Source organism: Miscanthus floridulus, chromosome 16 (assembly GCF_019320115.1).
Source record: "Miscanthus floridulus cultivar M001 chromosome 16, ASM1932011v1, whole genome shotgun sequence".
Taxonomy (NCBI): domain Eukaryota; kingdom Viridiplantae; phylum Streptophyta; class Magnoliopsida; order Poales; family Poaceae; genus Miscanthus; species Miscanthus floridulus.
In genome coordinates this window covers 58,020,930-58,093,018 of record NC_089595.1, presented here as the reverse complement: position 1 = coordinate 58,093,018, position 72,089 = coordinate 58,020,930, and the positions used below count along the sequence as shown (strand labels likewise).

Sequence of the window (72,089 nt, the reverse complement as noted above, 5' to 3'; positions counted from 1 at the left end):
AACAGAACTCGCAATATCTTCAGGTTATCTTCCCAATGTCTCGCGGGAGGCGCCGAGCAGAGTCGTGCCTCGCAAGGCTTCTTCTTGTGGGCTGGGCCACCCCTAGGGGCGCAGCCCATGTGGTCTGCCGTGGGTATCCGGGATCGTACACCCCACAATGTCCCAAATGTTTTATCTATTTTTGAATGTATGATGCAAATGTTTTATCTGAATGTTACAAAAATAGATCTGACATTGCACATGTTGCAGTGGAACCCACCTATAGGAGCCACCTGCTAGCTACTAGGCCCCGTGCATGCGTGTGGGAGTGGAGGGGATAGAGCGGCAGGCGCAGATCGAGACGCGACCCCTGCATGGGTGCGCGTATGCATGGGAAACGAAGCGTTGTGTGCCCCCACATGAAGGAGGCGCAGGCGTGCGGGTGGGCGCAGTACGCGGGGTGCAGCAGGCGTGAGGGTCCGAACGATCCGAGCGCTAGCAGCTCCGTTGTTTTATTCTCTACTAGAATCATGCCACGGAAAAAATGATATCATTATAATTTATATGTAACCGTGTGTTATACTATATTATCAAAAAAAAAATACTCTCAACGTTACATTTGTAGCTAGATTCGTCATTTTGATTCATGTCCAATTAGAACATAAGTTTTGACATGATCACCTGAAATCATATCAATCTAATTCTTAGTGTCACAACCGTGTTCATCACAACTACCTACGACTACGAGATCGTAAGGTGAATTTCTTTTAGTCTGACATACTATTTGTCTGTGTGAGATAAAACAACAAAATAATCTGTTACGACAGTACAAAATTAAAAAGAAAAATATTTAACTAAATCCAATTTATTTGATTTTTAGGAGCTTGATTTATTTTTTTACGGAGGGAGTTTATCCCTCTCATTTTTTCTAATTTTAATTTCATTCTTTTTTATTAATTATATTTATATCATTATAGATGCTTAATTTGAAAATCGTCTACAAAAGTAAAGAAGAGTCACGTAAAATCTGGTTAACAAAGGTGTTTCCTTTATTTCCCACGTCACGTACTCTTAGCCGGACAGGGATAAAATTCTGTGGACGATGGGTTCAAGCTATTGCTGGTGCCCCATAGTCCAGACTTCTGCGGAGGAGTTGCGCGAACACAGGGTATGAGACTCGGTTTCGGTGCGCGCGTACTCATCGGAGTTTTTGGGTGCACGCACGATTGGACGAAATAATAACATATTTGCACGCGTGGACACAACGACGTTGAAATCGGACGCGGTAAGAGTTCGTGTCGGATCTGGACTTCATATCCGCTGCTTTGGAACGCGGAAGGGGAGCCGAAGTGGAGTCAGGATGTATTTGGTATCATCGGTAGATGATTACTTTAGAATCTTTGAAGAGAGTAGAGATATATTATCTCATTGCAATATTGAGTATATGTATTAGTGTCTGCGTCTATAATTCGTAAAAAATAAAAAAGGAGTGTGCTGTCCGTTATGTTCAAGTATAGAATCGACGCTCTTTGGTAACACACAGGAGAGAATGATTGGTTTACACTGCCATCTTTTTGGCAATCCGGATTCAAAGCTCGTCAACAGCAAAAACTACCTGGCCTAGGCAGACACACCATGGGTGGAGACTGGACCGGGCTGCGATGGGGGCAATTCCTCCTCTCCGACTCGTAGGAAGGAGAAGTCCACGTAGTAGTTGGCCAAGTAGCGCACAGGCTCTCTGACTAGTATGACCCGACCCCGATCCAGGGGCTAAAATTTAACTCTGCACCCAAGTTTATCTGCTTTGACCTCTCCCTCTCTCTCTCGATGGAGCCGTTGCTTTGGGCGTGCCATACATAAATCGCCATCGCGGCATCGGGCCAAGAGTGAATTTATTAATTGCGAATTCGCTAACCCCAAATCATCACCACACCAACACCCTCCGCGTCTTCCTCCTTGCTCGTCATATCTCTTCATGCCCGGTCCTGCTCTCCACTGCAACGCTAGCCGATCGAGGTGAAGACGAGACGACCACGTCTTCTGCCCCTCTCTCTCTCTCTCTCCCCCTGCCACTGCCAGTGCTACCTCCAAGCCTCCCCAGCATGCAGAAGCCGCATGCTGATGCGTGTGGCCTTCCATGATCAGTGCATGATTGGGCGTCCCCATGTTGCTCCGTAGTAGAATCTCGCCGGCGTCCATGGAGAAGACGCGCCGCCACCGGGTGCTGGCTGTGCTGCTCGTGGTGCTCTCCGCGCTCCCTGATCTCGGCAGCTGCAACGGTGTCGAACAAGGTATGTATGTTATGTCAGTGTGTCTCTGTTTGTGTTTTCCCTCGTCAATGTGAGTATATAAGATAATTGCGCAACAATCCATGGTACCTTAATCCTAGTGTTCTCCTTTTTTATGAGAGAAAGCTTGGTTACTCCACTCAGTTCACGACTTCACGCCTTAAGAATTTGATACATGTTTGGGTGATAGATACTAACTGCCTGTACCTGTAGGAGGAACTATGAACCCAGAAGAAGGTATCGGCTCTGCCTCCCAAGCTAGGTGAGATCTCTCAACTAATCATGAGCAGCAACAATTTTAGTTTTCTTTGAGAATTTCCAGTTTTGGACTGTTCCCCTAAACAAAATAAAAAATGTTCATGGCTCGAGCATTAGCGGCATTAGGCGGATTCTCACAGGCCCTGGTCGGTTTTTTCTTTTTGGTGACCAATACTAATAAGTTCGACTAGTGCTGATTTGTTGTCTATTGACTGGCTAATAAACCCTGGCTGAAACCAACAAGCGAACAGACTGTTCGACTTGTTCCATGTAGCAGATGACACACTGTCAGCACCAGGCCTCCCCTTTAATTTTCACCTGGAAATAGCAAATAAAAAAATCCATGCAGATCACCTAAAGTCTGTCCACAAATATTCGGCACACCTATATATCTACCTCCTGAATCACTTTTCACGAACTGTAGTACGTACTCCGTACCAACTATACTAGATATAGTCATGTTCGCCTGACTGATAAACTATGACTGAAAATACTGTTGGTTTATTTGCTTTGAGAGAAAAATATTATTTATTAGTTGAAAAAATACGGTTTATAAGCCAAACGAACGGGACGAGTAGATAGACACAAGGTGAGCTTGGAATCATCCATTGGCTGTCAGGAATTGACAGCTGAACCACCACCACCAAGCAGCCCCAGATGAGATGATGGTACATGGCCTCTTTGTCAGATTGTTGATTGTTCTGTGCCTCTTGCGCTCACACACCCCTTTTGCATGCTTCCGATCAATTATTGGAAGGATAAAGATAATCCACGGTGACCGTACCAGGACATTCCTGCGAGAGCAGCAGCAGCAGAACAGGTACTGGTCCGGGCATTTCGGCAACAAGGCGTCGTTGCCAGATGTGACGACGACAGACCAGTGGCCGCCATGGCTGCCGTGGGCACCCCAGGCGGCTACGCCGCCGACGATGAGCTTTCCACCAACGCAAGCCCCGGCACCTTCGCCGGCGGCGGCGGTGGTCGTCTCAGATCCTTGGCACAGCAGCATCGCGCTGCCCCCACAGCCGCCGGTGGTGGTGGTACAGACCGACGTCGGCAGTAGGCCGGTGGTTGCAGGCGTGGCGGCCGGAGCGAGGCCGCACTCTGGTGTTAGCAGGCCTGTCTATGTCATTGCGGCGGCCGGGGCGTCCCTTGCCGCGGCCGTGTCGGTGGCCCTCTTCGTCCTGTTCTACCGGTCCAACAAGGTGGTCACCGTCAGGCCATGGGCGACTGGACTCAGCGGCCAGCTGCAGAAGGCGTTTGTCACAGGTGTGCCGTCGCTCAAGAGGTCGGAGCTTGAGATCGCCTGCGAGGATTTCAGCAACGTCATTGGCTCCTTGTCGAATTACATGGTGTACAAGGGGACCCTGTCGACCGGCGTGGAGATCGCGGTGGTGTCCACCACCAAGAACTCTGCCAAAGAATGGTCCAAGCACTGTGAATCACAGTTCAGGAAGAAGGTAAAAAAATACTAAATGCCACTCTGAAACTGTCCATCCAATATGTGATCTTCATGAAACTAGTAACAAATTAACTGACATCAAGGGTAGAGTACTAGAGTAGTAATGCAAACCTTTCACTTTCAGATAACAAGCCTGTCCAGAGTGAACCACAAGAACTTCGTGAACCTGCTGGGCTACTGCCAGGAAGAGCAGCCCTTCACAAGGATGATGGTGTTCGAGTACGCGCCAAACGGCACGCTCTTTGAGCATCTACACGGTAATCACTTCGCTGCACTGCATTGGAGGAAGTCATAATCTTAATCATACTGATGGTGTCTGCATGCGCTGCAGTTAGAGAAGACGGTTACCTGGACTGGCCGACTCGCCTGCGCGTGGCGGTGGGCGTGGCCTACTGCCTGGAGCACATGCACCATCTGAGCCCGCCGGAGATCCTGCGGGCGCTGGACACGTCCACCATCTGCCTCACCGACGACTTCGCGGCCAAGATCTCCGACGTCTTCTTCTGCGACGAGCCCCGCCTGTCCATGTCGCTGTCCCCGCCGGCGCTGTCGGACAGGGAGAGCGTGGTGTACAGCTACGGGATGGTGCTGCTGGAGACCATGACCGGCCGGTTCACGGCGTCGGACGGCGGCCTGCTCGAGAGCTGGGCCGCGGCCTACCTCAGAGGGGAGCGGCAGCTCAGGGACGTGATGGACCCCGCCCTGCGGAGCTCCTTCCACGCCGCCACTGTCGACAGGCTGGACGGCGTCATCAGGGGCTGCACCGACCGGGAGCCCAGGCGGCGGCTAGCCATGCCGGAGGTCGCCAAGCGCCTCAGGGAGATCACCGCCATGCCACCCGACGCGGCCACCCCCAAGGTGTCGCCCCTGTGGTGGGCGGAGCTGGAGATCATCTCCACAGAGCTCAACTGAACTCAAGACGGACGTGACAATGTTTATACAAATTAAGATGTCGATCCAAATCCTAAGAAAAGAACGAAATTTCCAGAACAATGTTTATTAGTTCAAATGCACATGAAAAAGCTGTTTGGTAGTAGATAATACAGGTTGCTTCTTTTTGCTAATTTTATTTTTTGGGTTTCTGTTGAAGTCTGTGTCCATCTGTACATATGAACAAAAGGAAGCCTGCGTGTGCATCCTATATAAATTTGATCGGCTGGACAAGAAATGAAAAACAGGAAGCAAACACATCACCAGCATTGAAAAATACCAAGATAAATGAACCAAGTTTTGCTGTTCAAGATATCCACGGACAGAAACCACCCAGTCCAATGTGACGCACACCAGCTTGACAGACCAACAACAACGCACAAATGCCTACCGTGATCCTAAAGACTGACGCTACATATATATTGGTATCCTTTCGTTCATCTGTGGCAAATGAACTTGGCACAGCCACAAAAGAAACCTCCCATACCCAACAGACCAAAATCATCCCACATCATGAGACCACCACCGCCTGGTTTATCATCCCCTGTGCCCATTGTGCAGTCTCCCGAACTTCATCATCCAACTCTTGGGCTTGGCACTCCCTCAAGAATTCAACATGGAATAGGTGGGTCTTGAACAGATCCTTTGAGCTCTGGCCAAGTGTGTCTGCGAGATCCCCAAGGACAGCAACAGCAGCCTTTGTCACACTGTCATCCCTGATGGCACAAACAACAATAGAACAGGGATATACTATAACTGTGAGAAACAGGTAACAAAAAACAATTGAACAGAAATTACAATGCAAATGAAAGGCACCTGCTCCTATCTTTGAAGACAGCTTCAGTGAACTGTAGTAGATGGGTTGCATATGGGATCATCAGTTGAGCTTTTGGGCCCTTGATGCCCTGGAGTATACCAGAGTATGCCTCAAAAATGCCGCGTCTGAGCTGGTTGCCATAATCAACCATATCATCATCACTCTGATCAAGAGTACCAAGGAGTCCCGCAGCTCCTTGAAGCATTGGCATGGCATATGGTAGGTATTTCTCAAAATTCTCGCCAATAGCAAGAGCGATGTCTCCAAAGCATGAGAAAATCGGAGGCTTCACAGACCGATTGAGCATAGAGCTTGATAGGTCCTTTAGAAGAAGAGTCATAATGCAATCACAGAAGGGCAAAATTTTATCTTCCAAGGCACGACAAATATCACCAACCACCCCAACAGAGATGGAACACACTTGGTACTCTTCATAATTCTGCAAGCCAGCCTCCAGGTATGTGAAGAAGTTAGGCATGTATTTCGCAAAATCTGGACCAGTAGCATATGCAAGAGCACCAATTGCAAGCATTGCTTCTTCATGAACAGTAGAATTGTGGCAGGCAAAGACACGCAGAAACAGCATCATCAGCTGATCAGCAGTCTGAGAAATTATGGACTTTGCATCTGTGCTGCTCAGTTTCTGGATAATGACCTGCAGAACACCGCATAGCAAAGCCTGCAGATCGCTTTGCTTCTCCTTATCACCAGAAGAAAGTATATGCAGATCAAATGTAAGGTTTAATCTTCTCATGATCTCCTGCAACAATTGACCTATGATGCCTGAAGTTTCAGGTATGTGGCTGACTCTCACAATCTCATTCAGTGCTTCATAAGCAGAAGCACGAAGCCTAAAATGGGTGGTATCAGCACGGTCCGCGGCAGAAAGAAGAGCAGCAATGATATTAGGTAGATAAGGTGTGAGCACAGAAGACATTGACTCTGCATCTTCATATCCTTGGGCAAGAAAATAAATAGCTCCACAGACTTTCTCAGCCACATTTGGAGCATCATTACTACTCTCAAGCAACACAGATATGATTTGAGGAAGGTTTGAATTATTTATGATTGGGCTTGCACCAGCTGGAGAATGCAAGAGCTCAAATACCCTCCCAAGAGTCCAAGCAGTAGTATCTTTTACCTGGCTATTTGCATCACTCATTGTGTTGAGCAAGAAATCAAGCCCAGCCTGGACAAGTGGAGCAAGTTTTTCAACAGAGGGGCCTTCAAGGATAGAACCAAATGCAAAGGTAGCTGCCTCCCGACAATGCCAATCAGGCTTTGTGATGTTGGCCTCCACAAATGGCATCACAAGAGGGACAACTGCATCATCAACAGTTCTAGAAATGAGTCCAAGGCACGTCCCACCACTCATAGAAATGTTCCAAACATTATCATCTTGATCTTGATCTTCCTCTTGCTTCAACAAAGTTTCTAGCAGCATTGGAACAAGTGAAGGGAGGGCTTTTTCAATAAAGCGAAAGTGAACAGTAGAGTTGCCATCCTCAGATCCCTCATATTCATCTTGTAGTGCAATCTCTTCATCACAAATAGCGCTCCAGAACTCAACAGCTTGAAGTGCAACCGGTTCCTCATCACCTTTCACTGCATGAGCTGTCAGGTTGAATATGGTTTGCATATAAGGATCTAAGTGTGAATAATATGTAGATGCTATTGCAACAAGGCATTCAAATGCTGCCTGTCTGATCTCCACTTCTTTAGACACAGCAGTCTCACAAACCACCTTCATTATATAATTCCTCTCCATTTCATTTGCAAAGTTACTCTCAGCAAAGTCAAGAGCATTATATAGGGCCTTAACTGCAGCAAGACGAACTTCAGGGCTGAGCTCTGTCTGGTTCATTCCCTGGACAACAGCAGTAAGAACAGCATTCACTTGGTCCTGCTCCAAGTCCTGTGGAGAAATCTCCTCGCACACATACCCCAATGCCTCTAGTGTTGCTTGTTTCAAAGGAGCAGACGCGCCTGGAGAAGTCATGTTCCCCAGTAATTTGGCAACAAGGTCTTGCCATTCTCGGCGTGGTATCTCAATTGATGCAACCTTGGCAATGACTTGTGAAGAGGTGTGCCTTGCATCATGCACCGAAGATCCAAGGGTCACCAGCAACGACTCCTTGATCTTCAATTTTATAGATGGATCCACGCTTACCCATTGCTGAGTCAGTAGCTCCTTTTTCGCAGAATCCTTTGCGTCCAAAGAATTCTTAAGAATAATACCAGCAAGCCTTCTAGACTCCGGAGGTTTTTCATCGTTTGAGAGCTCTACTGATAAGGAGAGGAGGAAGTTAGGAAGATTCTGCTCCTGGAACTGCGTGAGGTTGCCTTCTGCTACTGTTCGAAGGTTAGCATCTGGAGATTGAGCAGCTAGCAGAACCTGAGTGATATCCATGGCTGTAGCGTACATAAAAAATAACAGATTTAGTCAGTCAGCAAGGAATCACAGGAAATCAACAAGCAACACAATACATCAACAGTGCAGATTACTAAAGGTCAGTAAGACACTGAGACAGTTGAGCGTAGCTTAAAGATTTTGCATTCAAAACAACATTGTTCACAGCACATATATTAGCCAAACAACTCATTCAACAAAGGCACTGTATGCAAATTTTTCATCCATATTAAAGCCCATACACATAATATTTGCTTAGCCACATCAGCAATTCAAGATTATCACTAATAAACAGCCGAATCAACCAATGTATATGAGCAACCATTCAGAGCTAAAGAACATGCTCAAAGAAGCCATAAAATCATACAATACAACTTGAGCAGAAAATGATTAACGCCATAAACGACTTTTAACCTAATAACAGAAAAGGACGCCAAGCAACCTATGGGCAATGAAGAAATTATACAGCAACAATATTCATGATACAGCTGAATATTACATGAGAAGAAAACATAAATATTCCTTCTTAATATAATGATATGCAGCTCTCTTGCGTGTTCCATAAAAAAAGCATAAAGAAAAGCAACAGTAATATTGTACACCCAAATTGCAATTAAGTATATTATATGATGAACAGGTCACTACCCTAACATCATCAGCATCCAATGCAAACTAAATTATATCGACCAACAGATAACAAAGGTATATCGCCCCACAGAGAACAAACACACATATCTACACCACATTGTATGAATACATTGATCTACCGAACTTAAGCACAATATGACCATGAATGACTAGATGCTGGCAACATATTAAGAAAGGAGATGCCCAGAGTTTCAGCAAGATTAAAGACCCCCATTAAGCACATACAGCCTGTGTCTCAGTTAAAATCCAAGGAATAAAAAGGCAAACCTGACATGACCCTAGCATCCAAGGCATATGGACACCAAAGTGCTTCACACGATTTGATTGAAGCCAGGGCAGATGGATGTATTTACTACATTACAGGGGCGGAGCTAGGCCCTTTCACTGGGGTCCGCCAACCCCGACGAAATCCTATAATTTCTTAGCAAATCCTTTACATCGCTAACTTAATTCTATCACTTTAGTGGAGCTGACCCCAACGTCATTTCCAACTGGCTTCGCCCTAACATTAGCAACATGGAACACTGCCAAAAGAGGACTACGCAACAACAGAAGCACTTGTGCTGAACCGTTTGGAACGGTTACCCAGTGCGAAGGACTAAAGAAACATGACGATGCCCTAAATGCTTCTCCATGCCTTCCCGATACTTGGTGAATGTGTCGGTTTCGGGTATAGGTACCCTTTTGTTGAAGGTCGTTCGAGCTAGGAAAAAGGGTAACTAGAGAAAAAAGAAAAATAGGCTCTCCCTGGACTCTACGCTCTGCCAAATCGTGATATGAACAACTTCAAAACGCTGAAAACTACAGATAAACCTATAACTCGCACGGCAGCGAAACAGAGCCTACCGTGTAAATCAACACCTACATGACAGGGACCAGGGGGATTTCCGCTAAAACCCCAAACAAAGAAAAAAAGAAAAACGGACAAAAATAAACCGCTTCTAGAGCACTGCATTACTCACGCAGCAAGCAGCATATACCCGACGAACTCTACGGATTCCAGAGAAACAAACAATCTGATTTGAGTGGCAGCATCGAAGCGAACGATCCCGCGGACCGACAAGAGCGATTTATCCGAGCAAAAAAAAAACGGGATTAGGGTTCCTTACCGCGCAGAGGAGAAATCAATCCAAGCCTGGACGGATCCCCGCTGCACGGGAGCCCAAGAGATCCGGACGGCGACGCGGGGTGGCGGCGGCGCGGAAGTGAGGCTAGGGTTCTAGGAGATGCTTCCCCGCTCGCCTATTCAAATGAAACGCAACTCCGGCGGGGAGGGGGGGAGTGAAAAAGGGGGGCGAAGCAGAGGAGAGAAGCAGAGGCGGCGGGTCTAAGGCCCTTTGGCACAGCTCATAGGTGCTCCGGCTCCTCCTCCGCGACACTGTGCTAAACGAGCCCTAAGGCCGCGTTTAGAAGCCAAAAATTTTTGGTTTTTGTACTGTAGCTCGTTTGTTTGTATTTTGTAATTAGTGTCTAATTATGGACTAATTAGATTCGAAAGTTTCGTCTCACGATTTCTCATCTAATTGTGCAATTAGTTTTTTTTTCGTCTACATTTAGTACTCCATGCATGTGCCGCAAGATTCGATGTGACGGATACTGCGTAAAAATTTTTAGGAACTAAACAGGGCCTAACTATCTCCAACAAAAACAACAACTGAAATGCGAGACACATTCGTCGTTTCGGTAGCCTTACAAGTTAATTTTAATCTGCTACCTATTTTAGGTTTGAGTGTCCATATAGATCACCTATTAAAGACAATCTAAGATGAGTTGTTAAAAATACAATCAAACCATAATCGTGGGTTTTTATGATAAAGACCACGCAATTAGAGAACTAATGAGATTTATGGAGCAGGAATTTATATTTAAGGATGCTACACGAAATAGAGGAGCCCCTAATTATAAATGTTGATGGCTTCAAACTCAAAGTAGATTTAAATTCTTTTATATTTTGAATTTGAATATATGAAAATCCGTACTATAAAAAGGGACACAATACTTAAGCTAACATGTGCTATCAAATGCTCAAACATACACTATGCATCCTCAAATTCATAGCCAAGACTAGTCTACACTTCACTCTTACCCTTGTTGTCTTGCGTAGTGCGGTACTACCGCAGTGCAGCACTGTCGCGCTTGAGCCACGGTACTACAGTGACTTAAGTAATCGTTGGAGGTTGGGGGTATTTATACCCTTCCCCTTCCTCTCCAACGGCTCTCGGCCTCTTCTTCCTCACTCCAGCTCGTCCAAAACAGAAAGGAGCATCTCTCTCTCCCTCCATTGTTGACCTTGAGCCCTCAAATAAATCATTGATTTTTCATTAATCCTTGAGAGAAAAGGGTCCAAAACTTGATTAGAGAGCAGCTCCATTGATTCCTCAATTCAAAAGAGCACTTGATTCACATTTTGGCCGACGGTTGTGTTTGTTACTCTTGGAGCTTGCCTCCTAGCCGGCTAGAGCGTCGTCCATAGAGCTTGCCAACTTGTGTGGCGGTCCCGAAAGGTTTGTAACCATCTCTTGAAGCTATTATACTCATCTCTCATCTTAAAAGTTAAGTCTCTTGACTTGAGAACGAGGAAGGGTTGGAAAATCCTAAGCCTTAGTGGCTAACCTCAACAACTTAGAGGTAGGCAAGCCTTGGTGACGAGCCAAACCACGGGATAAATCATTGTGTCACTTGTGCTTGATTTACATTACTTGTATTTTATATTGATTGGTTGAGGTAATTTCTAGGGTTTCTAGTCGATCTACTTGTGTGTGGTGTTCCTACAACTTCTAGCTCTTGATCTATTACTATCATACATGCAGTAGGCTGAGAAATTTCTCTGATCTAAGTTTTTTCACTAATTTTGAACTATGACTCGAAGTTGTCTGCAGGTACGGCAGCGTAGTTGTTCTAGGTCCGGCAGTGCTGCCCTCTAGAGCAGTAGTGCCACAGGGTGAATTTGATAAAAGTTTGAGTGTTTGTTTTGACAGGCCTATTCAACCTCCTTCTTTAGGCCAACCATAGATCCTACAAGTAGTATCTGAGAGGGTTACCGTATATACGTCTTCACCGCGTGAGGTATGAAGCCCTAGAGGAGGAACTAGTGGCGTAAAGCGGGTGAATGTCGACATGGACAGCAGCGAGCTGAGCGCGTCGACAGCAAGCAACACCACGCTACCATATCTTGAGGCTACCGATGCCGAAAGAGCTCTCAATGAGGATAAAAGAAGAAGGAAGGAGGCAAAAAAGCTAAAAAGAGAAACAAGAGAGAAGAAGGAAGAACATCGGTTAAAGGACAAGAAGCAAAGAAAAGAAGAAAGAAGGCTCAAGCGAGAAGCAAGAAGAAAAAGAAGAGAAGCTAGGAAAAAGAAGGAAGAAGAAGAGAAGGCAACAAGTACATCATCAAGCATATCAAGTAGTTCCAAAGATGGAGATAATGATGAGTCATACCAAGTGTCGAAAGAGGACAAGAAGGAGAAGAAAGGAAAGGACAAGGCCAACTACAACAAATATGTCGCCGTATCCTTTAACTATTCTTCTATTCCTATGACTAACCATGATCGAAGGTCTTTCATCAATGTGTCCACGGACAAGTTACCTCATTTTAATGGGACTATTGTCAAGTGGAAACACTTGATGAGAGCCTATCTTATAGGTCTTCACCCCGACATTTGGGAGATTGTTTGCAATGGATTTGAGCCATCAGTTAATCCCAAGAACCCAACACTAGAAATGATAAGAATCATTCACCTCAATGGTCAAGCCATAAGTGTATTTCTTAGTGCCTTAGATAGTGATGAATACAATAGAGTGATTGGAGTTGATGTTGCCAAGCAAATATGGGACACTTTGCACCTAGCACATGAAGGGGTTGACAAAATGAGAAAATAAGGATTGATTTATTGATGTCAAAGCTCAACCGGTTTGTAATCTTGGATGGAGAGAGGCCATAAGAGATGTTTGATAGGTTGATGACAATGGTGGGCAAGATTAGAGGCTATGGTTGTGATGAGCTAGATGACCACAAAGTTGTCAAGACTATGTTGGAAACTTATTCACCTAGAAATGAGACCGTAGTCACTCTAATTAGAGACAAGAAGAAGTTTAAGTACTTCACACCAAACGATGTACTCGGGAGGATATTAACCTTTGACATGCAAAGAGAAGAAACAAATGAGAGGAAAAAACTTGGAGAATTGCAAGCAAAGCTAGAGGGCATCAAGATCAAAGATATAGCTCTTAAGGACAACAAATCAAGCAAGTAAGGCTCTACAAGCAAGTCCAAGATCAACCAACAAGCTTCAACTATCAAGCCCAAAGCTAGCAAGGAAGTTCAAGAAAGAGTAGAGACTACATCATCTTCAAGTGAAAGTAAAAATGATGATGATCAATATGAGAAGATTGATGATGTTGCTCTCTTTATGAAGATATTTCACAAGGGGCTAAAGAAGCAAGGCTATAAGACAGTGAAGAGAAGCATTTTCAAACAAGAAAAAGAGGACATGCTACAATTGTGAAAGAACCGATCACTTCATTGCCAAGTGTCCATATGAGATCAAGGACAATAAATACAAGGACAAAAAAGATGGCAAGGCCGAACGTAGAAAAAGCAAGAAGAACATAGGAGAGGCTCACATTGGGCATGAATGGAACTCAACTAAAGAGAGCATAAGCGAAGAGGATGAGAAGGTTGCAACTATTACTATTCACAAGTCATCCCCTATACCAAGGCTCTTCAATGATATGTCCGACGATGACTACTACTCCCCTTCATATTTGTCTTATGGAAAAGCCTGAGAAGGTAAAATCCAAATCGAAGGCCAAATCTCCTTCACCTCCTTGTGATATCTCTAGTAGTAATATTAGTGATAGCTCTAGTGATGATGAATCTAGTGATAAAGAAATAAACATGATAACTAAAAATTTGGATGAAAAGACAAAATTATTCATCACTAAGCTAATGGAGGATCTAGAGAGTGTCCAAGCCGAGCTAGAATCTAGAGAAGAGACTCTTATCCAACAAGAGGATCTCTACATTGCTAGCAAAGAAGCTCTTGCATTAGAGAGAAGTGAGATGGAATCCTTACGCAAGGCTTTGGCCAAAGAGTAAGAAGATCATGCTATTACAAAGAAAGCAAATAAAGCTCTTAAAAAGTATCGTGACTTAGATGAAAAGCACAAAGAACTTGAGATGCAATATGACATTCTTTGGTATAGCAACTCACATCTCCCTAAGGCAAAGCAAATCTCTACTCCCTCCACTAGTCAAGGTTGTGGAAAATGTTTTAATCTTGATTTGAATGCCTATTCCACTAACCTTGCACACATAGAGGCTATGAGAAATGAGATTGCTAGGCTCAATAAAATCATTGGAAAAGGATGGATGAGTGTGACCCAATTCAATGACAAGAAGAATAATAAATCAAAAGAGTCACAATTTAAGCAAGGAAGGCATCCCTCAATCAAGCATGGGCTCGGCCACACAAAAGGAGTCAAGACAAATGAAAGAAGAATAGTGAATGGCTATGAGTATGTGCAGTTTGAGAGAAAGGGCAAAATTGGTATAGATCAGCCTACACAGACCGTGGCAGTGTAGTGTCCTAGAGCGGCAGTGCCGCAGTGAAGGGCGGCAGTGCCGTGCCCTGCAAAAATGGGAAGGCTACCAATTCTGCTCCTGATCAAACTAAGCCCAAGAAGAAGGTGTTCCAACAGAAACAGGTTTTCTAGAAGCCTAAAGAATCAATGTGGGGTAACAAGAACAAGTATGCCTATCAACCAAAGATCTATGCACCTCGACAAAGCTTGACATCATGCTTTGTTTTGAAGAGCAACAACAGTGGAAAAGTGGTTATCAAATATGTTGGAAAGGAAACCAACATATATAGGAATACTTCTATTTGGGTTCCTAAGTTTCTTGTGACTAACATGCAAGGCCCCAAGTCAAATTGAGGACCTAAATCTAGCAACTAAACTTGTTTTGTAGGCATACTCCTCTGGTGGATCAAGTTGGGTGCTTAATAGCGGATGTACAAATCACATCACCGGAGAAAGGAGTATGTTCTCATCATATTCTTCAATGACGCATGAAAGCATCTAGGCCCCTAGTTGGGTTTTGGTGATTAATGATGACACAAGATTACTATGACTAACGTATGTTTTATAGAGGCAATTTAAGTTAGGTCATGGTAATGAAAATTGATTGGGCAATCATGGTTGTCATGCCCCTATCGATGGAAATCGTTTCTGTTTTCAAAGGATGAACGACAAGGTTAAGGATGGACTAGTTCTAAGTGTCGTTTAGGTGTTAAAGAGACACTTAGAGTAGTTTATGACTTTGTTTTTCTTTTGGCCATACTATTAAGGGGGGTATGGACTAGTAGCTTGCCCTAGGTGAGTCTAATGGATTAGGTGTGGTGCACACATGTCAAACTGAGCACTAGGTAGCTTAGGAATTGCCCTAAGATCGATAGAAGTCAACTTCATTCTCAAATGACTTCGAATTGGATGTGAATGGAGGGTCAAATGACTGACCAGACGTTGGTTTGGTTGTGACCGGACGTAGTGTGAAGAGTCCGATCAGTTCATTTGATCAGCAGCTACAGCCATGTACTGACCGAATGCTAAATAGTACATGACCGGACGCTAGGGTGCCTGCATGAAAGGTCCTTGTGTGGTTTTGGTAATTGAGTGACAACTTAGGTGGACTAATTATGTTTATGTGAGATATACAGGTGATTAGTCCACATGTACATATGTGTGAGCAACATATGCCATGAAAGTGAAAATGGCTTGGAGATGTTGCAAAGCTCACACATGTGGTGATGAAGGAGCTCATTACACATGAGACATGACATTGAGTCATGTGATCAAAGGTGGAGAAGATCAAGACAAGACTTGGCTTGATGGACCGGTTGCAAGCGTGAAGGGCAAGTCGGAAGCTTTGGAGTGATGGACCGCGTGGCGGTGAAGCTTGAGCAAGACTTGGTGCCGATGGACGAAGGCAACGGTGAAAAGCAAGTGAAGTCAAGATCGATGAACCAATATGATCACGTGATGATATGAAGTGGATCATATCATTGTTGATCGTGTTGGTGCATGTGTTGCATCGACATTGGAGGAGATGGAATGGAATGCGCAAGGCAAAGGTATAACCTAGGGCATTTCATTTCACCGGTCAAAGGTGTGTAGAGAAGTTTATGACCGGGTTTAGGATAGATGGCCGTACTATTAAGAGAGGCAAACTTGTTTGCATATCGGTCATCTATGTGCCACTTGAGTGATCTAACTTTGCATCATCGCTAGGATTGAGTGGCGTGACAAGTTGAGTGGATAACCCTTTGGGAAATGATTGTGAAAAGCTAACACACATACACATGGTGGTGTACACTTGGTGGTGTTGGCACATTTACAAAGGAGATGAAGTTGGAGTTGACGTGGATCAACTCGGTGGAGAAACGGAGATGAGAAAGGTCCCACAGAGTGGATCGAACTCTGGTCACGCAGTGACCGGACGCTAAGGCTCAACGTTCGGTCAATGGTGGCAATCAGCGTGTAGCATCGGTCAGTTGACCAGACGCTGTCTCTAAAAGTGACCGGACGCTAGAGGCAGTGTTCGATCCTATTGTCGGATGAAGCAGTGTCACTGGAGAGTGACAGGATGCTAGGGCTACGTCTGATCACGTCCGACCGGACACATCCGGTCGGGGTCGGTACCTTACTGTAAATGACCGGACGTTGAGGGTCCAGCATCCGGTCAGTTGAAGCTGCTACGTCCGGTCAGAAGATGACCGTTGAGATCAAAAGAATGTCGTTGAATGCAGGTGACACGTGGCTGTCATCGGGCGACCAGACGCTGACGTCTAGCGTCCGATCAGCATGACCGGAGCGTCCGGTCGGCCCAACTTTTGCCCAGTGAAGGGGTAACGGCTAGTTTAGCCCTTGGGGCTATAAATAGAAGTGGCCTTCGGCCATGGCTGGTGTTGAGCACCTTGGGGGACTTTGTGTCCATGCTTGAGAGTGCTTAGGAGCCCTCCATCTCACACATACTTGATAGTGATCATCCGATTGTGTGAGTGAGCGATTCTAGTGCGATTGCATCGTGAGGTTGCATCGAGTGGCACTAGGTGATCGAGTTACAAGCCGGTGGTGCTTGTTACTCTTGGAGGTTGATGAGGACATCAACACCAATGATACATCCACGCCGACACGAGTACCAGTTTCTGGTCCTATTACTCGCGCCCGTGCTCATCACATTAATCATCAAGTAAGTTCACTCTTGAGTTCCTGTCCATCATATTTAGACCATGGAGATGCGTGCACTCTTGTTTTGGTTAGGAACCAGGGAGAGGACCGAAAGGGACAAGGATTCACGGAGGCTGAATTCGGACTCTAGGACAGCTCCAACTTGTGATGGTCACCACGGTCGCATATGAACTCGGATTGGGGCGTTCAAGTACTTCATGGAATCCTGATGAAGTCTATTTTCATATGGATTTGGAATCAAGTCCATATCTATTTTGAGGCGGCCGCAATGACTGAATTCCAACTGAGAGCTTGTCTGTCCAAGGTGCTGCGTCACCTTAGTTTGGTCCAATGGGCCGTGTATCAAGTTGGGTCCATTAGGGACGCGTCCTAGGGTTGGAGAACGACCCCAACACCCTAGTGGTCGTCCTTCCACCTTCATATACTCCTTAGCCGCCACTAAGAATAGTTAGGTTTTGTTTAGATCAAGTTTAGCTCTCGCTACTTGCTTGTAAGCGCGCGTGCTGGATTAGCCGCCTGTCTTCTTGTCTTCGGAACCCCACCTTAATTGAGATTGAGTTTGAAACTTTCATCTACATCTAGTAATTCAGTACTTGCTATACTTGTTCTTGCTAGTTCTTTGATTGCTTGCAGGACGAGTGCCCTAGTGGCTAGGTGACGTGCTCCACAAGATCGCGGCAGCCATTAGAGGTGGTGTATCGGTTGCTAAGGCATAGCTTGGAAGGCTGTAGTCAGGCCGTGAACGTCGTCTCCACCCATCAATCGAGTTATCCCACACCTCTCATCGAAAGATCGGGAACAAACCCTAGCGGGGTCATATCAGTTGGTAATCAGAGCAAGGTTTATCGGTGAGAGTCTTCCAATCCTTCATTGTTCTAATTTTTCCTATAGTCCAGAAAAGCCAAAAAAATATAGTAGATTAGTTTTACCCATGATCCTATAAACCCTTTGAGCCTTTGCTAGCACTGCTTAGTTAGGGCTTGTTGAGTCGTCGGCTACATCGATTGTGTCGAGTTGCTGGTCTTAGTTTTTGTCCTTTAGAGTTTTGAGTTCTTGTCATGTTCTAGTCACAGCCGTGTGCTAACATATAAACCTTCTGTTGGCTGAATCCGAATACGTCCTTGTGTTCAAGACCGAGTAGGAATCTGAGTTTGAGATTGAATTCCACGTGGTGTTGAGTTCAAGTTGGAATCGGTTTTTAGTCTGAATTGACAGCTGCCTGGTTGCTATTGTGAGACCAAATTTGAGTACATCTTTGTGCAGCAGTAGTCCTACTTATACTCAAACTCTCCATGACCTGCATATACGTTTTGGCTCGGTTTTTACTCTAGAGAGAGAGTATCTTTTTTTATCGGAATACCCCTGTCCTTCAGAAAAAGTTTGTGTGGTGTGTGACTCATGTGAAGTCTTTTTGTTTATATAATCAGTTTTGAGGATCCCCAGAAAAAAAAGAAAAAAAAGAAAAAAAAACAGGAAAAAAAAGAAAAAAGAAAAAAAGGGGGGCTGTTTGTTGTGCTTCTCCATTGTTTCCGGTGGTGTGTTGTGACCTCCTTTGTGCCCAGGCTTATGTCTCTAGCACGGTCTAGGCTAGGACCAGCACATTACTACCGTTGAACGATTATTCAGCTTGCTTTTGTGACTAACGTGGTGCTACTACTTCCTTGCTTTAGCCCACCTATAGCTCCACATATTTCGACTACAGCTTGACAGGTGTTGTTGTTGCGGCACCAATACACTTCATTCTATGGTTGTAGATTTGTTGGTTGTCGTTCCCTCCTGTTGAGCAAGGTAAGAATTGGTAAGAGCTTTTGTAACAGGTTGAGAGTGAGCGCCTTGCAGTAGCTACATCCTAATAGCTGTAGGGCTTTTATTTCTTCACATGTTTTCTTGTTGCCCTTGTCTTTTAAACCATGTCAGGATCAGAGGATGTTAACAAGAGGCCACAATCTCCTCGCACCAAGGGCATCATTCAATATTTTACAAGGCAAGTGCAGCTGCATACAGAAGGACTTGATCAAGATTTACAGGTGACCAATGACAAGATTGGGCAATTGGAGGCCACCCACCTTGCCTCCACCACCAAGCTTATAGGATTGGAGGCATCTGTTGCCTGTATGGACAGAAGCCTTGCTGCTCTTCTGAAGCGTTTTGATGACTTCCACACAAAAGACAAAGAGCAGCATAATGAAGACAACAAGGACGAAGAGCGACTCGAAGATAATTATGATGATGATTATACTACTGATACTGAATATGATGCTCATGACACTCATGACCGGCGTCGCCTACGCCATAATCATAGAGGTATGGGTGGTCACCACTGACGTGAGGTACCCAATAATAATGATGCTTTCAGTAAGCTAAAATTTAAGATACCTCCTTTTGATGGTAAATATGATCCTGATGCATACATTACTTGGGAAATTGCCGTTGATCAAAAGTTTGCATGTCATGAATTTCCTGAGAATACACGTGTTAGGGCTGCTACTAGTGAGTTTACTTATTTTGCTACTGTTTGGTGGATAGAACATGGCAAGAAAAATCCTAATAACATACCACGAACTTGGAATGCTTTGAAACGAATCATGAGGGCCAGATTTGTCCCTTCTTACTATGCACATGATTTGTTAAATAAATTGCAACAACTGAGGCAGGGTGCTAAAAGTGTAGAAGAATATTATCAAGAATTGCAAATGGGTATGTTGCGTTGTAATTTAGATGAGGATGAGGAACCTGCTATGGCAAGATTTTTGGGTGGGTTAAATCGTAAAATCTGGGACATCCTTGATTATAAAGAATACACTAACGTAACCCGTTTGTTTCATCTTGCTTGTAAAGCTAAAAGGGAAGTGCAGGGGCGGCGTGCCAGTGCCAAGAATAATATTTCTGTAGGGAAAACTAATTCATGGCAGCCCCGCACGACTACTACTCCAACTACACGTGCTCCTATGCCAACATCCAGCGACAAACCTCATGCTACTTCCGCAAATTCAGTGGCGAAGACGACCCAGAAGCCTGCTGTGGTGCTTCATCCATGGCATCTACAGGTAGAACAAGAGACATTTAGTGTCACTGGTGCAAGGGATATGGACATGTGATGCGTGACTGTCCAAGCAAGCATGTTATGGTCATCAAAGATGATGGTGAGTATTCCTCTGCTAGTGATTTTGATGAAGATACACTTGCTTTGCTTGCTGCTGACCATGTAGGAAGTGAGGAACAACCAGAAGAGCAGATTGGAGCAGAGGATGCAGATCATTATGAGAGTCTCATTGTGCAGCGTGTGCTTAGCGCACAAATGGAGAAGGCGGAGCAAAATCAGTAGCATACACTGTTCCAAACAAAGTGTGTCATTAAAGAGCGTTCGTGCCGTTTGATAATTGATGGAGGTAGCTGCAACAACTTAGCTAGCAGCGATATGGTAGAGAAGCTTGCACTTACAACCAAACCGCATCCACATCCATATCACATTCAATGGCTCAACAATAGTGGTAAGGTTAAGGTAACGAGATTGGTGCGAATTCATTTTGCTATTGGATCATATCATGATGTTGTTGAGTGTGATGTTGTGCCTATGGAAGCTTGTCATATTCTGCTAGGTAGACCATGGCAATTTAATACAGATTGTATGCATCATGGTAGATCAAATATGTATTCTCTCATACACCATGATAAGAAAATTGTTTTGCTTCCTATGTCTCCTGAAGCTATTGTGCGTGATGATGTTGCTAAAGCTAAGAAAACTAAATCTAAGATCGATAAAAATGTCAAATCTATTAGTAGTAACAAAGATGAGATAAGATTGAAAGGACATTGCTTGCTTGCTACTAAATCTGATATTAATGAACTGGTTGCTTCCACTTCTGTTGCCTATGCTTTGGTATGCAAGGGTGCTTTGATTTCAGTTCACGATATGTAGCATTCTTTGCCCCCTGCTGTTGCTAACATTTTGCAGGAGTTTTCGGATATTTTTCCAAGTGAGATACCAGCGGGGCTGCCACCAATACAAGGGATTGAGCACCAAATTGATCTTATTCCTGGTGCATCTTTGCCAAACCGTGCGCCATACAGGACTAATCCGGAAGAAACGAAGGAAATTCAACGACAAGTGCAAGAACTACTCGACAAAGGTTATGTGCGTGAGTCCCTTAGTCCTTGTGTTGTTCCTGTCATTTTAGTGCCTAAGAAAGATGGAACATGGCGTATGTGTGTTGATTGTAGAGCTATTAATAATATCACCATTCGATATCGACACCCTATTCCACGATTGGATGATATGCTTGATGAACTGAGTGGTGCTAATGTGTTTTCCAAAGTTGATTTGCGAAGTGGGTACCACTAGATTCGTATGAAATTGGGAGATGAATGGAAAACTGCTTTCAAAACTAAATTTGGTTTATATGAGTGGTTAGTCATGCCTTTTGGGTTAACTAATGCACCTAGTACCTTCATGAGGTTAATGAACGAGGTTCTGCGTGCTTTCATTGGAAAATTTGTTGTAGTCTACTTTGATGATATATTGATTTACAGCAAATCTATAGATGAACATCTTGATCACTTACGTGCTATTTTTAATGCTTTACGAGATGCACATTTATTTGGTAACCTTGAGAAGTGCACCTTTTGCACCGATCGAGTGTCTTTTCTTGGCTATGTTGTGACTCCACAGGGAATTGAGGTTGATCAAGCCAAGGTAGAAGCTATACAGGGATGGCCTGTACCAAAGACTATCACACAAGTGCGGAGTTTCCTAGGACTTGCTGGTTTCTATCGCCGATTTGTGAAGGACTTCAGTACCATTGCTGCACCTTTGAATGAGCTTACAAAGAAGGGAGTGCCTTTTAGTTGGGGCAAAGTACAAGAGAACTCCTTCAATATGCTAAAAGATAAGTTGACACATGCACCTCTCCTCCAACTTCTTGATTTTAATAAGACTTTTGAGCTTGAATATGATGCTAGCGGAATTAGACTGGGTGGTGTTTTGTTACAAGAAGCAAACCTGTTGCGTATTTTAGTGAAAAATTGAGCGGGCCTGTTCTAAATTATTCTACATATGATAAGGAATTGTATGCTCTTGTTCGCACATTAGAAACATGGCAGCATTACTTGTGGCCCAAAGAGTTTGTTATTCATTCTGATCATGAGTCTTTGAAGCATATTCGTAGTCAAGGGAAATTGAACCGTAGACATGCTAAGTGGGTTGAATTTATTGAATCTTTTTCTTATGTTATTAAGCACAAGAAAGGGAAAGAGAATATTATTGCTGATGCTTTGTCTAGGAGATATACCTTGCTGAGTCAACTTGATTACAAAATCTTTGGATTAGAAACAATTAAGGACCAATACGTTAATGATGCTGATTTTAAAGATGTGTTGCTGCATTGTAAAGATGGGAAAGGTTGGAACAAATTCATCTTTAGTGATGGGTTTGTGTTTAGAGCTAACAAGCTATGCATTCCAGCTAGCTCTGTTTGTTTGTTGTTGCTGCAGGAAGCGCATGGAGGTGGCTTGATGGGGCATTTTGGAGCTAAGAAAACAGAGGACATACTTGCTGGTCATTTCTTTTGGCCAAAGATGAGAAGAGATGTGGAGAGGTTTGTTGCTCGTTGCACGACATGTCAAAAGGCTAAGTCATGGTTAAATCCACACGGTTTGTATTTGCCTCTACCTGTTCCTAGTGCCCCTTGGGAAGATATTTCTATGGATTTTGTGTTGGGTTTGCCAAGGACTAGGAAGGGACGTGATAGTGTGTTTGTGGTTGTTGATAGATTTTCTAAAATGGCACATTTCATACCCTGTCATAAAACGGATGATGCTACTCATATTGCTGATTTGTTCTTTCGAGAAATTGTTCGTTTGCATGGTGTGCCCAACACAATTGTTTCTGATCGTGATGCTAAATTTCTTAGTCATTTTTGGAAGACTTTATGGAGAAAACTAGGGACTAAGCTTTTGTTCTCTACTACATGTCATCCCCAAACCGATCGTCAAACTGAAGTTGTCAATAGAACTTTGTCTACTATATTAAGGGTTGTTTTAAAGAAGAACATTAAGATGTGGGAAGATTGTTTGCCTCATATTGAATTTGTTTATAATCGTTCGCTGCATTCTACTACAAAGATGTGCCCATTTCAGATTGTCTATGGTTTCTTGCCTCGTGCTCCTATTGATTTGATGCCTTTGCCATCTTCTGAAAAACTAAATTTTGATGCTACTAAACGTGCTGAATTGATGTTAAAACTGCATGAAACAACTAAAGAAAACATAGAACGTATGAATGCTAAATATAAGTTTGCTGGTGATAAAGGTAGAAAGGAACTAATATTTGAACCTGGAGATTTAGTTTGGTTTCACTTAAGAAAGGATAGGTTTCCTGAATTGAGAAAGTCTAAATTGATGCCTAGGGCTGCTAGACCATTTAAAGTGTTAGAGAAAATTAATGATAATGCATATAAGCTCGATTTGCCTGCAGATTTTGGGGTTAGTCCCACATTTAACATTATAGATTTGAAGCCATATATGGGAGAAGAAGAAGCGCTTGAGTCGAGGACGACTCAAATGCAAGAAGGGGAGGATGATGAGGACATCAACACCAACGATACATCCACGCCGACACGAGTACCAGTTTCTGGTCCTATTACTCGCGCCCGTGCTCATCACATTAATCATCAAGTTCACTCTTGAGTTCCTGTCCATCATATTTAGACCATGGAGACGCATGCACTCTTGTTTTGGTTAGGAACCAGGGAGAGGACCGAAAGGGACAAGGATTCGCGGAGGCTGAATTTAGACTCCAGGACAGCTCCAACTTGTGATGGTCACCACGGTTGCATACAGACTCGGATTGGGGCGTTCAAGTACTTCATGGAATCTTGATGAAGTCTATTTTCATATGGATCCAGAATCAAGTCCATATCTATTTTGAGGCAGCCGCAATGACTGAATTCCGACTGAGAGCTTGTCTGTCCAAGGTGTTGCGTCACCTTAGTTTGGTCCAATGGGCCGTGTATCAAGTTGGGTCCATTAGGGATGCGTCCTAGGGTTGGAGAACGACCCCAACACCCTGGTGGTCGTCCTTCCACCTTCATATACTCCTTAGCCGCCACCAAGAATAGTTGGGTTTTGTTTAGATCAAGTTTAGCTCTCGCTACTTGCTTGTAAGCGCGCGTGCTGGATCAGCCACTCGTCTTCTTGTCTTCGGAACCCCACCTTAATTGAGATTGAGTTTGAAACTTTTATCTGTGGCAGAACCTCCTAAGGAATCGGGCCCACATGCACCTATCGTTGTCTTAACAGACCTCGGATAGCGTACACGAGTTCCCAACAACTCAACAGGTCTGTCGGGTGTCCTCGGGAAACCCGAATCATCCACAATTCTCTTTTCAAACAGGATCCCAATCACAGTCATTGCAGATTACAACAGTTTATTCAAATATATACCAGAGTAAAAGATAGCGGAAGTCTTAAGATAACATAATTACAAACCAGTTGTTTTCAAACTTACAATACCATAAGTGTTATACAACCATAGTAGCGGGATAATATTACATTAACTTTATTTATCATACAAACTAGTGCCTTGTCCAAAGGCCATTCATCACTCCTCATCGTCATTGACTTCAAACACAGACATGCAGCAGGGACCAAAACAAGCCTGCGCATGCGACTCACCTGCAACAAGGGTTAACAAACCCTGAGTACAAAGGTACTCAACAAGACTAACCCGACGTAACGGGGTGTAAGACTTTAGAGATGCAGGGATTTGGGACAAGGTAAAGATGTAGCAAAATTTAAGTCCTTTGCTAAAAGCTTACTATATTTATCCTATTCTCAAATTTTACCCCTAAGTCCTTTTAGTTCTTTATCTCAAACTAAATGTAAATTTCCCATATTTCATTCCTTCTCATTCCATTCTTCTTCTCATATTTTAGTAATTCACCAGTACTACATTGCTTCTGTAATGAATCGAGTCTCCATATCCGCGGAGCACCGGCAATTTGAATTGATTCAAGTCCCAGCTGGGGATTCCTTATCACACAACATATGTAGAACTTAATCTTGCATATATCAACCTCGCTATCGGATCTTCCTATACTAAGCCGTCTCCACGCCACCCGAGAGTACAGCACACCTCAAATCCGGCCACATTCCAGCCACGAGGGTACATGCTACTCCCGCCATCTCTCCACTCCCAGTGCGCGGGCATTCGTCTTAGTATCGGATTAGCCGAAGTAGGCTTACCGGAGTATGTGACCAGTACTACAAAGTGTCTCGTTCAGAAGATCCACAATGAGTGGCCTTTAAGTGACATAGTCGGCAACATTACCCAACATTCAAGATAAGTCACCCGACTAGTCTCTAATTCATTCTAAATCCTTTCTTTCTTTGGCCAGTATGCCATCTTTGATTGTATCAAAACTTTTACTTTGAAAGCCTACCATTAAGCATACTAAGCAATCTACGCATTTATAAATGAAAACATCTTCAAGGATGGTAAACAATTATCAAGGTAGGTAATGCATCAAGTAGGTAACATTTGAATTAAACAACTTAATGCAATAAATAACATAGGTGATAACTTTTCAAAGTAAACAAGGTAATGGCTTAATGCATAAACCGGGGCTTGCCTTCGTTGACGATTTCCGGTTCCGGATTAGTACCACAATTATCAAATCCCGTGACAACCGGGGATTCTTCCAGAACTTGCTCAACTAGAATTGTTTCGTTCTCGGGTTCTACACGAAATAATAACATATGCTTTAACATGATGATAATGTAAACATGATGCTTTCACGGCACATGAAATGTAAAAACACCCGCAACTGATTTGATTTCGCGGTACAGTTGCAAGCCAACAAAACCAACCTGTAACCCTATCATTAAGAACCACACATGCGACTTGACCTAATGGATCTTGGAACCCTACTAGTCACAAAACATGACCAAAACAAGATCCAACACTAATCAAACACTTAGGGTTTGCTTTTATCTATTTTTGAATTAATTTGGAATTAAGCCCAAAAATAAACTTGTTCCAAATGACCTGAAAATTTTATGTAAGCTTCCTTATGACAAATTAGTGTACCAAAACAAATTTCATAATTTTTGGAATTATACAGTGACCTACAAAAATCATGGAAATTGCATTTTTCAATTAATGGACTGAATATTTGAACATTCAAAATTTATCCAAATTTCAAATTTCAAATTTTTAAATCATACTAGAACATGTACAGAAGCTACACAAAAATTTTCAGAATTTTTGGATGTGTAAATAAATTCATACAAAATTGCAAAATTGCTGCACTATTCAAAATCAGAAAATAACCAAAGCTCACTGTTCTTCTTCCTCAGCTTCACTGACAGCCTGGGCCCGCTGTCAGCGACACAACGAAATCACGGCGGCGCTGCCCTCACCGACCGGCCGCAAAATGCGCCGTCGGTGATGTTCTGGCGAAACCGATAGCACCAAAGTGATCTACTCTATCCTACGAACTCATTTCCAACCACAGAACGGCAGCAGGCGCGCCGGAGGGAGGTCCACGTCGGCCATGGCGGCTTGGACACGACGGCGATCGACGTAGCTATAGCTACGGTGCAGTAGAGTCTAAATAAGAGCAAGCATCGCGTTCAGTGTCTCACCACAATCACGTCTGTGGGCTTGGTGAAGGCGGAGATGCACCGAATCGTCGGGACCACGTGAAACCGAAGATGGCGGAGCTCCGGCCGGACTCGGGGAAGACGATGTCGTGCGGCGGCACTGGACTTCCAGGAGCGACCCGATCAGGCTTGGGATGAGCAGGAAGACGAGGCGGAGCTACTGGCGGACGCTACTGACTCAGGACGCTACGACGGCGATGAATTACGCGAGTGCGGGCAGGACACCGGCGGCGAGCAGTCGATGGAAAACTCCGAATTGATGACGGCGTGCTCCTATTTATAGCAAGAAGGAGGGCGTGCGGTGTTGACAACACATGGGCGAACTTGCCACGGAGGTTTGGGCGTGTCACAGCGCGTGAAAGCGGTGAAAACCAATCGGCGGTGAACTCCGCGTGGCGCCGGCGGCAAGCAGTGAGGTGTAGGTCGATTTTTTTGAAAAATTTACAAAACTGCCATTGCGTCCATTTCTCAAATTACTCTCAAATTTTCTAAAGAAGTTGAAAATCTCCAAAAATGAAAGTTGCTCAACTTTTCAAGTACTACAACTTTGGTTTAAGAAACATTTTCAAATTCTGCCTCCATTTTGAAATTCAAATTTGGGGTACATTTAAAGATTTGAATCATTTCAAAATTACTCCAAATTTTATATGTAAACTTGAAAAACTTTGAATACCAAAGTTGATCTTCATAAAATAATCTCCAACTTTGCTTTTTGCCTCAACCCCAAATTCCTCATGGATTTTGAATTAGTTAAAAGGGGCAAAAAGGACTTTTATAATTTGAATGTGAATTAAAATTTGATTTGTCTTCCTTTTACTTAAATTTTTATTTTTGACCAGTAACATGGCCCATTAGGGTTATTTGAGTCAAATGACACATGGTCTCACATGATCACATTAAATTTGACCCTTGTGGTCATGATCTTTGTTTAAGGTTTTTGAAACACATCACATGAAATAACAACATTATGAAATAAAGATTATATAGTGAATGCATTCAAAATTTTCTACTATATGAATGCTTTGCAATGCACATGATGACATGTCAAATTTTAGTATTAGGTCAAAACACCAGAGGTGTTACAACCCTTCCCCCTTAAAGAAATCTCGTCCCGAGATTTAAAACTTAAGGCTAAGTAATGGAAAAGGAAATGTGTCAAGCTAACACATCATAACTTTATTCAAAAAGCTAGTGAGGGGGTTTTCCATTCTGTTGACAACAAGACAAGTTACAATATAGACAAGGTATTGCAACTAGATAGAAGCGAAGAAGTTAGGAAAATTCTCTTCTAAGTAATCCTCGGACTCCCAAGTAGCTTCATCTTCAGTGTGTTGATTCCATTGTACTTTGTAGAACTTGATCGTACGTCTCCGAGTGACTCGATCTTTCTGATCTAAGACTCTAATGGGGTACTCGGCATAAGTCAAATCAGGTTCTAGTTCTACACCACCAAAGTCGATTTCCTGGTCAGGTACTTGAAGACACTTCTTTAACTGAGATACATGAAAGATATCATGCACCGCTGACATGTGATCTGGTAGTTTGACGCGATAGGCGACTGGTCCACATCGTTGTTGGATCTGAAAAGGACCGACATAACGGGGCGCCAACTTTCCCCGAATCCCAAAACGATGAACTCCTTTCATCGGTGATACCCCTTTGCATTTCCGCCAGCTCTTCTTGGTCTTTGGCATGAGCTCGACGAAGAGTGTTGAGCTCCTTATTAAGGTTCTCGACGTTGGCGGGGTTGCTCGAAGATCCTTCCTCTCCTAGGTTCTTGGAACTTCCTTTACCAAGCTCGTGATTTCTTGGTGCCAATTGGTGACGAGGGACTCCATGAGGTCCAGTGGACTTGCGTGCGGTTTTCTTGGTCTTTGCCATAGCCTGTACGATTTAAGGTAGGACTATAAGAATAGCTTGAGGATAATGGAGGTTAGCAAGAATGGGATTGACATTACTTACCCAACCACTATTAAGGGGAATTATTATGCAATGTGCTCAAGCATGATGCATGAATCGATCTTACGAATCTAAGTACAAAAGATTGATATAATCATAAGCACTAGATTTTCATAATACATAGGACAAACCTAATCATATTATCCGCCACAAACTTTCAAATAAGACAGGATTGAGGCTAGATCATAGGTAAGAAGAAAGAAATTGAACTTTCAAAATATCATGTTTACTTTCATTGATCCAAATCATTTTGAAGGTTTTCCAAAGTAACCTACAATGATCTTAGATGGGAACTGCTCTAATACCAGCTGTGGCAGAACCTCCTAAGGAATCGGGCCCACATGCACCTATCGTTGTCTTAACAGACCTCGGATAGCGTACACGAGTTCCCAACAACTCAACAGGTCTGTCGGGTGTCCTCGGGAAACCCGAATCATCCACGATTCTCTTTTCAAACAGGATCCCAATCACAGTCATTGCAGATTACAATAGTTTATTCAAATATATACCAGAGTAAAAGATAGCGGAAGTCTTAAGATAACATAATTACAAACCAGTTGTTTTCAAACTTACAATACCATAAGTGTTATACAACCATAGTAGCGGGATAATATTACATTAACTTTATTTATCATACAAACTAGTGCCTTGTCCAAAGGCCATTCATCACTCCTCATCGTCATTGACTTCAAACACAGACATGCAGCAGGGACCAAAACAAGCCTGCGCATGCGACTCACCTGCAACAAGGGTTAACAAACCCTGAGTACAAAGGTACTCAATAAGACTAACCCGACGTAACGGGGTGTAAGACTTTAGAGATGCAGGGATTTGGGACAAGGTAAAGATGTAGCAAAATTTAAGTCCTTTGCTAAAAGCTTACTATATTTATCCTATTCTCAAATTTTACCCCTAAGTCCTTTTAGTTCTTTATCTCAAACTAAATGTAAATTTCCCATATTTCATTCCTTCTCATTCCATTCTTCTTCTCATATTTTAGTAATTCACCAGTACTACATTGCTTCTGTAATGAATCGAGTCTCCATATCCGCGGAGCACCGGCAATTCGAATTGATTCAAGTCCCAGCTGGGGATTCCTTATCACACGACATATGTAGAACTTAATCTTGCATATATCAACCTCGCTATCGGATCTTCCTATACTAAGCCGTCTCCACGCCACCCGAGAGTACAGCACACCTCAAATCCGGCCACATTCCAGCCACGAGGGTACACGCTACTCCCGCCATCTCTCCACTCCCAGTGCGCGGGCATTTGTCTTAGTATCGGATTAGACAAAGTAGGCTTACCGGAGTATGTGACCAGTACTACAAAGTGTCTCGTTCAGAAGATCCACAATGAGTGGCCTTTAAGTGACATAGTCGGCAACATTACCCAACATTCAAGATAAGTCACCCGACTAGTCTCTAATTCATTCTAAATCCTTTCTTTCTTTGGCCAGTATGCCATCTTTGATTGTATCAAAACTTTTACTTTGAAAGCCTACCATTAAGCATACTAAGCAATCTACGCATTTATAAATGAAAACATCTTCAAGGATGGTAAACAATTATCAAGGTAGGTAATGCATCAAGTAGGTAACATTTGAATTAAACAACTTAATGCAATAAATAACATAGGTGATAACTTTTCAAAGTAAACAAGGTAATGGCTTAATGCATAAACCGGGGCTTGCCTTCGTTGACGATTTCCGGTTCCGGATTAGTACCACAATTATCAAATCCCGTGACAACCGGGGATTCTTCCAGAACTTGCTCAACTAGAATCGTTTCGTTCTCGGGTTCTACACGAAATAATAACATATGCTTTAACATGATGATAATGTAAACATGATGCTTTCACGGCACATGAAATGTAAAAACACCCGCAACCGATTTGATTTCGCGGTACAGTTGCAAGCCAACAAAACCAACCTGTAACCCTATCATTAAGAACCACACATGCGACTTGACCTAATGGATCTTGGAACCCTACTAGTCACAAAACATGACCAAAACAAGATCCAACACTAATCAAACACTTAGGGTTTGCTTTTATCTATTTTTGAATTAATTTGGAATTAAGCCCAAAAATAAACTTGTTCCAAATGACCTGAAAATTTTATGTAAGCTTCCTTATGACAAATTAGTGTACCAAAACAAATTTCATAATTTTTGGAATTATACAGTGACCTACAAAAATCATGGAAATTGCATTTTTCAATTAATGGACTGAATATTTGAACATTCAAAATTTATCCAAATTTCAAATTTCAAATTTTTAAATCATACTAGAACATGTACAGAAGCTACACAAAAATTTTCAGAATTTTTGGATGTGTAAATAAATTCATACAAAATTGCAAAATTGCTGCACTATTCAAAATCAGAAAATAACCAAAGCTCACTGTTCTTCTTCCTCAGCTTCACTGACAGCCTGGGCCCGCTGTCAGCGACACAACGAAATCACGGCGGCGCTGCCCTCACCGGCCGGCCGCAAAATGCGCCGTCGGTGATGTTCTGGCGAAACCGATAGCACCAAAGTGATCTACTCTATCCTACGAACTCATTTCCAACCACAGAACGGCAGCAGGCGCGCCGGAGGGAGGTCCACGTCGGCCATGGCGGCTTGGACACGACGGCGATCGACGTAGCTATAGCTACGGTGCAGTAGAGTCTAAATAAGAGCAAGCATCGCGTTCAGTGTCTCACCACGATCACGTCTGTGGGCTTGGTGAAGGCGGAGATGCACCGAATCGTCGGGACCACGTGAAACCGAAGATGGCGGAGCTCCGGCCGGACTCGGGGAAGACGATGTCGTGCGGCGGCACTGGACTTCCAGGAGCGACCCGATCAGGCTTGGGATGAGCAGGAAGACGAGGCGGAGCTACTGGCGGACGCTACTGACTCAGGACGCTACGACGGTGACGAATTACGCGAGTGCGGGTAGGACACCGGCGGCGAGCAGTCGACGGAAAACTTCGAATTGACGACGGCGTGCTCCTATTTATAGCAAGAAGGAGGGCGTGCGGTGTTGACAACACACGGGCGAACTTGCCACGGAGGTTTGGGCGTGTCACAGCGCGTGAAAGCGGTGAAAACCGATCGGCGGTGAACTCCGCGTGGCGCCGGCGGCAAGCAGTGAGGTGTAGGTCGATTTTTTTGAAAAATTTACAAAACTGCCATTGCGTCCATTTCTCAAATTACTCTCAAATTTTCTAAAGAAGTTGAAAATCTCCAAAAATGAAAGTTGCTCAACTTTTCAAGTACTACAACTTTGGTTTAAGAAACATTTTCAAATTCTGCCTCCATTTTGAAATTCAAATTTGGGGTACATTTAAAGATTTGAATCATTTCAAAATTACTCCAAATTTTATATGTAAACTTGAAAAACTTTGAATACCAAAGTTGATCTTCATAAAATAATCTCCAACTTTGCTTTTTGCCTCAACCCCAAATTCCTCATGGATTTTGAATTAGTTAAAAGGGGCAAAAAGGACTTTTATAATTTGAATGTGAATTAAAATTTGATTTGTCTTCCTTTTACTTAAATTTTTATTTTTGACCAGTAACATGGCCCATTAGGGTTATTTGAGTCAAATGACACATGGTCTCATATGATCACATTAAATTTGACCCTTGTGGTCATGATCTTTGTTTAAGGTTTTTGAAACACATCACATGAAATAACAACATTATGAAATAAAGATTATATAGTGAATGCATTCAAAATTTTCTACTATATGAATGCTTTGCAATGCACATGATGACATGTCAAATTTTAGTATTAGGTCAAAACACCAGAGGTGTCTACATCTAGTAATTTAGTACTTGCTATACTTGTTCTTGCTAGTTCTTCGATTGCTTGCTGGACGAGTGCCCTAGTGGCCGGGTGACGTGCTCCACAAGATCGCGACAGCTATTGGAGGTGGTTTATCGGTTGCTAAGGCGCAGCTTGGAAGGCTGTAGTCGGGCCATGAACGTCATCTCCACCCATCAATCGAGTTATCCCACACCTCTCATCGAAAGATCGGGAACAAACCCTAGCGAGATCATATCAGAGGTTGCCACCTCTTAGATGGCTTGTTGGTGGTCTTCGTCGAAGCCCGCAAGAAGCTTGTGCGGCGCTCCATAGAAGTGCTTTGTGTGGGGCATTGTGCTCGCCCCACGGGAGCCGCGAAGAGCAACTTTAGTAAAGCGTGTCATTGAGCTACCCTCACCTTCAGGGTAGGTTCTTGCGGTGCCCGACGTGCGGGCTTGGCGGGTGATGCCAATTAGCCGCCGAACCACCAAGTGAGCGGTCAACACAACGGGGACTAGCGTGTTGGCAAACACGTGAACCTCAGGAGAAAAATCATCGTGTCAACCTTGTTCTTCCTGTTGGTTTGCATCCCCATTACACAAGCTTGCGATTACTTTCATATATATTGAGCTTGTGTTGTTGCTTTTGTAATTAGTTAGCTTGTGTAGCTTGCTAGTTATCTTCTTGCTTGTGTAGCATAGAAGTAGCTCCCTTGCGTGGCTAATTTGGTTTGTGTAACCTTGTTAGTCACATTGCTTAGTTTGTGTAGCTAAGTAATTGTGCTCTCTAATTTGGCATTGATTACCTTGTTATTGAGCATTGCTAGTGAGCTTAGCTGCCTTTGTACTTTTGCTTACTAGCATGTGTAGAAGCTCCCTTGGTGCTTAAAGTATTAGTGGCATAGGTTTGTGTGACCTTGCTCCTAAAATTGGTTAGGTGAGCTCTAGCTAGCCTGGCACCTTTGTTGCTTGATTAGTATCTGTGCAAGGTGCTAGTGAACATAGATAGAGGGGTGTAGTCTTGGCTAGACCGATAGTTTTAATTCCACACTTATTTCGGTTAGCCAACGTGATTAAGTTTTAAAAAGGACTATTCACCCCTCCCCTCTAGTCACCATCTCAACCCTTTCAATTGGTATCAGAGCCCAGTCTCTCATTTGTGGTCTTCACCGACCCGAGAGGATGGCAGCTTATGGGCTAGATGTTGATTGTCCACACATTTTTGATGGCACACACTTTACACGATGGAAAAATTGGATGATATGTAATTTTAAATATGTATGCCCTCAAATGTGGTGGATGGTAGATGTAGGCTTTTCTCATGTGTTGGATGAAGATAATCTAACTCAAGCACAAGAGAAATGCCTAGATCTCAACATCCATACTACTAACATCATGTATAGATCTTTGCATGATTGCATATTTGGTGAGATCATTAACATGAAGACCGCCCATGAGATTTGGAGTTATCTCAATAAGAAATATGGGACGGTCTTCGATGATGATGATGAACCCAAGAAGGAGGCACATGAGTGTGTTGAGCATGACCACAATTCGATGATTGTGGAAGATTGCTCCACCTCATGGTCAAGTGATGATGATAATGATCATATCACAAGATCACTTGACAAGATTGATGATGATGCCACAAGTGATGCCAATGATGATGCTACTCCATGCACACTTGATGGTGATAATGATGGATCATGCTCGGGCTATGAGAGTGATGATTCTTCAAGCTCTCCAACTACATCACATTGCTTCATGTCACAAGGTGACACTAAGGTATCTAATGCAAATGTGATTGATCTTGATTCATATGAGGAGCTTCTAGATAGATATGGTTGCATGATCAAAGCTTTAGAAAAAGAGATGGCTAAAACCGAGAAATTGAAAAATAAAAACTCTTTTCTAAAGAACACATGTGAACAACAAAAGCATCTACTTTATGTTACTACTTGTTCACATGAGGAGCTAAAATTGGCTCATGAGGAACTTAGTGTTGCTCATGATAACTTAGTACAAGACCATCCTTTTCTCACTAAGGAGATTTCTAATGGAAAAACTAAAACTAGTGAGAGCTCATCACATGGGTCAATTGATCAATCACATATTATTGCTAACCCTTGTGATGTAGGCAAGAAACATGTATCCACCTCTTGTGATGATTTATTAGATATGCCATGCTCTTCATAATTAGATGCTTGTTCTACTTCTATGTCTTGTGAGACTAACCTTTTGAAGGAGAACAATGAGCTTAATGAACAAGTGAAGAAATTGAGCAACAAATTAGAGAGGTGCTACAACTCTCAAGTCACCTTTGAGCATATGTTGAAGACTCAAAGAAACTTTGGTGACAAGAGTGGAGTTGGCTTCAAGACTAGCAAAGTCAATCATCAAGAAAGCCGCAATGACATAAGTGGCATTAGCTTCAACAAGAGCAAGATCAAGGGCAAAAGATGGGGCAAGAGAAGATATGAAAGAGAGATGAAGAAGCAAGAACAAGAGAAGCTCTCTCATTTCATGTGCTTCAAGTGCCATGAGGTGGGACATCTTACAAATGGTTGCCCCAATGAAGAAAAGCTCAAGTTGAAGAAAGAAGAAGAGAGGCTAAGGCATGTGAAGTGCTTCAAGTGCCGCACTTAGGGTCATCTTACCTCAATGTGCCCAACCAAGCAATTGGTGAAGCAACAAGTGAAGCCTCAACCAAAGCCACAAGTTGAGCAAGAGAAGACACCCCAAGAGCAAATCAAGATCAACCATGAAGATGGTGGTGATTTAATGATGATGAAGAAGAAAACAAGAAGGGGTGGAAAGGCAAGGCATCCAATGCAAACCCAAGATGCCAAGATGATGAGCAAGAATGAAGATGAGAAGAAAGATTATGCTCACATCAAGTGCTTCAAGTGTGGAAGCATGGGACACTTTGCCTCTAAGTGTCCTACCAAGCTTGAGAAGAAGGCTCAAGCAATCCATGAGAGGCAAGGCAATGAGAAGCACCACATGAGCAAGGAAGAGAAGGCTCAATCAAAGAGAAAGTGCTACTCATGCCAGGAAAGGGGACACATGGCACATTCATATCCCCTAGGTGAAATTTCTAAGCCTATTTCAATTGATGATCATGATATGCTTAGAAAGGATGGTGATGGTACCTCTATGGTTGCTATTGCAAAACATCCTGCTACTCATACTAAGGCTTTGCCTAAGTATGTTGCTTCTAACTTGAGAGGACCCAAACTTGTTTGGGTACCATCAAAAAGTGGATGATTGATTGTAGGTACCATCGGCATTGGAGACTTGATTCAATTGATCTCACATTTTTCATCATATGTTGAATCAAGTTATGAAGCTTAGTGCACATCCAAACCCAATGCCAAGAGAAAATTGAGTGAAGTCCAAGTGCTACAACATACAAGTGTCAATTTCAAGTTGTTGGTAATTTATTGGATATATTTGATGACTTGTAAATAATTGAGTTGAAGCTTGCTAGTTGGATGATCATTAGCTAACCAAGGTATATTTCTTATTGATCATTTCATTTGGGTGCATATGAGTTGATTGAATTGGATAAATATGCAATGTTGCTTGCTATGAGTTGATTGAATGGATAATTGCTTAGTAATTAAGTTTGGATTGATTTGTGTTGGATAAGTTCATAAGATGACTTTTAGTAAGTGGTTTGAATGGATATATGTCTTATGGAAGTATTCAAACAAGTTAGTTTCAAGTTTGATTCATATTTGATGAAGTATAGCTCAATTGTTGAAATCTGTCCTATAATTGAGAATCTGAGCTAGCTGTGATCTTAGCCATATTTGAGTAATCAACACTTATTGTATTGGCATAAAAATTGGTGTACATGCTCTAGACTTATGGTATAAGATGCTATACAATTTTCATGAGAATTGGATAAGAAATGCTTCGGTTTTGGAGTAGATCTTGTCAGCTATAGTGCAGCAGTTTTCAGCATGTAGCAGTGGTGGAAGAATTGATATATGGGAGCAATCTAAAAGTTAAATGAAGCTCAAATTTTTACAGCTGCTATATAACTTAGTTAATCACATCTCCACCAAATTTCGTGGCATTTGGATTTGTACTTTGGGAGATATGCTTATTTCTTTGAAGGGTACAGAATCTGCCAGAAAAGTGACAAATATTAGATTAATCTAGAGTCACTTTGATTGAAAGGTCCTCAAGATGGAAATATGTTTATAAGTAATTGAGGTACCTAAGTTTGGTTTTGAGATGATCTAGAAGCATGACAAGAAAAGAGTACAAGGCCATTTGATTGTGTAGTGTACTTTGCACACCTTTGGTACTTAAGATGAAGATCAAGATCAAACTCAAGATGAAGATGAAAGTTTAAGTTCTAGTGAGTATTGGAAATCATTTGGTAGAAAGAAAAGGACTTAAACAAGAAGAAAGAAAAGCACTTAAAGAAGGAATCAAGGTTACTCACCAAGTTAAGTCCATCACTTGGATCAATCAAACAAGTTATTTCAAGTGAGTGTCAAGAATGGTTCTTGGAGAGAGGTCACTTCTCCCTAGTGTAGGGGCTTGCCGCCTATGTGTAGGTGAACCAAGTGTGGTACTTGGAAGGCTAACATGGAAGTGGTGATCCGAGAAATATTTGAGATGCTTAGTTGAAGCAATCAAAATGGTTGATCAAGAAAAGCAAGCAACACCCAAAAGAGAGCTAGTATCAAGTGGTATTCTCAAATTGATCCTCTCATGCAAGCAAAGATCAAAAGATAAAGCAAGCCAACCACAACAAGAAGGTGCACTTGATCATAAGTGGTTTCATTTCATATGGGTGAAGAATGGAATTCAACATGGTATCTATTGGTCTTCACCAAGCTTACAATTGGATTTCACATTGCTATTGGAGTAATGAATTGGAATCTATGTGACTATCCTCTACTCCAACATAGCAAAGGTATCATTGTAATGTGCATGATCATTTCATCCCTTACTAGTATGCGGTTAGTGCATATAGTACATAATTCATAGGATCATGCATAACAAATGAAATGCTTAAATTCATAGCCTACCACTATTGTTTGAATGATTACTTAATCTAGTGGTTAGTACATGAATTTGTTCATAAGCTAGTGAACCCAAGTACTTGACTCAATTTGGATTGCTAACAAGTGACAAGTACAACATTAGCAAGATAACCCTTGCAAGAGGTGTGAAGAAGCTTGTCATTGGTTCAAACCGGACTTGGAAGCTTAGGCAAATCAATTTAGTTCAAATCAACCATAGAAGCTTATAATAGTGATAAGAGTACAAGCACAAGACAACAATGCAAATGGATATCTAGCTTGTATGTTTCAAATGGTATCTAGACTCAAGTATTTTATCAAGAATCTACAAATGATGTCTAGATCAACTCACGAGTGATATCCTATAAGTGGTACTCATAAAGATAGCAAATGTTCTGGTATTTATTGATAAATCAAACAAGTGGTTCCATACTAGAAGATTCTTTCAAGTGGTATTACATCTATATATGATATCAACCATGAAAGACGATGGTTCCACAAGTGATCCTCAACTTTAAGTGATCATCAAATGAAGAATGCATCCCTCAACTACAAGAACTCAAATGGATGACCCATGCTATCACATAGGGGGAGGTGTACCACAAATTGGTATCAAGAAAAGATTCTATGTGTGGTATTTCAAGAAGCCCTACACAAGATTCAAGTGATACGACTTTCAATTGGTATTAAATTGGTATCTACAAGTGGGGTCATTCCAACAATCAAGTGATGTCCATCAAAAATACAAGACTCAAGCCTCAACCATCTACCCCAAACTTTGCATCAATGAGAAGCTCACCTTTTATGGAAATTGATGACAAAGGGGGAGAGATTGTACAAAGATATAAAATCTTGATTGAATGGGGGAGAGATTAAGATTGTACAAGGGGGGAAATAAGATATGAAAGCTTAGGAGGTTGGACATGAATATGGACAAAGAGGGAGCAACATTGGAGAAAAGAGATTGATCAAAATTCTTGGACAAGAGAAGCACACAAGTAGGAGGAGCAAGCTCATGAACCTTGATTGATTGCATTTGATATGTGCATATTCATGTGCTTGCTTGCATTGCATAAGTTTTTAAATTCAATATGCATGCTTGTGTGGTGTATGCTAGTTATAGAACTTGAATGATGATTTGATAACTAGCATGCATAGGATGATAGCTAGACACTTGGTATGCTTTTCAAGTAATGCTAGTACCTTGCTTTTAATGTTGATCTTACAAGGTATCTAGTGCTTTTATTTCCAAGTGATATCTAGCTAACCATGGTGCTAAGGATGAACTTCAAGGTGCAACTCCGATTGGTACACGCTTCAAAGGTTTATTCTATACACCTTAGCATCATTTGGTAGTAATTACTCTCCCACAATTTTAATCTATGCATATGTGCGAGCTTCAAATCAAACTCTCTAGCACATATGTAGGGGGAGCTAATACTACCATCTTGGGTTTGTGGTACTTGTCCAAAATCATTTTCACATGGTAAAATTGCTTGGGCAAGCAACATGAATCTAAAAGAGCTTAATTTCCATATCTTTGTAGAGTTGTCATCAATTACCAAAAAGGGGGAGATTGAAAGGTCCTTGTGTGGTTTTGGTAATTGAGTGACAACCTAGGTGGACTAATTGTGTTTATGTGAGATACAAAGGTGATTAGTTCACAGGTACATATGTGTGAGCAACATATGTCATGAAGGTGAAAATGGCTTGGAGATGTTGCAAAGCTCACACATGTGGTGATGAAGGAGCTCATTGCACATGAGACATGACATTGAGTCATGTGATCAAAGGTGGAGAAGATTAAGACAAGACTTGGCTTGATGGACCGGTTGCAAGCGTGAAGGGCAAGTCAGAAGCTTTGGAGTGATGGACCGCGTGGCGGTGAAGCTTGAGCAAGACTTGGCGCCGATGGACGAAGGCAACGGTGAAAAGCAAGTGAAGTCAAGATCGATGAACCAATATGATCACTTGATGATATGAAGTGGATCATATCATTGTTGATCGTGTTGGTGCATGTGTTGCATCGACATTGGAGGAGATGGAATGGAATGCGCAAGGCAAAGGTATGACCTAGGACATTTCATTTCACTGGTCAGAGGTGTGTAGAAAAGTTTATGACTGAGTTTAGGATAGATGGTCATACTATCAAGAGGGGCAAACTTGTTTGCATATCGGTCATCTATGTGCCACTTGAGTGATCTAACTTTGCATCGTCGCTAGGATTGAGTGACGTGACAAGTTGAGTGGCTAACCCTTTGGGAAATAATTGTGAAAAGCTAACACACATACACATGGTGGTGTACACTTGGTGGTGTTGGCACATTTACAAAGGAGATGAAGTTGGAGTTGATGTGTGCTGACAAAAAATGTGACACACTGTGCCTCACACACAGCAAGCCGGAAAGCGTGGCTTCAATCGGGTCCCCGGGTGCTTCGTGATCCGAAAACGTGCCAGTCAGTTTGACCTGAAAAAAACTAACAAGGGATAAAACAGTTAAATACCAAACCGGAACATGTCGGGTGAGACCAGACAGTTCCATATATACGGCCATGAAGCCACTTACAACGACATATAGCTATAGAAAGCTGTCTGCCAACAAGTTTATAAACCATTTAGCTAATCGTAAGATGAACGCACATAAAGATCCGATTGCCGAATGCATGTGCATGGGAAAACATGTTTGAACAAGTGAAATTAATTATGAGTTAATGCGTAACCAAGCTCAGCAATCCAGCTGAGTTGGGGTCCATGAAGAAGGAACATGCAAATAAACACAATTAAACTAATCAAAAACCTGCATCTGCCGCACGACGCCTAGTTTCGTTAAAGTTTAAACGTAATTAACATGCATGAACCCACGACATGTGACAATCTAGATTAGAATAATTCAGCCATTATGAGCATGTTATCTATTTGCAAAGGTAATATGAAAAAGCAATGATCATTGAAGTGCGAATAAAACCATAAGAGAGGGCCGAACAATATCAATCTAGATTGGGCAGAAGTGTGTTGCAAATATATAAAATATTTGAAACATGCAACACGGGATAACTTAATGAATCTATTTAGATTTTGCCGTATCTAATAGAGCCGATAACTGTCTTGCTTTCACTAAGCATATTGAGCAAACACCTGTCGCACGGTATCTACTCATAAACAAAGCATAAGCAAAGACTTCTTGATTGTCAAGCAAAGATCCGCCGCACGACCATTGAAAACAAACAAGACTACTTGCATCACGTCTAAATCCACCGCATGATACTAAACATGATAACAAGGTTGTCGGAACTTACGGAGGTCGACGGATCGATGACTCCTCTCAAAGAACTCGACGACACGACAAAAGGACTCGAAAGTTGGCACGGGGCCGGTTGTATTGATTTGGTTGTGAACGACTATTACAATGGTCGAGGGTCAATATTTATACCCTAGACAAAACACGAGTCCCAGAAGACTACGATTTACAAAGGAACTTTTAAACAAACTTGGAAACTTACGATCCCTTGCCCTAAACTCTCAGAGTCCTTTATTATTACAACTTTCATCTTTTCGATCGGCTTTGCCTGCCATCTTCTGCCTTCCCGAATGGAGTCACCACCTTCTGAAGTAACCGATTGCACAAGCATTTAGCCGACCGCTCGTTTTGTTTGCCGAATATCCTTCTTCCCGCATGCGGGTCCACCTGTCATCCTCCAGAGTCGACCAAAATCTAGTGTTAACAATGTGGATCAACTCAGTGGAGAAACGGAGATGAGAAAGGTCCCATAGAGTGGACCGGACTCTGGTCACGCAGTGACCGAACGCTGAGGCTCAGCGTCCGGTTAGTGGTGGCAATCAGCGTACAGCGTCGGTCAGTCGATCGGACGCTGGCTCTAAAAGTGACCGGACGCTGGAGGCAGGGTCCAGTCCTGTTGTCGGATGAAGTAGTGTCACTGGAGAGTGACCGGACGCTGGGGCTACGTCCGATCACGTCCGACCGGACGCGTCTGGTCGGGGTCGGTACCTTACTGTAAACGACCAGACGCTGAAGGTCCAGCGTCCGGTCAGTTGAAGCTGCTGCGTTCGGTCAAAAAATGACCGTTGAGATCGAAAGAATGCTGTTGAACGTAGGTGACATGTGGCTGTCATCGAGCGATCGGACGCTGAGGTCCAGCGTCCGGTCAGCACGACCGGAGCATCCGGTCGGCCCGACTATTGCCCAGTGAAGGGGTAATGGCTCGTTTAGCCCTTGGGGCTATAAATAGAAGTGGCCTTTGGCCATGGCTGGTGTTGAGCACCTTGGGGGACTTTGTGTCCATGCTTGAGAGTGCTTAGGAGCCCTCCATCTCACACATACTTGATAGTGATCATCCGATTATGTGAGTGAGCGATTCTAGTGCGATTGCATCGTGAGGTTGCATCGAGTGGCACTAGGTAATCGAGTTGCAAGCTGGTGGTGCTTGTTACTCTTGGAGGTTGCCACCTCCTAGACGGCTTGGTGGTGGTCTCCGTCGAAGCCCGCAAGAAGCTTGTGTGGCACTCTGGAGAAGTGCTTTGTGAGGGGCATTGTGCTCGCCCCACGGGAGCCACGAAGAGCAACTTTAGTAAAGCGTGTCATTGAGCTACCCTCACCTTCAGGGTAGGTTCTTGCGGCACCCGACGTGCGGGCTTGACGGGTGATGCCAATTAGCCGCTGAACCACCAAGTGAGCGGTCGACACAATGGGGACTAGCGTGTTGGCAAACACATGAACCTCGGGAGAAAAATCATCGTGTCAACCTTGTTCTTCCTATTGGTTTGCATCCCTGTTACACAAGCTTGCGATTACTTTCATATATATTGAGCTTGTGTTGTTGCTTTTGTAATTAGTTAGCTTGTGTAGCTTGCTAGTTATCTTCTTGCTTGTGTAGCATAGAAGTAGCTCCCTTATGTGGCTAATTTGGTTTGTGTAACCTTGTTAGTCATATTGCTTAGTTTGTGTAGCTAAGTAATTGCGCTCTCTAATTTGGCATTGGTTGCCTTGTTATTGAGCATTGCTAGTGAGCTTAGTTTGCTTTGTGCTTTTGCTTACTAGCATGTGTAGGAGCTCCCTTGGTGCTTAAAGTACTAGTGGCATAGGTTTGTGTAACCTTGCTCCTAGAATTGGTTAGGTGAGCTCTTGCTAGCCCGGCACCTTTGTTGCTTGATTAGTATATGTGCAAGGTGCTAGTGAACATAGATAGAGGGGTGTAGTCTTGGCTAGACCGATAGTTTTAATTCCGCACTTATTTCGGTTAGCCAACATGATTAAGTTTTAAAAAGGACTATTCACCCCCCTCTAGTCGCCATCTCGACCCTTTCACTGCATCCGATCAACATCAGAGATCATCCATAGGGGCATTTTGCTGACCGGGCGCATCCGGTGGGTGATGACCAGACGGAGGTCAGAGTCTGGTCAAAGCTAACGGCTCTATCTAACACTATGATGTGTACTACTAACCCGAGCGTCCGGTCACCCTGACCAGCACGTCCGGTCACCCCGAAACTTGCTGAGTTGGCCTCCAACTGTTATGTTTTGAATGAGGGGGTATAAATACTTATCCCATTCGTTCATGGGAGGTCTCTTGCCTAATTGTTTAGCTGTGAAACGCCTTTGGAGTGCAAGGGAGAGCAAGAGCCTAGTGTGGTGATTGAGAGTTGATAATCCAAGATTAAGGACCTCACTAGTGCATAGGGAGTAGCAAGTGTGCATCCACCTTTCTCATTAGGCTTGTCTTGGTCAAATGAGAGTTTATGCTTGTTACTCTTGGTGATCGCCATCACCTAGATGGCTCAGTGGTGGTTGAGATCTTGGTGATCATCCGACGGAGCTTGTGGATGACCCAAGTCATGTTGTGAGCGGTTGTGGGCGATTCACCATGACGGACTGTTAAAGAATCAGCCCGTAGAGAGCACTTGATCCTTGCGTGGATCAAGGGGGAGCTACACCCTTGCGCGAGTGCTCCTTTCTCTCTATATATATTTTGAGCATTTACATTTGTTGTGTTCCTTTCTCTCTATATATTTTGAGCATTTACATTTCAGCAATTCATTTTATGTCTTTATATTCCTAGAATTGTCATGCTAGAGTAGGATTAGAACCTAGGGTGCAAAACTTTTGTACGACAAAACAATAGAAACACATTGTAGACACAAGGGGTGAAATGGGCTAAGTGTTGGGCTTAATTATTGGAAAAAAATTAGAATTAGCCCAATTCAACTCCCCCTCTTGGGCATCTTGATCCTTTCAACGCACTCAAATGAAAACATTGTCTTTGGAGACAATTCAAAGGGGGATGTGATTGGTCTCAGTAAAGTTGCTATAACCCTTGAGCATTCAATTAGAATGTATTACATGTTGATTCGTTAAGTTACAACTTGTTGTCCGTTTCTTAATTGTGTGAGATGGGCTACAATTATCTCTTTACGGATAAGGGTGTGAAAGTCTTTAGAAGGGAGGATTCCTCTATTGTCTTTATGGGTCGATTAAAGAACAAGCTTTACTTAGTTGATTTCAATAAAAGTAAAGCTAAGCTTGAGACTTGTTTAGTGGCAAAATCTAGCATGGGTTGGCTTTGGCATCACCGACTAGTTCATGTTGGGATGAGGAACTTGGCCAAACTTCTAAAAGATGAACACATCCTTGGGCTAACAAATGTTCACTTTGAGAAAGATAGGATTTATAGCGTTTGTCAAGCCAGAAAGCAAGTTGGCGTACCTCACCCACCAAAGAGCATCGTGACCACCAAGCAACCATTGGAGCTAATACATATGGATCTCTTTAGACCGGTCACCTACCTAAGTATCGGGGGTAACAAATATGGTCTTGTTATTGTTGATGACTATTCTTGTTTCACTTGGGTATTTTTCTTGCATGACAAGTGCCAAGTTCAAGAGAAGGTGAAGATATTTGTTAGAAGAGCTCAAAAGGAGTTTGGTCTTCCCATCAAGAAAGTGAGAAGTGACAATGGGACCGAATTCAAGAATACTCTAGTTGAGGAATTTCTTCATGAAGAGGGCATCAAGCATGAGTTTTCAACTCCATACACCCCTCAACAAAATGGTGTAGTAGAGTGAAAGAATCATACACTCATTGATATGGCAAGGACAATGCTAGATGAGTACAAGACACCAGACATCTTTTGGTGCGAGGCCATCAACACCGCTTGCCATGCCATTAACCGCCTCTACATACACAAGAAGTTGAAGAAAACTTCATATGAGCTTCTAACCGGTAATAAGCCTAAGGTGTCTTACTTTAGAGTGTTTGGGTGCAAGTGTTTCATACTTAACAAGAAATCCAAAACCTCTAAGTTCGCATCTAAAGTTGATGAAGGTTTTCTTCTTGGTTATGGATCAAATGAACATACCTACCATGTCTTCAATAAAACCTTCGGGAGAGTTGAGATTGCGGTAGACATGACATTTGATGAATCTAATGGCTCTCAAGTGGAGCAAGTTGATTCAAGTATTGTAGGAAAGGAGGATTCATTCATGTGAAGCAATCAAGCAATTGGCTATTGGTGATATTAGACCACAAGAAGATGAAGTCAATGAAGTGGTGGTTCCTCAAGTTGTTGCTGCACCTATTTCCACTGATGTACCTGATGCTACACTACAGCAAACACCTGCTACAACTCCTACATGCGACAGTGCCGCACCTACATAGTCAGCAACAACTGATTCGACTCCAGCTCGTGGATAAAACCTACAACCCATATTTGAGCAAGAAAATGATGAAGGTCCAGAAGATGAACAAGAGGCCTTTGAGCATCCAAGGCTAAGGCAAATAATACAACAGGATCATCCCATTGACAACATCCTTGGGGGTCTTTGAAAGAGGGTAACAACCCAATCATATTTAACAAATTTTTGTCAATATTACTCGTTTGTTTTCTCTTTCGAACCGCTTAAGGTAGAACAAGCACTTGGAGACCCGGATTGGGTGATGGCCATGCAAGAAGAGCTCAACAACTTTAAAAGAAACCAAGTGTGGACCTTGGTGGAACAACCCAATACCAATGTCATTGGCACCAAGTGGGTCTTCTGCAACAAGCAAGATGAGAATGGAGTGGTGACAAGAAACAAAGCAAGATTGGTTGCTCAAGGTTTCACTCAAGATGAGGGCTTGGACTTTGAAGAAACATATGCACCGGTGGCAAGGCTTGAATCAATCTGAATGCTTCTAGCCTATGCCACTCATCACAACTTCAAGCTATATTAAATGGATGTGAAGAGTGCATTTCTCAATGGCCCTATTCAAGAATTTGTCTATGTTGAGCAACCACCGGGCTTTGAAGATCACAAGTTTCCCAACCATATCTATAAACTCCAAAATGCGCTCTATGGGCTTAAGCAGGCACCAAGAGCATGGTATGAATGCTTTAAGGAATTCTTGCTTAAACAAGGCTTTGAAATAGGCAAAGCCGATCCTACCCTTTTCACTCACAAATTTGGCAAAGATATATTTGTGTGCCAAATATATGTCGATGACATAATATTTGGTAGTACTAATCATTCTTTTTGTGAGGAATTTAGTAGGATCATGACTAAGAGATTTGAGATGTCCATGATGGGTGAATTGAAGTTCTTCCTCGGATTTCAAATCAAGCAAGTGAAGGATGGAACTTTCATTAGCCAAACAAAGTACACCCATGATATGCTCAAGAAGTTTGACATGGTGAATGCCAAGCCTATCAAAACTCCCATGCCAACCAATGGACATCTAGATCTCAATGATGAAAGGAAAGCTGTGGATACTGAGGTATATCGCTTCATGATCGGCTCTCTACTTTATTTATGCGCATCTAGGCCCGATATTATGCTTACTGTGTGCATGTGTGCTAGATTTCAAGCGAACCCAAAAGAGTGTCACTTAGTGGCCGTTAAGAGAATCTTGAGATATTTAGTACATACTCCTAACCTTGGCTTGTGGTATCCTAAGAGCTCTAGGTTTGATCTACTTGGGTATTCGGATTCCAATTACGTCGGTTGCAAAGTAGATCGAAAAAACACTTCGGGGACATGTCAATTCCTTGGACGGTCCCTAGTGTCTTGGAGTTCTAAAAAGTAAAATTGTGTAGCCCTTTCCACTGCTGAGGCAGAGTATGTTGCAGCCGGTGCTTGTTGTGCTACACTACTTAGGATGAGGCAAACCCTTTAAGATTTCGGATGTCACTTCACTAAAATCCTACTCTTGTGTGACAACAAAAGTGCCATAAAGTTAGCCAACAATCTCGTAAGTCATACAAGAACTAAGCACATAGACATCCGACATCATTTCTTGAGACCACGAAGCCAAAGGAGATATCGAAATTCGCCATGAGAGCACCGAAAAACAACTAGCTGATATCTTCACTAAGCCTCTTGATGAGTCAAAGTTTTGTGCTTTGCGTAGTGAGCTAAATATACTTGATTCTCGTAACGTGGTTTGAACTATAGCACACCTTGATTGATGAACTAGCATGGATAGGAAAAATGAATTGGAAAGGTTTAAACATTGTGCTTCAAAATGTTTTTTCATAAAAAACAAGTGCATTATGATCATTGTTTGTATTGATTATTTGTTGCTGATCATAGTGTGCTTGAGATATGTGTCCATATCCTATATATAGAGGTATTTAGTTAGTAGCTAAATTTGCTGTACTGGGGAGTGCTGCTATGCCGTGCCTGCCCTATGGCAGTGCCGCACTATGGCAGTGCCACGTGTGGTGAGCGGCAGTGCCGCACTTTGAATTTTAACTAGAAATTCAGCCCATATCAGCTATTACCATGGGGCCCATCTTACCTCTTATTTCTACTAGCCCCCAGGGTAACTCTCCCTCATTCACCACAGCTATCGCCGCCACCCCCCTCTCTTCATCGCACACACAGGCAGCCACCGACGCCGCTCGTCCTGCCGCGTCACCACCTAGCGGCACTACCGAGCCCACTGCTGCTCTTCCCCCCTCGCTGCCAGCAGCTGGAGTAGCTCGTGGATGGAGCTAATTCATTTCTTTCCTCCTCAATCTACGTAAATCAAGGTGAAACCGTAACCTAGTCTCGATCTATGCCATGGAGCTCTATCTTTGTTGAATGATGGTTTCTAGTGACTACATGATTAGGGTAGAAACTAGTTTGATGAATGAATTGAATCAAAACAAAGATTCATTGGTTGAGCCTCATATGTACCCGTAGCAGTGTCGCATGTTGGGTGCGGCAGTGCCACACTCAACAGAATGAATGTGCAAATACAGATGTTGTTCCATTGATGACTCTCTATTTTAGTTGGATCTATGCATCATATTTATTTCTATCCTAAACATGTAGCTACTTTACCTACATTGTAGACAACTCCATGTATTTGTTTAGATCTACTCATTTAGAGATTGTCTAGTGGTTTAGGAGAATGGTTGAGAAATAATCTGAATAGTTGAGAAGAAATGGATCATGGGAGAGGTGAAGCACTAGGTGCGGCAGTGCTTGCACCCTCTGACCAGTTTTGTTTAGGGTGCTTTCCTAACTCAAGATTTGAATCATCTCATCTATCCAAAGTGTTTTACAAGTGTTCTTTTGTACCCCTTATGTACAGTTTCTTATTTGGACCTATATTTGTTTGCATAGATGGCTTTCGGAGGTGATGATGACCGGAGGGGAAAGAGGAAGATGACCGAAGCCTTGTGATAAGCAGATGTCTCATCATGGTCATGGCAGGACCAGTAGGGGGCAGCAGTAGTGCAGCAGGTAGAGATGTTGCCAGAGACAGGGAGAAGAGAGATCAGATGATCTAGGATGAGGAGAACTTGGAGAGGGCTGGCCGCACTATTCCTCCAGGTGCTTGCCCAGATACTCCACCTCATCTTGAGGAGTTCGACAGGAGCTACATTAGAGAGTATTCTGAGGATATAGTTATGAGGCGTCCTGCTGACACACATCCTCATCCCATGCTCAATTATGCGGGAAAGCTAAAGATGGTGGAAGAAGCACGGGAAAACAATCCCTATGAGCAGCCAAAGGATTTAGGGATTGACTACTAGGTTTTGGAATGAGTTTATTCCAACTTCTATGCATCTGTGAACTTCAACTCTAAGAAATCCAAGGTCGTCAAGATGCAGTATGTTGATTGGGAGGAGGTGAAGGGAAAGAATGAGCCTGAGTTCAATAAGGTAATCAAGGCTTGTGAGTTGTTTGGCCTCACTGATATTATGAGCTTTAGATATAATTGGAATGAAGGAGTGCTAGCCTAGTTCCATGCCACTTTCTTCTATAGTATCTACACTGATGAGATTCACTAGATGACTGAGGGATGGCATTATAGAGTTGATTTTGTGACTTTCAGCCGGATCCTTGGTTTTGGAGAGGAGGAGCGAGGCTTCACTTACATTCATGATGAGGCTAGAGCCTGAGATCCATGATATTGCCTATATGTGGATTGACAGGAGAAGTGTAGATGGGAAGGTCAGTGGCCTGAAGAGCTATTATTACATTCTAAATAATTTGATCAGGCACACTATCTATCCTAAGGATGGAGCAGCCTCTGATCTTAATGTCTATGTCAGGAATGTGCTTGCTAGATTTGCTCCTAGAGGTGACAGGTTTAATCTCCCTCGCTTCATGTGGCGTGAGTTGAGGAACACCATGGAGGATGGGAGAAAGGGGATACCCTATGCCCCCTATCTCATGTTTATGATTGAGAGGGTAACTGGCTACATATTTGAGAAAGATGGTCTTCACACCGTCTACAAGATTGAGAAGACCCAAGGAGCAGGTGCTAGTAGGGTAGTGAGACGCTCTCCATTAGTTGTAGACTGTGCCTGAGTCGTCCCACTCTAGGCCTTGCAAGGAAAAGAAGATGGAGAAGTTTGGGAAGTGGATCAAGGCTATTTTCACCACATGCACCTATGCAGCGAGGACCGCATATTAGGACCGATTGGAGAACCATAAAGCAAACCGGGAGGCTAGAGAGCGTGCAGGGCTGCCACCTCTTTCTCCAGTTCAGTCACCGCTGAGGTTTGATGACCTCCCTAGTCTTTCTGAGATAGATTCAGAGGATGAGGAGCAGGAGCAGGAGCAGGAGCAGGAGAAGCCAGAGCTTGATCCTCACACAAGTTTGAGGTCCACCTTGCAGTCCATGAGGAGGAGCACTAGGCGTGAGCACCACACTTTGACCACTCATCGCCAAGGGAGGGCGGTGGTGTCTTCTTCTTCTTCCTCCTCCTCCTCCGACAATGATGATGACAGTGGAGAGGAGGGCGTTGCAGGTGCTAGTGGAGCTGCTGGTGGGGATGATGTCGATTGGGACACCATCCAAGAGGATAAGGAGTGAGTGTTGGTCTTTCTTCTTTTCTTCTCTTTTTGGTGCTTTATGCCAAAGGAGGAGAAAATTAGAGGGGTCAATAATTTTTTCGATGCCATGGAGAGGAGGTTGCTATAGCTAGAGTCATGTTCGTATCCGTTTAGAGTAGTCTTTGTTAGGTGAGAGTTTGAGAGTCCATTAGAAACTTTATTTATGTAATAATGCTACTTAAGTACTTTATATATGTGTAGGATATGGACATATATTAATCTATGATGTCGCTTGTGATACAATTGTGCTAGAATGTATATCTTTATATGTATCACATGTTGTGTGGTGTTTGTTCTGATTTGTGCTGTTACAGCAAGTGCAGCAGTGTCCGCACTCTGGTGCGGCAGTGCCGCACCCAGCTATAACTAGCAAAACATGTTGTGCATAAACTATCATTTGCATCATGTTTTACATACCTGACACAATATGCAGCACCCCACAGGAGCAAGGATGTAGGGGGAGCCCCATCACTTTAACTAAAATGTGAATCTTGGCTTCTTATGCTAATTGGAGAATTCAATTCTCTATTCACATATTTAGGAGGAGGCTCTACACCCATGGCTCGAAAAATCTCAGTATTTATTTCATATATTTTGTAAGCTCTAATTAGGTTGTCATCAATCACCAAAAAGGGGAGATTGAAAGTGCAATCAAGCCCTAATTGTGGGTTTTGGTGATAATAACCATACAATTAGAGAACTAATGAGATTTATCGAGATAACAAGCAGGGAATTTATATTCGAGGATGCTACACGAAATGGAAGAGCCCCCAATTACAAATGTTGATGGCTTCAAACTCAAAGGAGGTTTAAATTCTTTTATATTTTGAATTTAAGTATATGAAAAGCCGTACTATAAAGGGGGATACAATGTTTAAGCTAACATGTGCTACCAAGTGTTCAAACATACACATGCATCCTCAAATTCATAGCCAAGACAGTCTACACTTCACTCTTACCCTTGCTGTCTTGCGTGGTGCAGGCATTGCCGCACTTGAAGAGAGGCACTGTCACGCTTGAGCCACGACTTAAGTGACCATTGGGGACTGGGGGTATTTATACCCTTCCCCTTCCTCCCCAACGGCTCTCGGCCTCTTCTTCCTCGCTCCTAGCTCGTCCAAAACAGAAAGGAGCATCTCTCTCTCCCTCCATTAGTTGACCTTGAGCCCTCAACAAATCCATTGATTTTCCCATCAATCCTTAAGAAAAAAGGGTCCAAAACTCGATTAGAGAGCAGCTCCATTGATTCCTCAACTCAAAAGAGCACTTGGTTCATATTTTGGCCGGTGGTTGTGTTTGTTACTCTTGGAGCTTGGCTCCTAGCTGGCTAGAGCGTCGCTCATGGAGCTTGCCAACTTGTGTAGGCAGTCCCGGGAGGTTTGTAACCATCTCTTGAAGCTAGTATACTCACTCCTCATCTCAAGAGTTAAGTCTCTTGACTTGACAATGAGAAAGGTTTGGAAAGCCTTAAGCCTTAGTGGCTAACCTCAACAACGTGAAGGTAGGCAAGCCTTGGTGGCGAGCCGAATCACGTGATAAATCATTGTGTCACTTGTGCTTGATTTATATTACTTGCATTTCATATTGATTGGTTGAGGTGATTTCTAGGGTTTCTAGTCGATCTACGTTGTGTGTGGTGTTTCTACAACTTCTAGCTCTTGATATGTGACTATCATACTTGTAGTAGGCTGAGAAATTTCTCCGATCTAAGTTTCCGTTCACTGATTTTAAACTATGACTCGAAGTTGTTTACAGGTGTGGTAATGCCGCTGTTCTGTTCTGGCAGTGCTACCCTCCAAAGCGGTAGTGCCGCAGGGTGAATTTGATAAAACTTTAAGTATTTATTTTGATAGGCCTATTTACCCTCCCTTTAGGCCAACCAAAGATCCTACAGTTGTGGGCTGCGGGCTGGTGGCCTGCTTGTGTGTGGGGTTTTGGGAAGTGACGAGTGACCTGTGCTAGTGCCAGTATTCAAATTTTTGCTTTCTTTCTTTTTTTTATTGGGAAAAAAGTTATTCTACGCGCTACAACTGTGATTCTACATCATGTGGAAAACCAAAGGGCGTGGCCAGCCCCACCAGATACAGCCTAGATAGTTTGTTTGCCTAACCTAGCCCACCCGCCTGCCCCGCACGGTCGTTAAAGCAGGAAAGATGCTGCATCTCGTTTCTCCCTAAGCTAGGCTTGCTGTAGCCATGAGAGAATGCTAGGGTCATCTCTGGTTTGCAATCTCCCCACGCTCTCAACGACCGGAGAAGGTGACGCAGGACGGCTCAAGGGGGATGTGGCCTTGCACCCTTGTAGGATGCGAGCGCGCGACTGCCGGGTGCAGCGGCAGAGGGTGGGCGGACCACAGAGGTGGCCACTCCGCCAACTAGAAGCTCGCCATCGCCGCCTCCTGACCTCCCCTCCAGCTTGCCTCATCCTCCTTTCCGCCGCCGCACCTCCTCCCCGTGCCTCCACCCAAGCTCCTGCTCGATTTCTTTGGTCCCGCACCCGTCTCGTGCCCTCGGCACCAGCCAACTGACTCCTTTGCCCACCTCGTTGTCTCCCTCTGCGGTCTACGACGGCCACACGGCCAGCGCCCCATGCCCCCATGTCAAAATGTTTTCATCGAGGTACCCAGTCAAAACGTTGCGCTTGCATAATCAAGATGGCAAAACATATATGGAAATCCAACTTGAATGAAAAATGTCTCGAGAGAATTTTATTCCATCAGGGTTTAGCTACTCTGAAATCATTGATTTTTGTTCTAGAACTACAAAAGAGACTCAATCGCCCAAACAATTCAAATAACCAGACACTTCTTAAATATACCACCTCATCAGTCCTCAATGTGTTTTCAACTTTTCATGCTTAGATTTTGTGTAAGGCCAGTCTCAATGGGAGTTTCATGTGAGTTTCATTTGTATTAAATAGAATGCAACATTGGCATTTTTTATGACATAGGCAGTGTATTTAAGAAGAGAGAGGAGAAATGAGTTTCATATCTCTTGACACGGTTATCAACTATCTATGGATCATGGAAATAAATGCATATGAAACTATAGAATGAAACTTTACATTGAGAGCGGGTGTTTCATTCAAGTTTCATTGTTTTGGAAACAACGTCACTGTGACTGGCCTAAGGAAATTTCAAAGCGATTAAATAGCGCAGATGTCAAAGCCATTAAATAGCGCGTTTAATAACTTTTATAACAGATAGCTGTTTTTTTAAGGAAAGGATAGCTGGTTAGGGCAGTCCCAATGTATAGTTTCTAGAGTAATTTCCAAGAACAATAAATTGCACTATAGACCTAACTCTTCCAATGCATAGTTCTTTAGGCCAATCTCAGTGGAAGTTTCATCAGAGTTTCATTTGCATTTAATAGTCTGTCATATATGTATTTTTGATGACATGGCAACGTTTTAATGAATAGAGAGAAGAATTGAGTTTTATAGGGATGAAACCTCTTGGCACGATTACCAACTCTCTATAAGTCATATAATTAAATGTCTATGAAACCATAGAATAAAACTTTATGGCCCTGTTCGCTTGTCTTAAAAATGGCTTGTTCGGCTTCTTTTTTTCAGCAAGAACAGTATTTTTCTCTCACAACAATTCAGCCGGACCAGCGAACGGGGCCTATATGAGAGTGGGTGTTTAATGCAAGTTTTATTTCATTCTATATGACATGTTATTCTTGGAAATAACAAAATAAGTAGTTTCCAAGACAAAATATTTAATGAACTCGAGCATGTTTCACCAAGGGAACACGATCACTTGTAGCAAGGATATATGTAGCACTCATGTGGCCACGAAGCAATCTTCAATCTGTGTTCAACGAGATCAACTATCTGTAGCTTTATTTCTTGTGGTTACACAAAATCCTGATGTGACAAAATCATCTAGGCTGGCCATAAAGAAGGCCCAGATCGTTTCTACGTATGCTGAAGTTTGTCGTCCATTCTGGCCTTAACGAATTTTTGCAAAAGAATAGGTTCATTCTATTGTCCGGTACAGAGATCATAAACGAAGTAGCTATTCTATAAATATGTCCATGCATCAAACCAAGTTACATTCAGCTATTGCTTCTCCATTACTCGTTCCAAAGTCAGCCACAAACCACACCGCAACCAGGAAAAGAGAGATGTACCATGTAATCTCGGTACAACTTTACAAGTGCAGTTCCAAAAGAACTGTACATTTAAGTAACGTATGGACGTATTTATATAATAGAACTGTACATTACAAGTTTCCATCTTGCCGATCCCCTACAGGCTTAGCACAGCTTTCAACAGCAACTGCATATGGTAACAGTAACACAGAAAACTTAACATGTACCATATGGACTCTTCAGCAGCACTACAATAGTCCTGCTTACAAGGAACCATATTTACAACAGCCAGCCAGTCGATACCTCTATTTCGGTCAAAAATATACAAGGAACCATATTTATGTACCAACCGGTTCATCAGGGACAAGCATTTGAACCACCCACATTTTGTACCTGCCGTGAGTGGATATATGACGAAGGGTTCATCAGAACTCTAAAGCATGTGCGCCATCCACAATTTGAATTTGCGGACATATAGATACACAATACAAGGTCCAATCAGATCTGTCTCAGATAGTCGCTTGCAGAGCTTCAAGTACGATTCTAGGTTGCTGGATTCCTGTATGTTCCGTCCGCAGTGCAGTCAGTACAGCAGCTCTATCCAGGTAATCAGGAAACAAGCCCATGTCCAGCATCTGTATGAGTGTTTCTGAGGCATCTAGAATGAAGCCACCTTTGACATAGCCTCGCAGTAGCCATGACATAGACTTCTTCCTTCTTCCGGCACTGGTTGACTCGACTCCTGCAAGCAAGCGGCGGACAGCAGCAGCTTCCCCTTGAGAAGCACAAATGGCCAATACAACATCATAGAGCTGTGTATCAGGTTCTCTGCCAAGAAGCTTCATTTCCCAAAGTTGGTGCTCAGCTTCCAAGCCGCAACCAGCACAAGTATACAATGATAGGAGCCTCTCATGCACAAGTCCTAGAACTTCGCTGCTGCCCTCTTGTACTGCCCAGTTCGATAAAAGAACACCATCACTTAACAAATCCGATTGATACTTTTCGATACTATGCATGCTCTCAGCATCCAGTTCAGAAATTGAGCCATCCTTCACCGATGAATTTAATCTTCGCAAAGCCTTTGAGAATTCTTTTTGCTCTTTAACCAAGGCAGTCAACCCAATGAGATAACTATACACCTCAGGTTTGAGCCCGGTCTCCTTAAATTCAATGACCAATTTGACAGCATTCCGATAGTCTCCATCCATCTGTCAGAAAAAAAAGTAACACAAAAAAATAGAACTCAAATTTAAATAAAAGTGCCATATGATAGCATTGGATGGCTTTTATAAGCAGACAGATTATATTGAATACTTGATTTAACATGTGTTTAGATAGAACAGATGGTAGATTATGCATCATCCTTTATAACCTTAAGCAGCATCGATGTCCTGAAGTTTGATTGGTATAATTTGGATATCATGAATCCATATTATGTTTGGTATACTATGAATTAATTACCAAGATAGAACATTTTGATTCTAGTATAACTAATCTGTTTATGTTATCCAATGTCCAGACTCTCATTGCAGTTCATATTCTAATATCAAAATGAATCATTGGAATACTCTGCCTTCTTGCTGTATGTTGAGTAAAGCCAAGGACTGCTAATCACATAGAAAAGTCCGTTGGAAAGTGCAGAACAGACATAGACGTTCTTTCGGGATGAGGGGACGTGTTACTGCTGCACTTCTTCTCATGGGTGACTACCATTGGTTTCTTTCAGGTTTATTGGTGCCTTGTACAGAAAGAGGATATGCACTATAAGCAACATACCAATAGAGGTTTCTGTTCTTCCTATTCATATTTTATTTAGACATATACTTTGTATCCATTAATAGGAACAACCTTAGAAGCCAGGAACGTGGAACAATGCCAGTTCCTTGTCCCAAGAACAGTCTAATCTGGGAACAGTTATGTCCCCGACCCAGGAACGATTGTGTTCCCAGTGTAAAAACGTTCTGCAAGTACCTTACCATGTTCCTCGACTCTGTCAATATGGGAACTTGGTAACTAAGGTAATAACACGTTAGAACAAAAAACAAAACTGATGGCATCCCTCTTCCCTGAATAGTTCAAATGCAACAGCGTTTTGAAGAGAAAAAAATAGGTCCAAAATGATCTCGTCTGCCAAAGTAGGGTCTGATTGGTTTTACCTAAAACTTACCCCAGTTACACCCATAAAATTTGCTCATGCCCTGAGCATTTGGCTATTCGCTCAACTCTTACCAGAAATATGGCAGGTATTCACACCCAAAGAACAATGAAAAACTGAAGTTGGACAATTCTTTTGCCAAATGCTCCCTGATATTAAAAGCAAGCCCACAATAACTACCCAAACTTTATATCCATTCAGTTCATGACAACGGTGCTTATAGTGCAGTCCGCTATGACAAGATTGACCCTAGAAATACCTTATCACACACAAGTTTAACCTAATAATTACCCTAGTATTGGGTATATGACAAATATGACAACCAATGTGTTCCCTGCATGCCATAGAGAAACAGGGAGAAGGATTTGGCAATGAGTATTCAGCAAAACATTGCCCCAGAAATATCTGGTCATGCACAAGTTAAATGGAACAAATACCCTAGTCCAGGGTACACCAAATATAGACCAACTAGTGCACATGATGTGTTATGTGGGGGCGCCAATATGAACGGCGCCCCAGGGCTAGGGATGTGGCCAGAAGGGCCAGGGCGGCATCCAGGGAGACCCCAGCTGTAATCAGTAGCAATTAAGTATTATGGGGAAGGGATTAGAGTAATGAGAGAAGGATTAATGGGGAGAGAATCGAGGAGACCAGAGCTGGGCGCCTAGAGACTAGGCTGCTCTATATATACTCTGTAATCAGCTTATGAGAAATCAATCAAGAAACAAGTTATCTCCTAATCTACCTCTGCTTCATCTTAATCTCACCCCCTTCTACCTTGGTCGAGCAGGTAACAGCCCTGGCGCCATTGCCGACCTCTGGCTATGAACTAAGGAGCCAGGGGCCAGCATCCTTGGGCACTAACGCCCTTGACAACATGGTATCAGGTTTACGGCGATCCTCATCCACCCCTGCGCCTCCTCCACCAGCAGACCCCGCTGCGCCAGCCACCGCACCACCATCTTCACCCTCTCCATCCACTGCCTCCGTTTCATCACCCATGGCTGAACCCACCACGGCCGATTTGGCCAAACTCATCCAAACCCTCACTGCCTCCATCAGTGATCTGCAAGGGCAGGTTGCCGCCCTTCAGCAGGAGCGACCAGCGGCGGCGTCCTTCTCTGGCTCCAGGGGTTCAGGCCACGGTGACCACCATGGTGACCGCCCACCCAGGTTCCAGAAGCTGGATTTTCCCAAGTTCGACGGCAAGTCCGATCCGCTGGCCTTCCTCTAACCGCTGTGAGTCCTATTTTCATCAACAACGCATTCCGGCAGAAGAACAAGTGTGGATGGCGTCTTACAACCTGGAGGCTAGCGCCCAGATATGGTAACTCCATGTGCAGCAAGATGAGGGCACTCCATCCTGGAGGCGTTCCTCTGAGCTGCTGAACCTCCGCTTCGGGCCACCAATCCGGTCCAATCCGCTGGGAGAACTCATGGCGTGCAAGCGTACCAGCTCCGTCACCGGTTCGAGGCTCTACTACCCCGCGTCGGCACGCTGCGCGTCCAAGCCTTCATGGCGGGACTCCAGCCACCACTCAGCCTCGACGTCCAGATCCACAACCCCCAATCTCTCATCGTCGCCATGAGCCTCGCCCGCAAACTGGAGCAACGCAGGGCAGTGTGTTGTGGCGGCCTTGCCTCCGCCCGCACCTCCATGAGCACCGATGCGCGGTCTCCTTCCAGGGCTGCCTCCTCGGCTAGCGCTTCCGGCCCCTCCGGCCAAGGCTGGGCCTTCCACGGTCTCAGTCGAGGGTTGTCAGGTAAAGCATCTTTCGCATGACTGAGATGGAGGAGCGTCGTCGCCTCGGCTTATGCTTCATCTGCAATGAGAAGTTTGGCCGGGGCCATAACCGCGTCTACCAGCGCATCTTCCTCCTCGACTTGGCTGAAGATGATGAAGCCGACGACGTCCAGGACGCGGAGTTCGCGGCAGCAACTGAGGCAGGCTAATCCGCACATCTAGTTGCTCGCCATGGCTGGGGTTACGCACCAACGACACCATGCAAGTGCGCATCTAGCTGGGCAGTGCCTCCCTCCTCGCGCTCATCGACTCCAGCTCAACTCACAACTTCGTCTCCGAAGAAGCCCCGGGCCACACCTCACTCCAGCTCCTTCCTCGAGGCAACATGAACGTGACGGTGGCCAACGGGGAGCGCCTGCCGTGCCCTGGCATGTACCGCGCCAATGCCTTCTCCACCGACTTCTTTGCCTTGCCACTGGCTGGCTATGACGTCGTCCTCGGTACACATTGGCTGGCCTACCTCGGGCCGATTCTCTGGGACTTTGGCACACTCACCATGTCGTTCTGGCACCGGGACCATCGCGCCTGCTGGCAGGGTGTCCTTCGGGCCAGCCAGCCAGCTCTACGGGCATGCAACGACGCCGACCTTCTTCCGGACTTGTTGGATGAGTTCAGCTCCGTCTTCGCCGAGCCCACCGGCATGCCGCCACCATGATCCCGGGACCACTGCATCAACCTCGTCCCGGGGTCCTCGACCCTACCGCTACCCCGCCTCCCACAAGGATGAACTGGAGCGCCAGTGCTCCACCATGCTGGCACAGGGGCTGATCCAGCGCAACAACTCGGCGTTCTCGTCCCCTGTGTTGCTGGTCAAGAAGGCGGACAGGTACGTGGCGGTTCTACGTCGACTACAGAGCCCTCAACGCCATCACTGTCAAAGATGCTTATCCAATTCTAGTGGTGGATGAGCTCCTGGATGAGTTGCACGGTGCTTGCTACTTCACCAAGCTTGACCTGCTTTCCGGCTACCACCAAGTCCGCATGAACCCCGCTGATGTGGAGAAGACGGCGTTCCGGACTCACGATAGCCTCTGAGTTCCTCGTGATGCCATACGGGCTGTGCAACGCCCCGGCTACATTCCAGGAGCTGATGAATGATGTGTTGCACCCCTTCTTGCGCCGATTCGTCCTCGTCTTCTTCGATGACATCTTAATCTACAACAGCTCGCTGGCAGAGCACCTGCGCCATGTTCACGCAGTCCTCACCATGCTCCACCAACATCGCCTCTTCGTCAAGCGCTCTAAGTGCGTGTTCGGCATCGACTCCATCTCCTACTTGGGGCACATCATTTCAGCCGCTGGGGTGGCCATGGACACCGACAAGGTCCAGGCGGTTGCTGATTGGCCTACACCAAGATCGGCGCGCGCAATCCGCGGGTTCCTAGGCTTGGTGGGGTACTACCACAAGTTCGTCAAGGAGTTCGGCACAATCGCGGCTCCCCTGACCGCTCTGCTCAAGAAGGGCTTGACATGATGTCACATAGATAAACACAGGGAGGGCTTGGCAACTAGCAGCATTTAGCACAGAAATGGAAGGAATCCTTAGAATTTTGCCAAATTCCATGGGGCAAAGTAAACAATTGCTAAATGATTCAGGCATGGGCGCATAATTGAAATTTGGTATTAGCCACCCCTTGGCGACAAACCAAAACAACCCCAGTTTTCTGGGGGTTAAACTAAAAGCATGCTCTAGCTAATTAATTATTTGTTTATACTTGATAGGATGATACACATGTTGATTTTAATTCTAAGACAGCTCATAGAGCTATAGAAAACTAAGTTACATGTAAATAAACATGTGAAACATGCTGACTACATTATAGCAGCACCCATGTGCTGGCAACTACCATGAAAGAGTCAATTAGGAACACATGAAATCTTAACACGATTTAATAGGATTTGACCACAATATGAGTAGTCTGCTGCAAGGATCGGGTCGTGTCACGCCGTGTTGCGATCTAGACACGGTGTTAAGTGAGCAAGGATCGGGTCGTCGCATCCTTAGTGGTGTGCCACATCGGCGCCCGGGTGTGGTGCAAAATGAGTAAGGATCTTCACACCTACCTCGGCGGGTGCGAAGGGTAAGAAAGCTAGTCGAGCCAACTAGGATCCATTTAGGTAGCTGGAATGTAGGGTCCCTTATAGGTAAGTTAAGAGAGTTAATGGACACAGCGATTAGGAGACGTATAAATATCTTATGCGTCCAAGAGACTAAATGGAAGGGACAGAAGGTGAAGGAGGTGGACAATACCGGCTTCAAGCTCTAATACACAGGGACAACTTCAAATAAAAATGGAGTAGGAGTTTTGATTGATAAGAGCCTCAAGAATGGTGTGGTGAAGGTGAGAAGAAGGGGATAGGATCATCTTAGTTAAACTTGTCATTAGTGACATAGTCTTAAACGTAATTAGTGCGTATGCCCCAAGTAGGCCATGATGTGAGTGCTAAGTGGCTTTTCTGGGAAGACTTAGATCGCTTGGTTAGAGCTGTCCCTAGTAGCGAGAAGCTCTTTATAGGAGGTGATCTTAATGGCCATGTAGGTACATCAAGAGCAGGTTTCGAGGAGGTTCATGGAGGTTTCGGATATAGTAGTAGGAACCAGGAGGGAGAGGAAGTCTTAGACTTCGCCATAGCTTTGGATCTGATGATAGCTAACACTTTCTTCCGTAAGAGACAGTCCCATTTAGTGACGTTTAGTAGCGACCAGTAGTCTAGGCAAATCGACTTTGTCCTTACAAGGAGGGATAAACAAACATGCGTGGACTGTAAGGTGATACCTGGAGAATGTGTGGTCGCTCAACACAGGTGGTGGCTGACTTCCGTTTTCTGGTGCAAGCTTGTGGAAACAAACAAGCTAGGGTTGCTAGAACAAAGTGGTGGAAATTAGAATGGGGGGCATCAAAGGTCTTTAAGAAAAAGGTCATTGAAGAGAGCCCTTGAAATGATGAAGGCGATGCAAACAGCATGTGGGAGAAGATGGCAATATGGGTTCAGAAGGTTGCTTCAGAGATGCTTGGAGTGACCAAAGGGAGAGGATGCGACACGAAAGACACTTGATGGTGGAATGAAGATGTGCAAAAGGCTATTAAGGAAAAGGAGTGCTATAAACGCTTGTATCATGACAGATGTGCAAACAACATAGAGAAGTACAAGGTGGTAAAGAAGACTGCAAAACGAGCAGTGGGTGAGGCAAAGGGACGGGCCTATGAGGACCTTTACCGACGTTTGAGTACGAAGAAAGAAGAGAAGGACATTTATAGGATGGCTAGGGCTCGTGATAGGAAGACAAGGGACTTCAACCAAGTCAAGTGCATAAAGGATGAGAGAGAGCAGTTCTTAGTGAAGGAGGATGAGATCAGACATAGATGCCAAGAGTATTTTGATAAATTATTCAATGGTGAGAACGAGAACACTACCGTTCAGCTGGACGACTCGTTTGATAACACTAACAGGCGCTTTGTGCGGAGGATTCAAGAATCGGAGGTCAGAGAAGCCTTGAAAAGAATGAAAGGAGGCAAAGCGATGGGCCCTGATAGTATCCCAATCAAGGTGTGGGGATGTCTCGGGAATATAGCTATAGTATGGCTAACCATGATGTTCACCAATATCTTTCGATCGAACAAGATGCCTGAGCAATAGAGAAGAAGCATATTGGTACCAATCTACAAGAACAAAGGAGATATCCAAAGTTGTACTAATTATTGAGAAATTAAGTTGATGAGCCACACTATGAAGTTATGTGAGAGAGTCATCGAGCAGCGCCTACGAGGAACAACACAGATATCAACAAACAAATTTGGTTTCATGCCCAGAAGGTCAACAACAGAAACAATCTTCTTAAGAAGACAAGTTATGGAGCGGTTTAGAGAGCAGAAGGACCTCCACTTGGTTTTCATTGACTTGAAGAAGGCTTATGACAAGATACCAAGAAATATTATGTAGTGGTCTTTAGACAAACATAAAGTCCCATCAAAGTATGTGACCCTCATCAAGGACATGTACAACAATGTTGTGACTAGTGTTCGAACAAACGATGGTAACACAAATTACTTCCCGATTAAAATTGGACTTCATCAAGGGTCAGCCTTAAGCCCATATCTCTTTGCCTTGGTAATGGATGAGGTTACCAGGAACATATAAGGGGATATCTCTTAATGTATGTTGTTCACTGATGATGTAGTGTTAGTGGACGAAAGCCAGGCGGAAGTAAATAGGAAACTAGAGTTATGGCGGTAGACTCTTGAGTCTAAAGGTTTTAGATTGAGCCGAACTACACTGAATACATGAGATGCGACTTAGACGGAGTTGTACAGAAGGAGGGAGACGTGAGTTTGGAAGGTCAAGTAGTGCCTAAGAAGGATATCTTTCGGTATCTGGGATCGATGCTACAGAGAGATGGAGATATTGACGCGGACGTTAGCCATAGAATCAAAGTAGGGTGGATCAAGTGACGACAAGCTTCTGGTATTCTCTGTGACAAGAGAGTACCACAAAAGCTAAAAGACAAGTTCTATAGAACGACGATTAGATTGGCTATGTTGTATAGAGCAGAATGTTGGCCTACAAAGATTCGACATGTTCAACAACTGAGTGTTGCAGAAATGCGTATGTTGCGATGGATTTGCAATCACACAAGAATGGACCGAGTTTGGAACGATGATATAGGTGATCACCTAGAGGTAGCACCAATTGAAGAAAAGCTTGTCCAACATCGGTTGAGGTGGTTTCGCCATGTTCAAAAGAGACCTCCAGAGGCACCAGTGCATTATGGAGTCCTAAGCCAAGTTAATGATATGAGGAGGGGTAGAGGAAGATCGAAATTGATATGGGGGAGACAGTAAAAAGAGATTTGAAAGCATGGGATATACCTAGAGATCTATGTTTGAATAGGAGTACTTGAAAAACAGCTATTAACGTGTCTGAACCGTGACTTGGGGCTTTTGGTGGGTTTCAACTCTAGCCTACTTCAACTTGCTTGGGACTGAAAGACTATGTTGTTGTTGTTGTTGATGATGAGTAGTAGTCTGCTGCAAAGAAAGATCACTGTAACCTTTGAAGTGCCACATACACATGCATTATTATTAATCTATAAAGGGTGAAAGACAAAGCATGTCTTATATACCAACAACTCAATACAGCTAGTCTGCCAACAACTTATCCAAAGGTAACCATCACATACACGACAAGCGAACAGTTTAGAAATCAGAAACTACAGGGCAATAAGCAGAAATCAGGTTGAACATTAGCACATCAGAAAAATATATTGGTATCAGCAGTACACAATTTTAGAATAAAACGACCCAATAGTAGTCATTTTACAGTAGCAAGCAGTAAACTAGGACCAGTAATAATCGCACAAAAAGTTGAATGTTGAGACAAAACAAGGGAAAGTTAAATTAAATAAAACGGGTAAGAAGTGCAGGAATTGTGAGACGGGGCCTGTTTACCATCATCTTCCAGGCGAGGTAGCCAACGGGCCCTCCCCGCTCGCCGTCGCCGTTGGCAGAGTTGTGCTCCCCTCCTGCGCCGGCTCCGAGTCCCCCTCTCCTGAGCACGTCCCTGACGAACTCGACAGCGAGCTCCCTCTCCCCGCGGTCCCAGTAGAGCGCGACGGCCTTCTCCACGAGGCTGAACCCAGGCCGCAGCCCGACGCAGTCCATCTCCCCGAGCAGCGCGGCGACGTCGGCGACGTCCCCGCCGGACCCCACGAGGCGCTCGATCCAGCCGCAGGCGATGGCGGCCATGAGCTCCATGGTCTCCCCGTCGACGCGGTTGGCGCGGCGGAGCCAGTCGAAGACCTCGAGCGCGCAGTAGGCGTCGCGCCCCTCCTGCGCGAAGTAGACGAGCACCAGCTGCAGCTCCCGCGGGGACAGCGCCGCGAGCGGGGCCTCGTCGGCTGCGACGGAGGCTGGCTCGCGCTCCAGGTGCTCGATGGCGGCGGCGAGGAGGCCGTCGGGCGCGGGCACGGTGGCGGCGGGGGAGAGGGACGGCGCCGCGGCATGGTCGAGGCGCAGGGAGCGCGGGGGCGGCGGGGGCCGGGGGGAGACAGACGACGCGGGGAGTCGCCGGGAGGAGGAGCGGGTGGATTGGTGAAAGGTGCCGACAGCCGCCGCGGCGGTGGTGGCTTGGGAAGAGAGCGCCATGGGTAGGGATGGGGAGGGGCTAGGGTTGGGAGGAGGGCATGGGAGTGAGTGAGGCGGAGGATTTGGAGGCTTGGGTGTTGATGTGTGGGGAGGAGAAAGGGCGACGTGGCCCAAGCCAAGGAAGGGAAAGGGATGGCGGAACGGCGACGGCGACTGGGGCTGTGCTGTGGGAGAGGAAGACCGGAAGAGCGTTGGGGCGGGCCCGCGGGGGCGTGGATCACGGACCGCCGAGCGGTTTGTGCTGTGGCATTGTCCCTTCTCGCTGTGACGGAGATCTGCAGACTGATCACGTATGGGTCGACGCCATGAGACCACGACCGTTATGCCATGTCTAACACCACACCGGCACGGCGGCACTGTCTCGTCCTTGGTCTGTTCTTTTTTTATTTAAAAAATGATACGTCGACGTAATCCGGCCGTTCGGAGGGTACAGATGGCCACTGAGATCTGCAGACTGATCACGTATGGGTCGACGCCATGAGACCACGACCGTTATGCCATGTCTAACACCACACCGGCACGGCGGCACTGTCTCGTCCTTGGTCTGTTTTTTTTTATTTAAAAAACGATACGTCGACGTAATGGCCGCTCGGAGGGTACAGATGGCAATGTAGCATGGCTGATTTTGGATGATTAAATACTATTCTGTGAGAGAGAATAAGCTGAAACAAGCTGGAACAAGCCAGGACAAAACCAGCCAAACGCGTTGAATATTCGCAACATCACTATTAAAGTCTTTAGAAAGGATGGACAACTAAAACATAATAATAAACGGTTATTCAATCAGCATTGCTTTTTATAGAAAAAAAATCAATGCCACAATAGTAGATAAGTATAGACATGTGTTGTATTGTTCAAAAAATGATACTTCGACCGTGATGTTTGTAACCTCACTATTACATAAGTATTCCTAAAAGATGGACAATTAAAATATAATGAAGGTTATTTTGTTGTACTACTTGTATATGAACTTTGATACGGGATTCTTGTTTCCTTGATGAAATATTTGTATGTTTTCGAGGTTAGATGGACAGATAAAATAAACTTGCAATTTTAGGTCACTACACCAATTACAGGATTTGCCAACCATGAAGAAATTCTAGTAGTGCAACGTACAAATAAATAAATTGAGAGAGCAACAAAGAATTTCACTAAGGGGCAATTCGGATCCCTTCATTTATGAGGAATTAGAATTTATTTAATGGATTAGGTAATTTGGCTTGGAATTTAAGATTTTATGATTTTCCAAAGTTCACATATAAGCATATCTCAAATTCATTGGGTGGGAGATGGAAACTGATTCTATAGATCACCATGCCATTTTTCTATTCTCCAACTTATAACACGCTCTTTAACTCGTTTCCCTATAGTAGAAATGCAATATATAAGCATCTCTCTTGCATGCCTAACAATAGAATAAAAATATATTACATATAGGACCATATTAACTTAATTAGTATGTGCCTAAATTATAATATATTATAATAAATTTAATTTCAAGGATCCAAACGGGGCCTAATGTTCAAATGTGTTGAGAAGTATAACTTGTACAATGCAACATTCATAATTGAGAAAGCAATAAAGTTGTTTGGAAAAGATTAGATATTAGCTATGATCACTTCATGAGTACAAGACAAGGGATGCACATTATACTATAGGACACATCAATAACCAAATTATGTGAAGCATAAAACCTAAGATATAACTCAAATATGCAATATCAGAACTCATATGCGAAGTAACCTCATCAAAGGTACCTGTTGGCAACCAAAATTGTCCATTTTGTGAAAGTTGTCAAAATATGAAACGGACTTCACCATTGCGTTCCTCTCGTCGAAATGGTCAAAAACATATATGGAACGTCCAATTTGGAGTTCGGATGAAGGAGTAATGCCCCCGAAAAGATACTCCGTTGTCGACAGTTTCAACCCAAGTCGGAAGTTCCGACAGTCGGGTTTCGGAAAGCCTGAAGAAACCTGCTCGGGTGTCCGGGGTTATACCTATGTCGGGAGTTCCGACAAATGTCAGAAGTTCCGACCCAAGTCAGAACTTTCGACAGACCTAATAAAAATCCTAGTTCGGATTTGGTATTTTAGATTCCGATCCGAACTATTCCAAACTCATGGGAAACTTAGAAAATAAGTCTTGGAGAGGTTTCCTACTGGGATAAGACCACCTCCCTCTATATATATAAGAGGATCATGGCCGATTGAGTTTCCATCTATCCAATCGACACAAAAACACAACAAATCAATCTACTACCTCTTTTTACCCTCTTTTCCCAATCTACCTCTTCTCCTCGTTCTTCGTCGGTGCTGCATGGCTGGAGGATCGACGACGACGATGCTCTAGAGTGGTCAGGTCGGCTAGAGCAGCCCATAGCCACCAAACGTCCTGACGTGGTCCCTCCCGGGCGTGTGGGGTTTCAGGTCTCAAGAGACCTCGCCTGTGTGTCTTGTGTATCGCGCTCCCAGCAAGGCTCTTCTAGTGACATGTCTTGCATATCACGCTCATCGCTAAAGGCACAAGGTCTAGGTGTGGACATCCCCTAGGCGTCGGCTGATCCCAAAACTAGCTAGGCCCTACATCAAGCGATCTAGCTCCTTATCGAGTGTGTAACCTAATTAAGCGTCATCACACTTTTTGACGACTCCATTGGGGAACGATTGGTTCGGCTATCTCCTATAGCTGATCTTTCTGAACTAGACAATTCGTTGGTTCTAATCTATCCTTTTTGTGTTCTCATTACTGTTGCTTAATCTGACCCAAAAGGCCAAAAGCATCTGGTCTTGATCTCCTTTTATCAAGATGTGGAACAACAGTTGCAGTGGCGAGTTCACTGGTCCAATGGGTCAGGAGAGCATCGTCAAGTATACAACCATAGCTGAGGTAAATGCACTTGGATTAGATGAAGATTCTCCTCTTTTTCATACTATGGTTAAGCTTATATCCAGACTAGATGAGTTAGAGGAAAGAAAGTTTGTTGCTCCTATTGCTACTTCACCTCATGCTGCATATATTAGTGAATCGGCCTTGGCTTTTGGTCAACCTCAATATGAGGGTCCATTTTACTATGATCTTGATCAACATGGCAGGTTTATTTTTGATAATCAATCTGAATTGGCCTCTTTGGCACCTGAAACCGATTGGGCCAATTCGGGAGGGGTTAGCACTAAACTTCCTACTAAGAGGCCATGTTACTTTGATCAGTATGACAGTTAAAGAGTCAATCCAAACTGGTCGCTTCGGCGCCTAAAACCGATAGGACCAATTTCGAAGGACCTAGCACTATACCTTCTGAGAAGAGGTTGTCTTATTGTTATATTGATCAATATGGCAAGCTTATTTTTAGGAAGAAACCCGAATTGGTCTCTTCGGTGTCTGAAACCGATAGGACCAATTCAAAAAGGGGTTAGCACTATTTTTCCTGCTGCTACATACACGCCGAATTTGGTTTGTACCTCTCGAACTGATGATGGGACAACATCACTGCATGCTTCATTGCCTCATATTACAGTGTTGTCTGATTCTCCAAAGTCATCAAACATGGCTCCAATGCCTAAGGCTTCATGTGATGCCTCCCAAACCGATTCACAAAAAAATATTAATCGGTTTTGGAAATCAAAAGAGGCAAAGTTGGACATGCAAGCTACGCATAACAGAGATGCACATCATTTACCTTGCAATAAGACACTTTCCATGGCTAAAGTTCTGTAGATAAATAATTCGGTCATCTTGATTCGGCCATAACAAGCCGATTCCACTATTGGAAAAAATGTGATAATCGGCGAGCACAAAGAATCTAAGAAGGGAAAGAAAGTTTTAGATCATGAGGTAGTGCTCAAAAAGTCCAATGATAATCGGGAGAGCCTTAAGATCACTATAAAATGTTCTAGGCTCGGGGGGGGGGGGGGCAAGCCTAAACTCCCATGGACAAGCAGAAATCAACCACTAACACTATTGTTCAAAGAGGATCGATTAGGCCGACTTTAAAAGTAGACCAAACTGATTTTAATGTTGGTGGATGGAAAAAATCAGCAAGACCGATTTCCCAAATCGGTCAAGCTAGTTGTGAACAAAAATTGCAGCACACATATAAAGATGGAGTGTTGATTTCTTACCCATTAATACGTCAAAATCCTCACCGGTGGAGGATGTGTGTGCTAGTTTAGCTCACAATGAGCAACGATGTGTCCCTCAGAGCCGATTGAGCTACGGCCAATTGAGCTCCAGCAAGGCAGGACCAATTAAGCTAGTTTTGGTTAAACTTGCTAATCAGGTCTAACAAAATGATGCTCCAATCAAAGAAAGTGAAGGACTGATTGTCATTGACAATCTGGACCAATCTGATGTGGAGAAAATATCAAGGGACACTACTGCCAATGATCATGATGCCCAGAGTAGCACATTGGCTCCCGAGAACTTCCAACCGACATGGTGCCCTTCAGGTTTGTCGAAAACACAAAAGTGCAAACTCCAGTGTGCTTGTTACAAGAAGCTTAAGCAAGAAGGGCTAGCAAACATGCGGAAACAAATTTTTAGCAAGGATCCAATTCTCCCTCAGTCAAATGAGAAAGAGTTGGCCGCCTGCTCAAAGTCGGTTGAGCTGATTCCCAGTCGGCTAAGCCGACTGCCTCTATCTCTGGCCAAGTCGACCAAGCCGACTTCTTTTGTTGTAGCTCCTCTGGCCACTGTGCAAGTCGGCCTAGCTGATTCCAAGTTGGCTAAGCCGACTCTCATGATACCAGCAGCTGCCAATATGCCTCTGGTTGATTCGGTGCCTGTGTTTTGTTCCTGTAGGTGTTAGGGGGGCTTCTAGAAATCAAGATGGCTTTGCCCCTCAGAATGCTATTTTCTAGAAGCCAGCAGACCATGTGAATCACCTCAAACCACTGCATGTGAAGGGCTACATTAATGGCAAACTAGTCAACAACATGTTGGTGGATAATGGAGCCATGGTGAATCTAATGCCATATTCACTTTATAAGAAGCTTGGCAGGTCTGATGAGAAGCTGATTAAGACCAAGAGAACGGTCAAAGGTGTTGGAGGAAATTCTATTTCGGCCAAGGGATTTGCCTTGATGAAGCTTACTATTAGGAGCAAAACGTTGGCCATCGTCTTCTTCGTTACGGAGGTGCAAGGGAGCTATAGTTTGATTCTTGGGCGCGAGTGGATTCATGGCAATCGATGTGTGCCTTCTAGCTTACACCAGTTCCTCATTCAATGGGTGAATAATGAAGTTGAGATCGTCCATGTAGACTCATCGGCTTATACCAAGGCCGATGCCCCTTTGCTTGGGGGTATGATAATATGATTTGCTTGTCAGGGAGAGACCTTGCTGGTTTTGAGTCAATAGAGGATTCTTTGTTCCCGTTTCTCTAGAGCCGATTGATGGTCGGCTCCATATTATCATGTAGTGTAAATTCTGTTTGGACAAGGGATTGTGTCGGCCAATCCATGTGAGCAAATTGGCATTGGGTTTGGCATTAGACCACGACCGACATATGTAGGACAAAATTTAGAAGCCGATTATAAATAAGTTAATCGCACTTTTCAAGAATTCTCTATCAACACCACCGGTTCTTTGTGTATCTAGAAGTGAAGCTCCATTCACATTATATACTGTTACCGAAGAGGATGTATCGGTGTTGTGTTGATTCAAGAAGACAAAAGAAAAGGATAGGCTATTATCCATGATTGGTTGATGTCTTCTTGATCCTGTGACAAGGTATGCCATATAGAAAAATTATGCTTATCACTGTACTATGCTTGTGCTAAGATGAGACATTAGGTATGACTATCCCCGTTAAATACGTTGACACACGCATACCGTCACTTATATAAACCCGATAGTCCGTCGAGTACCATGAAGGCCTCGATAAATCAACATCATAACCAAGATCGTACTTGATTAAGCAAATAAATATCACATACATAGACTTTGCAGTGAAAATAATATTATAATAGGGTCACAAAGATTAATACAAGTTTAGTTTCAAATCCAATAGGTTAAAACAACATAACTTTGAAATGATTACCAAATCATAATTTTGAATCATATTGCTAGCTCTGAAGACACCCTCCAACAAAAGCATAGATGAGAAGCAAATACAGAATTGCCGAGCCCACCATCACTTAGTCACCATCTTCAGTAGACATAGCACTTCACCTGCAACAGGGTGGGATAAAACCCTGAGTACTCAATTGTACTCAGCAAGACTTACCTGACAGGAGAAAAATAAAGACTCCAAGGATATGCATGATTTATTTGGTGGAGCTAGTTGGATAGCATAATCTTTTTGCAAAAGAGCTCACTATATAAGTCCTTACTTTCAATATTTTAGCATCAAATTCAGTGAAGCCAATTATAGCTAAGTCTGCATCTATCTTGTAACAATCATTTGATTAATAAGTATCACAGTAGTAACCATATTCAATTATCATGATCAACAGAACCATCATGTTTCATCAATTACTACGACTGCCGGACAGCAACCAAGTTTCTCACTAAGTGGGAGAGACGATGATTCGAATCGATTACATCTAGCTAGGCAATCCCAAACACACATCCGTACGAGCCCACATTAGCTCGCGTGGGTCACCATTCACTCTATTCGGCGGTGAGTCTGGACCGTTTTGCAAAACTCATGATCCTGTATCCTCACATGAATTGCCCAAAGCCCGAAGCCATAGCAAACATGGTCTTGGACCAGTCCCCTTCCTTCAGGCTACCCTCCCAGAAATGCTAACGGTCCAATATACTTAGCCCGAATGAGCTAATCAGCTTCACGGTCAACTATAACTTAGGCCCCTATTATGTGTTTGGTACCTCAATCTCAACCAAGGTCTGATAATGAAGCAATCCTTAAATGGCACAGATGGGATCAAAGAATACATGCCTAGCCGACATCAACAACAACCATAATAGCACCATATCCTATCCGGTGTCTAGTTATCCATTATCACCTGGTTCTTTTCCACGATAGCAAATTAAAAGTGCATTTGCCCCCTATATGGGTTTTGGTGTATTGATGACATCCAAATTAGGGACTAATGAGATCTTAATGAGATATATTATAGCTTTAGTCTCTTGAAAGTTTTAAAAGAGTTGATCTAAGATGAAATGGTATTCCTCAATTCTTCAAGTGCAAAAAGCGGACAAACTCAAAGCGCTCTCCAAAGCTTTTTTATTTTGTTTTGGGTTTAGATATGTCGTACTATAAAGAGAGATGCAAATTTTGGTGGTCTGAGGAAGATATAATGCTCAAGCATAAAAGTAAAATCAAAAGAGAGACACAAAATCACCTCACGAATACTTGGACATAGTTTATGGACTTTTGGTAGCTAGAAGTTCTGGCGTGAGCTAGGAGTTCCGGCTGTCGAAAGTCTCAATGTTTGGTGCCAAAAGTCCCGGCGCTTGTTGACTTAGCCACAGCCTGTCTATGCATCTTCGCCCGTTGGAAGTCCCGATGGGAGTCGAGAGTTCCAGGTGTCGGAAGTTCTGGCTCCCTCCGGAAGTACTAACACTTCATGACTTAGTTGCCTGCGCATCTTCGCCCGTCAAAAGTCTCGACGGGAGTCGGGAGTTTTGGGTGTCGAAAGTCCTGACTCCCGCTGGAAATCCTAATGACTTGGGACTTAGTTGCCTGGCTCATCATGTCTGTAGAGAGTCCCAACGAAAGCCAGAAGTCCCGATGACCACCGGGAGTTTCGACGATGTGCGAGCAAGCCTAGTGGACTGTCTATGTGAATAGTGTTTTTGCGTTGAGCCAGAAGTTCTGAAGATCTGTGTCGAAACTTCTGACTCAGATCTGAATGGTTAGATTTGCCTTTCAGTATAAATAGCTTTCTCCTCTCTTCTAACTGATAACTTATTCATTACTCACCAACCTTCATCCAAAACAGTTCCCAAGCATTCAAGGCACCCCTCTTCTCTCCTCTTTGCTCCAATCTTCGATTCCCTTAGGGTTTTGAGTGAAAGGAGAGTGGATTGAGTGAGAGAATCACTTTGGCTAGCTTGAGCACTTGATTTCTTCATCAAGCCGGTTAGATTTGTGT

General features: G+C 43.7%; 3 protein-coding genes and 1 pseudogene across 4 annotated transcripts; 2 read left to right on the top strand and 2 right to left on the bottom strand.

Annotated features, from left to right (window-relative positions):
• Positions 1-1,798: 1,798 nt before the first annotated feature.
• Positions 1,799-5,051, top strand: LOC136513982 (probable inactive receptor-like protein kinase At3g56050). Of its 2 annotated transcripts, none has more exons than XM_066507962.1 (5): positions 1,799-2,270; positions 2,481-2,529; positions 3,313-3,985; positions 4,112-4,244; positions 4,319-5,051. In XM_066507962.1, exons 1-5 carry the CDS (start codon positions 2,144-2,146, stop codon positions 4,897-4,899), a joined length of 1,563 nt encoding a protein of 520 aa, XP_066364059.1. In that variant the 5' UTR covers positions 1,799-2,143; the 3' UTR covers positions 4,900-5,051. The 2 variants fall into 2 exon arrangements, with proteins under 2 accessions (XP_066364059.1, XP_066364057.1); XM_066507960.1 differs by having other exon boundaries at positions 1,800-2,270; positions 3,283-3,985.
• Positions 5,052-5,186: 135 nt separating this feature from the next.
• Positions 5,187-10,121, bottom strand: LOC136513981 (importin subunit beta-1-like). The gene is made up of 3 exons (XM_066507959.1): positions 9,902-10,121; positions 5,734-8,146; positions 5,187-5,633 (listed from the first exon to the last, which is right to left on the bottom strand). Exons 2-3 carry the CDS (start codon positions 8,142-8,144, stop codon positions 5,429-5,431), a joined length of 2,616 nt encoding a protein of 871 aa, XP_066364056.1. The 5' UTR covers positions 8,145-8,146; positions 9,902-10,121; the 3' UTR covers positions 5,187-5,428.
• A 9,035-nt stretch (positions 10,122-19,156) lies between these two features.
• LOC136510723 (uncharacterized) lies at positions 19,157-49,811 on the top strand (annotated as a pseudogene).
• A 4,138-nt stretch (positions 49,812-53,949) lies between these two features.
• Positions 53,950-64,157, bottom strand: LOC136513995 (pentatricopeptide repeat-containing protein At2g30100, chloroplastic-like). The gene is given in 3 exon segments (XM_066507973.1): positions 53,950-54,499; positions 54,501-55,136; positions 63,335-64,157. Coding segments are annotated over 3 exon segments (1,470 nt in total). The 5' UTR covers positions 64,031-64,157; the 3' UTR covers positions 53,950-54,361.
• Positions 64,158-72,089: the final 7,932 nt, after the last annotated feature.

Coding starts and splice junctions, on each gene's coding strand:
- LOC136513982 (XM_066507960.1), top strand. CDS start 2,144: ATGTTGCTCCGTAGTAGAATCTCGCCGGCGTCCATGGAGAAGACGCGC. Junction 2,271..2,480: donor CTGCAACGGTGTCGAACAAG/GTATGTATGTTA, acceptor CTGTACCTGTAG/GAGGAACTATGAACCCAGAA. Junction 3,986..4,111: donor AATCACAGTTCAGGAAGAAG/GTAAAAAAATAC, acceptor TTTCACTTTCAG/ATAACAAGCCTGTCCAGAGT.
- LOC136513981 (XM_066507959.1), bottom strand. CDS start 8,144: ATGGATATCACTCAGGTTCTGCTAGCTGCTCAATCTCCAGATGCTAAC. Junction 5,634..5,733: donor GTCTTCAAAGATAGGAGCAG/GTGCCTTTCATT, acceptor TTGTGCCATCAG/GGATGACAGTGTGACAAAGG.